The sequence below is a fragment of the Triticum urartu genome, chromosome 3A (assembly GCF_056163025.1).
Source record: "Triticum urartu cultivar PI428250 chromosome 3A, HENAU_Tu73, whole genome shotgun sequence".
NCBI classification, from domain to species: Eukaryota; Viridiplantae; Streptophyta; class Magnoliopsida; order Poales; family Poaceae; genus Triticum; species Triticum urartu.
The window spans coordinates 651,579,645-651,651,733 of NC_141875.1; the positions used below are offsets into that span (position 1 = coordinate 651,579,645).

The window sequence follows — 72,089 nt, forward strand, 5'->3', positions numbered from 1 at the left end:
CCAAATCTCCTTCTTGGAAGGCTTGACTCTTCACATTTCTGGCATGGAATCGACGCAAGTCTTGCTGATAAATGGTCGATCGGATCATAGCCATTTCTCTTTCTTCTTCCAGGAGGTCGACTGCGTCTTGCCAGGCTTGTTTTGCTTCATCTTCGGTATAAAGCTCGAGTCGGGGTGCATTGTGAAGTAGATCACTCGGCAGGACTGCTTCCGCTCCGTAACCAGAAAGAGCGGAGTTCTTCCAGTCGACCGATTCGGGGTGGTCCTCAATCCCCACAGAACTGATGGAAGCTCATCGACCCAAGCGCCTGCTGCGTGCTTGAGATCACGCATCAGCCGAGGCTTTAGTCCTTTGAGAATCAGACCATTTGCCTTTTCTACTTGTCCATTCGACTGGGGGTGGGCGACCGATGCGTAGTCGACTCGTGTGCCTTGAGAGGCGCAAAAAGCTCTGAACTTGTCTGAGTCAAAGTTTGACTCATTGTCGGTGATGATGCTATGAGGGACTCCATATCTGAATGTTAACTCTCTGACAAAACTGATAGCAGTGCAAGCATCAAGATTCTTGATAGGCTTAGCTTCAATCCATTTGGTAAACTTGTCGACTGCCACAAGCACATGTGTGAAACCGCTCCTGCCTGTTCTCAATGGGCCAACCATGTCCAGTCCCCAAACAGCGAAGGGCCAGACGAGTGGAATGGTCTTCAGGGCTGATGCAGGCTTGTGCGACATGTTGGAGTAGAACTGACACCCTTCACACTTGTCGACTATCTCTTTTGCCATTTCATTCGCTCTTGGCCAGTAAAATCCCTCTCGGTATGCTTTAGCCACAATGGTCCGAGAGGACGCATGATGACCATAGGTCCCCGAGTGGATATCATCAAGGATTACCTGACCTTCTTCTGGTGTTATACACTTCTAACCGACTCCAGTCGCGCTTTCTCTATACAACTGTCCCTTTATGACTGTAAAGACCTTGGATCGATGGACGATCTGTCGAGCCTCTTCTTCGTCCTCCGGGAGTTCCTTTCTCAGGATATACGCGATGTACGATATCATCCAGTCAAGGGTGATTGCCAAAACTTCCATGATTAGGTCGACCACTGCCGGAATTTCAACTTCAGTTGGATCTGTGGCACTCTTTGGCTGTGGGGCTTCATCTGTAAAAGGATCTTCTTGGACTGATGGCGAGTGGATGTGTTCCAAAAACACATTGCTGGGGATGGCTTCTCTCTTGGAGCCTATCTTTTCCAAATCATCAGCCGCTTGATTTTTCAGTCGGGGGATGTGATGAAGCTCTAACCCCTCGAATTTCTTCTCTAACTTTCTCACTTCATTGCAATAACCAGTCATAGCTGGACTTATGACGTCCCATTCTTTCATCACCTGATTAACCACCAAGTCTGAGTCGCCATAGACCATGAGGCGATGGACGCCGAGTGAAATGGCCATGCGCAACCCATACAAAAGTGCTTCATATTCTGCTTCGTTATTGGAGGAATCGAAGTGAATCTGGAGAACATATCTGAGCTTATCTCCTCGGGGGAAAACCAATACTACCCCAACACCAGAACCATTCAGCATCTTAGATCCATCAAAGAACATGGTCCAGTGCTCCGAGTGAACTTGAGTCGGAAGTTGCTGTTCGATCCACTCGGCGACGAAATCTGCAATTGCTTGGGACTTGATAGCTTTCTTTGCCTCAAACTTGATATCTAGGGGAAGAAGTTCAATCGCCCATTTGGCCACTCGACCAGTCGCATCTCTGTTGTGCAAAATCTTTGATAGTGGAGCGTCGCTGACGACTGTAATCGAATGATCAGAGAAGTAATGTGCAACCTTCTTCGTGGTCATATAAATCCCATATACAAGCTTCTGGTAATGAGGATATCTTTGCTTTGAAGGAGTCAAAACTTCAGAAACATAATATACTGGGCGCTGAACTTTGAAGGCCTTTCCTTCTTCTTCCCGCTCGACTGTAAGTACTGTACTGACAACTTGTCCTGTGGCTGCAATGTAAATCAGCAAAGGCTCCTTACTGATTGGGGCAGCAAGCACCGGCTGGATGGAGAGCAGAGCTTTGAGCTCTGTAAACGCTGCATCAGCTTCTGGAGTCCACTCGAACTTGTCGGACTTCTTCATCAGTCAGTAAAGAGGCAATGCCTTTTCACCGAGGCAAGAGATGAATCGACTTAAAGCGGCCAAGCATCCTGTAAGCTTCTGGACGTCATGCACACGCACAGGACGTTTCATCCGGAGTATAGTACCATTTTTTTTCAGGATTGACATCGATTCCTCGTTCGGAAATGAGAAAACCGAGTAACTTCCCACCTGGAACTCCGAACGTGCACTTTGACGGATTGAGCTTGATATCATACCTCCTGAGGTTGGCAAAGGTTTCAGCAAGGTCAGTCAGCAGGTCAGAACCCTTCCGTGACTTGACCACAATATCATCCATGTATGCCTCCACATTTCGACTGATTTGAGTGAGCAAACACTTCTGAATCATCCTCATGAACGTGGCTCCGGCATTCTTGAGGCTGAACGGCATGGTGACATAACAGAAGCACCCGAATGGAGTGATGAAAGCTGTTTTGATCTCGTCGGGCCCGTACAAACGGATCTGATGGTACCTGGAATAGGCGTCTAGGAAAGACAAACGCTCACATCCCGCAGTCGAGTCGACTATCTGGTCGATGCGGGGGAGAGGAAAATGATCTTTCGTGCAGGCCCGATTGATATGCTTGAAATCAATGCACATGCGAAGTGACTTGTCCTTCTTGGGGACCATGACAACATTGGCGAGCCACTCGGAGTGGTAAATTTCTCGAATGAACTCCGCTGCTAAGAGCCGAGCCACCTCCTCGCCAATGGCCTTCCTCTTCTGGACGGCGGACCGTTGAAGATGTTCTTTCACAGGTTTAAATTTTGGGTCGACTCATAGCCGGTGCTCAGCCAGTCCCCTGGGAACTCCAGGCATGTCATCAGGCTTCCATGCGAAGATGTCCCAGTTCTCACGGAGGAACTGGATGAGCGCTTCTTCCTATTTGGAGTCGACCGTCGTTGAGATGTGAGTCGGAGCAGCGTTTGGATCGGTTGGGTGAATGTGAGCTGCCTTCGTTTCACCGGACGACTGAAAAGCTGATTCTGAAGCAGGCTTCTTAGCTCGTAGCAACTCACTTGGATCTGCAGTCTTCTGATACTCTTGCAGCTCGACCACTGCCATCTGAGCGTCAGCAATCTTTGAGCCTTTCTGAAAACACTCTTCCGCTTTCTTCCGATTGCCTGTAACAGTGATCACACCTTTGGGACCAGGCATCTTCAATTTGAGATACACATAACATGGTCGAGCCATGAAGCGTGCATAAGCTGACCTGCCCAAAATAGCATGATAAGCACTTTGGAAATCCACAACTTCGAATGTCAACTTTTCCTTGCGGTAATTCTTGGAATCACCGAAAACCACATTAAGAGCAATTTGGCCGAGTGACTCGGCTTTCTTCCCAGGAATGACTCCATGGAAACTCATGTTACTGGTGCTGAGCCTAGACATCGGAATGCCCATCCCTTTCAATGTTTCTGCATACAGTATGTTCAAACCGCTGCCTCCATCCATCAGGACTTTGGTCAGTCGAGTGCCTTCGACAACTGGGTCGACCACCAGAGCTTGCCTCCCAGGGGTGGCAATGTGCGTAGGGTGATCAGACTGGTCGAATGTGATGGCAGTCTGGGACCACTTCAGATAATTGGGTATTGCCGGAGCAACCATATTTACCTCACGGTTAATAACCTTCAGTCGACTTTTGCTCTCAACATCAGCAAAAATCATCAGGGTGGAATTGACCTGGGGGTACCCATCATCACTATCTTCCTTGTCCTCAACTTTGTCCGACTCCTTTTCCTTATCTTTGGACTGCTTGCCCTGAAACTGTTGGATCAGAAGCCGACACTGTCGAGTGGTATGCTTTGGGTAAATGAGTTTACCCTCTTCATCTTTCTTGGTATGGATGTGACACGATAGATCCAAAACATCATTTCCATCTTGGTCTTTAACTTTCTTGGGGTACCAAGGTCCTTTGGGTTTTCCCTTAAATTTTCCCTGGGTTACGGCCAGGGCCTCCCCAGGAGCGGCTGGCTCGGCTTTCCGCTTCTGTTTCTGACTGGAATTTCCTTCGGTTTCCTGGGTGACTGCTTTATGCTTGCCACTCCGGAGTCGATCCTCATCTTCACCATTAGCGTATTTGGTGGCAATCTCCATCATCCGATTCAGAGACATCTCTCCGGTTCGACCGAACTTCAGATTCAATTCTCTGTACTTAACGCCTTCTTTAAAGGCACGAACTGCTTGATGATCTGGTACATTTTCAACTGTGTGATGCAATGTGATCCACCTCTGGATGTAATCCCTCAGAGTTTCATTCGGTTTCTGCACGCAAGACCGCAATTCCGTAAGGCCTGCAGGTTGCTTGCATGTTCCTTCAAATGTGGTGACAAACACTCGGGAGAGATCCTCCCAAGTGTAAATGCTGCTGGGTGCTAACTGATTCAGCCACGCTCTGGCCGAGCCTTCTAACATGAGAGGCAGGTGCTTCATGGCTACCTCATCGTTCCCACCGCCAATCTGGACAGCCACTCGGTAATCTTCGAGCCAAGTATCGGGCTTGGACTCACCGGTGAACTTACTAACTCCAGTCGCCAACCTGAAGTTGGGAGGAATTACAGTGGCTCTGATGGCTCGACTGAAACACTCCGGCCCTGAAACATGTACTCTGCTACTGGTAGGCGCATCTCTGTCGTGGCCTTCTCGGTGAGCTCTATTCCTGTCGACCAAACCTTGAACGAGAATGGATCTCGCATCAAAGTCTGGTTCCCTGGGGTCGACTGGAATTCTCCGCCCAACAATATGAGGGCGTCTGTCAACCTGGTGTCGAGGCACATATGATCCACTCCTCGGGGGAGGGGTTGGCACTCGACGTCGATCATCACGATCGAATCAGTGATCATACTGCTCATTCCTTCTGTACTGATCACGCCAGTCTCCACGTCCCTCACGCCTCGGAGGCGATCTTGGGCTTTGAGCCGACTGGACTGTATCCGCTGCAACGGATCGACTGTGGATCCTATTCCGTGACTGAGAAATAGCGGAATTCTGGTCTCCCGCTGCCCGGAGCAACGCTCTGATTTGCAACAAGCCTCTGCCAGCCTCTGACTGGGAGGGCTGAATCGACTCTGCTATACGGGCCGCAGCCGCCAAATTCTGAATCGGAGTACGATATACCTGCGTGTGCGGAAAGAGTTGACGTCGACTGGATTCTGGAGCCCGTTGACGCGCTCGCTCGTCGAGTATTCGCTGGAGATTCTCCAGTCGAGTGCGCTCGGCCAAGTTAGCCAAGCGCGCGTCCTCCAAGGCTCGGGCCTCGGGGGTTTCTCCAACGATAGGAGTGTGGAGTGCATCCATGTTCCGGCGGCGAAGCTCCTCCCGCTGCAACGATGTGAGAGGCTCGGGGAGATACTCCTCGTGAGGACGCGACGGGTCGCCCCCATCCGCGCCTCCGTCAGCGCGGGGTAAACCGGGAGGACTGTGTGGCCCATCGATCACCAGAACCTCTGCAACGGGGTCACTGCTGTCGCATTCGGATGCGGTCTCTGCGGAGCCAGTCGACAGGTCGAACAGGCCGTAGAGGGATTCGTCGGGCTCGATTGCCGCGACTTGTGGGGTGGCAGACTGGCGGGCCACCGCATGCCTCACCCACCTCTGAAGCCTCGACCGACCGGAGCGCTTGCGCCGGCGAGAAACAGGGCGGGGAGATGCCACGGGAGCCGACCGATACTGGGTCGACGGCTGCCGCAGGAGGACACCACAGACGCATGCACGAAAGTGCGTCGCCCCGCGGACGGGGAGCGCATCGACGTTGAGTGGAGCCTCCTGAAGCCAAGCAGAGTCGTCGGTGATGAACGTGAGCGCGCCGAGACGGATCTCGCGGCCCTCCACCAAAGCTCCGCCCGAAACCATGATCAAGGAGATCGGAAAAAAATCGCAACTTCTCAAATTAGGCGCTAAGACTCCTAGCCCCACGGTGGGCGCCAACTGTCGTGGTTCTAACTCTGACAGTGATGTAGGGGGGTATGTATGGAGAGGCTAGATCTTAGCTATGGAGGAGTTGTAAGCACACGAGGATTACGAGTTCAGGCCCTTCTCGGAGGAAGTAACAGCCCTACGTCTCGGTGCCCGGAGGCGGTCGACTGAATTATGTGTGTATGAATACAGGGGTGCCAACCCTTGATACTGAGGAGGGGGGGTGGCTTATATAGAGTTCGCCAGGCCCCTCCAGCCCTCAGTAATGCAAGGTTTAAAGTACATTAAGACTGGGGGTTACTGGTAACGCCCCTAATAAAGTGCTATGATGACCATAAAAGCTACTTAATGACCGACCGTTTGCGTGCAGGGTGACTTTAGATCTCCTGGCAGTCGAGTGGTTGGACTTTGGTCGAGTGATTGCTTCGTGGTCAAGTGTCTTGAATCTGTCGAGTGGGATACCTCCAAGTCGATTGAAAGGTGACTTCTTCTAGGGATGTCCTTGGGTAGGGTACTTAGGACAGGTCCATGCGCCTATCCTAGGTACATAGCTTCATCAGTCCAGCCAACAGCCCCTTCATGAGTTATGACTCGGTTACAGAAAGGTATACGAAATCCTAAAATAAGAAAAGATGGGACTATACCGTATGGAATGTTGTGTATTTCAGGAGAACCAACAACATTGAATAGTGCACTTGATGATCCTAAGTGGAAGAATGCAATGGATGAGGAATACACTGCACTTATGAGGAACAAGACATGGCATCTTGTACCAAATCAGAAAGGTAAAAACATCATCGATTGCAAATGGGTTTACAGAATTAAAAAGAAGGCAGATGGCTCCATTGACAGGTATAAAGCGCGTCTAGTTGCAAAGGGTTTTAAACAACGTTATGGTATTGATTATGAGGACACTTTCAGTCCTGTTGTTAAAGCTGCAACTATCAGACTTGTGCTAGCCATTGCTGTATCCAAGGGTTGGAGTCTACGACATCTAGATGTACAAAATGCGTTCTTGCATGGTATTCTAGAAGAGGAAGTGTTTATGAGACAGCCACCTGGTTACGAGGATAAGAAGTCACCGCATTATGTTTGCAAGCTTGACAAAGCACTCTATGGTTTAAAACAAGCACACAGAGCATGGTACTCCAGACTGAGCTTACAGTTGAAATATCTTGGTTTCATTGCCTCCAAAGCTGATACATCTTTGTTTATTTACAACAAGGCTGGAGTAGTCATTTTTGTGCTTATATATGTTGATGATATCATAGTTGCAAGTTCTTCCCAAAATGCTACTAATGCACTTCTGCATGACTTGAGCTCAGAGTTTGCCTTGAAGGATCTAGGTGATTTGCATTTCTTCCTAGGTATTGAGGTTAAGAAAACTCAAGATGGAATTGTGCTAAATCAGGAGAAATATATCATTGAGCTTCTGTCTCGCATGGGAATGAAAAATTGTAAGCCAGTTCCTACACCTTTGTCTTCCTCAGAAAAACTTTCAGCATATGAAGGTGTGCCACTTCAGGAGGAGGAAAGTACAAGGTATAGGAGTACTGTGGGAGCATTACAATATTTAACTCTCACCCGTCCAGATATCTCATTTGCTGTCAACAAGGTTTGTCAATATCTACATGCACCTACTTCTGCACATTGGTCAGTTGTCAAGAGGATTGTAAGATATGTGAAACATACTATGGGAATAGGACTTCATTTCAAACGTTCTAATTCCTCTCTTGTGAGTGCATTCTCTGATGCTGACTGGGCAGGATGCAGTGATGACAAAAGATCAACTGGAGGCTTTGCAGTATTCTTTGGGTCTAATCTTATTTCTTGGAGTGCTAGAAAGCAAGCCACTGTGTCACGGTCAAGTACAGAAGCTGAATACAAGTCCTTGGCAAATGCAACTGCTGAAATTATTTGGGTTGAATCACTTCTTGAGGAATTGGGAATCAAGAAGAATCGTATCTCATGTTTATGGTGTGATAACTTGGGAGCAACATATTTGTCTGCAAATCCTGTATTTCATGCAAGGACAAAGCACATCGAAATTGATTTTCACTTTGTGCGAGAAAGAGTTGCAGCAAAAAAACTTGAGATACGGTTTATTCCCTCCAAGGATCAAGTAGCAGACGGCTTTACAAAGGCATTACCAGCAAGACCATTTGAGGAGTTCAAGAGTAACCTTAATCTAGGATAGTTAAGATTAAGGGAGGGTGTTAGAGAATATTACTGTAATCCGTTGCGTTGTAATCCTAACCTCCTTCCTATTCCTTGTTCTACTCAAACTCCTTCTTATATCTTGTATGCCAAGGCAAGGCTTCTGCCACACATCAATATATACGAGACGCGGCTCCCCTCGAGGAAGTAGGAACACTTATTATCTTTTAGAGAGGTCCGGTCCGGTCCTGAGGTAACAGTTGGGCATGGCGCCGGAGAGTTCCTCTCGGGTTCCTTTTCCTGGGAGCCACGTAGTATGCTTTATTGTGCTCGTGTTGACCGGACAGACACTAGAGAGATCGATCCACCAAACCCGTGGGTATAAGAGGGTCTACAGCAGGACGCCCCAAATCAGCCTCAAATATCTGGACGGCCCGCCCGATCATTGACCGGTCACGAAAATCTGATTTAGACGGGCGCCTCGAATATGTCTCAAATGTCCGAGTTGACCGGCACCCCTCATGTTCAACCCAAATATGGGGCGGATATGGGGTGCCCGGGCATGCCCGCCATGTAGGAATGACAATGGGGTCCCACGCGGAAGCACCCGAAAACTCGGCGGTCCGACGGACGCCTCCTCCGTCGCCGCGTGGCGCCGCTCTGGCTCGCCGCTCGAGGCCAAATCCGGCTATTTAAGCCGGCCATCCCCCAACCCTAGCCCATCCACCTCCTCCCTCTCCGCGCTGCCACCCGAGCTCGCCCGCCTCCTCTTCCCGGCTCTCTCATGCTCTCCGGCATCGCCATGGTCCGGCGGCTGATCACCACGTACGCTATGCTCACACCGGAGCACCGGAGGCAGACCGCGAAGAAGATCCAGGCAAGGCGCGCCGCCCGCATCGCTGTTGGGCTGCTTCCGGACTTGCCGGAGCCAGAGGAGGAGGAGGAGCAGCCGAAGGAGGAGGAGGAAGAGCCGCTACCGGAGCCGATGAAGGTGGCGGATCCGGAGGAGGAGGAGGCGAAGCAGTTGTGTAGATTTTTAAGTTTGCATGCTTTTGTATGGATTTGAGGATCTAGTATAAGATGTCCGAATGCAATTGTGTTGATTTGAGGAGTGCCCTGCCACTACCCGCGGATGCGTTCGGATGCGTCCGCGGACGTTTGAGAGCCATATTTATCATAGCCCCTTGTAGATGCTCTAATATCTTAACGTGTGTTGGTCGATCGACAGCAACGCCGTTGTACCTGCATGAACCATAATTTCAACCCAGGATGGTGGCCGTCTCCACCGTGGTGCAGTGCAGCCTCACCAAATTGTATAGATCAGCTGGCGTACGTCCAACAGATCGATACATGTCGCACGCTCGCGCACTGTTGGAGATCGACATGGTGGGTAGGTCGAGAAAATGCATGGATCATGTAAATTTAACTCCAATGATGGTTCGTCAACGTAGAAGAATCCGTGCAATAAACCCCGACGCTTCAAAAGAATTCAGGTCACACACGATCTATCAACGCACTATACATGGTCCATGCATGGACACACTATACATGACCCAGCAACAAACTACGTGCATGCATGCATGCATCAACGAATGATGAACTGATTAATAGTACGTACTAAGCTACACTGCTGGCCTGGCGTGAAAGGCCATTCGATCGATGGCATATGCAACGCATGTGAGTACGTGAGCCCCCCATCATCTCACCACGCTGCCTTGCACGGGATGTGAAGCTAGCTGGGTTTTGCACAGCGCTTTCCTGCGTCGATCTGCTTCCCTGGTCGACCACCATCATCACTGCTCCATTAACTTCATCGTGTACTGTATTTTGCACTTGCAAGTTAGCGGTTAGGCCATGTTGGTGGCCTGGCCGGCTAGCACTGTAGGGATAGCTTGCTCCCTTCGCCCACACCCAACACCCAGCAGAGATATCTAGCTGCTTTGGCTGGGTTAGCAAGGAAGATGAGTAATTGGACAGCAACTGCTGGTACATACTTTTTTTTGAAACGGAGGCAAAAGACTTGCCTCATATATTAATTAAGAAGAGAATAGAGTTTGTTGAAGATACAGCACCCCAAGATACAAAAAAACTACTCTCGCGGCATGATTAAACCCAATTTTTTTGCACCGGAGGCCACCCATAGAGCCGCGTCTTTCTTGATAAATTATGGAGTATGACCATTGGTGGCATGCACTTGTGGTGGAAGACGCGAGCATTCCGCTCGTTTCAAATGGCCCATGAGATTAGCATTGCAAGCGAGGCCATGGCCCTCCTGTTAGGAACAACAATGTCAGAGAAGCCAATCCACCATTCCTTCGTGGATCGTAGTTCCTCCTGTTAGGAACAACTGCTGGTACATACTTGCTTGCATGTTCTTGACTCAGAGTTGGCCCTCGCTCATCTTTCCTACGACTAAATTTGTGGTTAGGTGGTGCCATTGGAGTACAAAACTCAACCAACCCCTCCTCACTTTTTTGGACTTGATGCGTGTCCTTGGCCGGCCTCACATGCACCATGCAGGCAGGCATAGGAAGGAGGAGCTAGCTCACCATTTCATTTCTGGTACCTCTTTGGCACCTTGCTGCGCCAGATTAATAAACTTTGTTGAGGCGCCTTTTTTCTTTTTGGGTACTAGTTGTGTGGTTGTGTTTAGCTTTTAGAAGAAGAAAAGGGTGAGAGGAAACATGAGCAAATCTGAGGCATTGCTTTAGTATCGGTGCAAGTCTTGTTTTTCCAGGTGTGGAGTGGAGACATGTATATATAGGAGTGTAGACCTGGTTTGGAAACTCTTGTATATATCAACTTAACGTCACTTGATTTCATCAAAAATACAATACTTTGGTACGTCAAGAATTCGAGGAAGCTAAGGAATTTCTTGACTAAATGAACTTGATAAGAACCCTTAATGTTTACATGACGAGGTTTTCGACTAACTGTAACAGGGACTTCTACTACAAAGTTGTATTTAAGCAGCGTCAATTAATATGGACCGGAGTGAGTATGTATATTTTTCTTGATCCAAGTCATCTAGTATCTACGTTTTGTCCACAACGACAAACATTCTGCGACAGGATCTAAACCTGCAACCTAAGCAACCACGCGCCAGAGAGATTACTTTCGTGTGTTCTAATCCACCATCGGCCGGCGATCAGTCTGTGATTGATCATGGGCAGGCAATGTTATGACATGGTAACCCCACATTCATGTGTGCCATGGCAGAGAGGAAGACTGATTTGCTCGCTAGCGGTGTAGTAGTTCATCAGCAGCCGGTGTGGCGTTGTTAAAGGCGATGCAGCCTTTGGGGCACTCACACCTACTTAGAGTACTACCCCAAGCAGGCATGCCATTGATGTGATCTCGTGTGGATAGCCAGCAGTAGCACGTATGATATAGCTCCTGCTACTAATGTGTAGTGTAGACGATACTCGGAAGCAAACCAAAATGCTTTGCATGCGTTTGCAGCTGGGTCCAGCAGCTACACTCATGTTTCGTGCATGAACGACCTTACAAAATTTGGCAATTTACATGAACTAGGTTAGGTGCCTGTTAGCAGGTGCTGCAAATTGCACCCATGCTAAGTTGGTTGAGCCACTCTCCCAATTTTTCTTACAGTACATTACATGATTTCACAAGGAATAAAACAAAAACTTAACAATCATGTGCTTGCTAGCCCATTATTGAAAAAATGGGCACCTTATCCGCTTGGTTGGCCTCACTAATTAATCATCAATTAGCCTAAGCTACCAGGACGAAGAATTTCTTTCTCCCTCTCTCGAGCGACCCCTTCCCTTTTTGAAATGCTTTCCCCCCAGATTAAGCTAGCTCATTTTCCTCTCATGCACCGGCACTGTACATCCACAACATAAAACGGGAACAGTGGCAGCCATCTGGTACTGCCAAGAAACCTCTACAGTACTGTCCTGATCTCCCCCATAACGATGTGTCCCCATAACAAAAGCATCCAGCATCAGATCTTCTTTGGCTGTGGCAAAGATTGATTATTAGCATTATTGATCATGTCATGTTGCTTTCGAACCCTGTTAGATCTATTCGTTCTTCTTGCACGCGACAAAAGTACAAACCTTGATATCTCCTTAACTTAACACCGGGTTTTCTCACATGCCTTGATTTCTCTTTCATCGTTTGTTCCCGGCTATTAGAGCATACAGCCGGGCGCTCCAAACCCATCTTAAATGTCCGGGTAGATGGTCGATCAATGTCAGTCACAAAAAGGTGATCCAGACGGGCTCCTTAAATACTCGGGCTGACTGGCACCCCTCATATCCAACCCAAATCTAGGTCATCCGGACGTGTCCACCACATCGGACTAGCGATGAGGCCCAACACGGAATCACCCGAAAACTCGGCGGTTCGACGGACGTCTCCTCTGGTGGGGGTGTGAACGCCGCGTAGTGCCGCTCCAGCTCTCCACCCGAGGCCAAATCCGTCTATTTAAGCCGGCTAATGTCCCCAACCCTAGCCACATCCACCTCCTCCTTGTCCGAGCCGTCAGTCCGAGCCCGCCATGGCTCGGCAAAAGAAGACCACGTATGCTATGTTCACACAGGTTCCAGATTGAGGAGGAGATCCGGGCGAGGTGCGCCGCCCGCATCGTTGCTGGCCTGCCCCTGGACTCGCCGGGGCCAGAGCAGGAGGAGCAACCGGAGGAGGATCGGAGGAAGGAGCAGCAGCCGGCTCCGATGGAGATGGTGAACGCAGAGGAGGATGAGGCGGAGCAAGCACTGGCTCCGGGCTTCAACATCGAGGATGCGGAGCCGTAGTTTGCGGCCACCCAAGCGGCTGAGATGGCGAAGCAACAAGCCATCCCGGAGTCCATCCAGGATAAGGCCTATGTCAAGGTCAACCGGCAGGAACGGGAGGCGACCAGCGTGCTTTTCGTCGAACTTGACGCGGAGGCGGAGGTCGACGCGGAGCAGCCGAAGTTGCGGTTGCCGCCCATGTACCCGGAGCCAGGCACAGAGATAGTGGACATCTTCGACGAGGAATATAGTATTATAGGTAGATCTACGTAGGATTTCCTTGCTTGGATGCTTTTGTACGGATTTAAGGTTTTAAATATGAGGTATCCGGATGCAATGGAGGAAATTTAAGGTGTGACCGGTCGCTGCCCGTGGTCGTGTTCGGCCGCGTCCGCGGGCATTTGAGAGTCCGGATTTGCCAAGTCCAGCTATAGATGCTCTTAGGTCTAGCCGGCCGCAGTGGCCCTAGGGGAAGGACAGAAACCGGGCTCCTTGGAGCCCATTTTGCAAAAAAGATCAAAATGTATTTAAAAGTTTCAAAAAATGTCAATTGTTTTGTACAAGTACATACGCATGTTCTTCAAGTATGTACAAAATTTCATCAAGTAATTCAATTATTTGCATGCTACACAAAAAAGATAAATATATGGCCCAGAAACAACAAAGAAAAAACCAATTTTAATGTGTATATTTATCTTTTTTTATACATTACATATGGACATATATGTTCATGAAATTTTATACATTTATAGAACAAATATACATCTATGTATGTACTTTTTTCAGTTTTTTTTAATATGTGGAAATAGTATTTTCATTGGAAAAAAATAAAGAGCTCTATAGAGCTCAGACTCTATGCACTTTTCGAGTGAACGCCCGCTTTAGTCCCCCATGGCTTTGACAACACGCTTCTGGGTACATTAGAGGAGAGAAAATTACCTATTTCATCCTTGAACTTGCTGGTGCATAACGAAAACATCCTCCAACCCGCACATGCAAGAGGATGTCCTAACTAGGAAGGACACCATTTTTTGTTTGGTATTGACTGTAGATTTCGGTAAAAAAAAATTTGCGGGATAGATTTCTGCAATAGTTCATTTAACTGATTTTTTTAGTTAACTGAACTTTAATTTCCTCTTAAGTCAAACACACAATTCAACAGAAAATGGACATTGATTTCAAAATTGTAACACGGACTAAACACTGGTTTAGAAGAAACTAAGCATGACCATTAGACTAGGATGAACATTAGATAAGCGAAAGAGCCTTCTTCAGACAAACGAATCTTCTTCTTCATCGCCGACACTGCAGCTGCCGCAGCGCAACTAATCCTCCTCTTCCTTGTCAGATGAAATCTTGATGACATTGTCATCTTACTCATCGCTGGAGGGGCCAATCGCCGCATCGATTTTGGCACTCAAGATCTGGGCATGGCTGTTGGACTCAGCGTGGTAGGCCAGCTGGTTGGCTTGGTGTGCGCTCATTGATGCCATCACTATTAGGGAAAATCTTAACAGTAACGCGGGTTGAAGGTGTAGTAGTGGCGCGGGTGGGCACGCTACTGATACGGCGCTACAACTTGCGCCTACACATTGGGTCTCCACCGCTTGCGCCTACACCCCATGAAGATGAAGCTGTGATGATGGATGCCTTAAACGTGACGGCCTAAGCGTCGACGTAGATCATGCGGACAGGGTGAGCTGGTGGGTTGATATTGACCAGCCTCACCCCCGTCGGTGGTTTTCATGTTGCGATTGTGAATTTGTTGATGGTATGTGTTTAGTCAGTCACATAGAATGTCATATTCAATAATCAACAGACATATTCTCTTATTCCTGGTAGGGGACTCCGACAAGGAATCCCTACTCTGCTATCCGTGCTAACTGCTTTTAACAAGCACACATGATTGATGTAAATACGTCATGCTTTTAATTCGAATTCTTCTGTTCTTTTGGGATGATATTTCACCTAGCTTCATTGTTTTGGATGTAATAAATGATGTATCCTTATTCGAGTTAAAATAAAATGTACCATGAAGGCTTTTGCCTCAACAACAAAAAAGAACCGCTTTTGCTATTCTTCAGGCACCTGAAAATTTATTCTATTTCAGTTAATTTTTTTTTCTATGGCCTGGAATAGCCCACCATCCATGTAGCTGGCTAGGCTAATAATACTGGGCCAAAGCCGACCCACGGACAAAGGCTGTATATCCACGCAATATACGTCTTCAACTAGGGTTGCTTGCGCCACCACCATCGTCCTTGAGAAATTTAGGTCCTCTCGCCTCCGGCTGCCATCTTGGCGCTGAGAGGTGGGGGGACCTCAGATCTTCAAGACCTCTATGTTCTTCCCCATCGTTTAGTGATCATCATAATTTGTGAGAATAAATTTCCTCTTGTGCTTTTGACGGTGCCATCAGGTTAGAGAGTTTTCTGTCCTCCGGGATCTGATTATTCAGATCTGATGAATTTATATTGCTGTGTCAAGCCTTTTTTGTTGGTATGATCCTATGTGGAGGTGAAATCTTTCATCGATAACATGATGAAGATATAGTGATTCGACGGCCTGTACTTATAAGGGATCATCCCCGTCCTAAGTACGTGCATCGATCATGGCTTCCCATCTCTTTGGATGATCGGCTCAAGGCGCTTTTAAAAACCATTATTGGTAATGTTCGTGTTGGTGGAAGAGTGACAACATCGTTGCTCCAGTCATATTGCAGCCTCTTTACCAAAGTCTTTGAAGTATTTCTTCGAGCAGAGATTGACTCCGTGAAGAAAGTGATTTCAAGAGATTTCATTGTAATTCTTAGTCATAGAAGTTACTTTGTATTTTTTGGATTTTAGGTCTAAATCACTTTACCTGTAATTGTTACGAGTATAAATAAAGTTAGAGGTGTTTCTCAAAACAAAGTTAGTGGAGGTTGCCTCAAAAAAAGAAAAAAAATAGCGGATGCATGCAAACGTGTGTGTGTGTAAGTATTTGATCTGATTGCGTGTGCTATTTTTTTGCGAGAATACTTTCGATCTATTCATTTTTAATTATGACAGTACAACGAACACTAGAAATAATAAAAATTACATTCAAATCCGTAGATCACCTAGTGACGACTACAAACACTGAAGCGAGTGGAAGGCGCGCCGCTATCATTGCCCTTTCCTCACCGGAGTTGTCGGGAAGTCGTCGTGCTAAGGCCCCATAGGACCATTGCGGCAGAATAGCAACCGCTGCCGATGAAGAGTAGCGTAGATCGAAAGGATCCAACCTGAAAACACGTGAAGGATTGTGTATGCTGTGTTGCACGCTCGCGCGCAAAATGTGTTGTGTGTAGTGTTGCTGTGTCTGGGTCCACACGCGCGTGTGCGCATTTTCCATGAGTGAGTGTGCGGTTGCGTGAGTGAAAGAGAAATAAATGGGGAATCAACATTATTGATGTGAAATGCAATTCAATTTTAATGTGTCGTGAAACGACTAATCTCGTTATTTTGTGTTTTGAGCACTGGGTATAACATCGACATATGTATGTGCCAGTTATACTTATTATATGATTATATTATAGATCAACACAAGCTTTATGCATTTTGTTTGCAAGGTTTGGGCCATTATTATTTTTAGTTATTTCTTCATTTTCATTGTTCTTTTAGGATAATCCCAATTTTACAGTAAGACCACTTTTACAACTCCATCTTCTTTAGATTGAAATTTATATTTAAATAAAAATTAGGTTTTGTTTCGGTTCACACTTTTATATGGTTATGTTTGCTGGTGAAAAAAATGGCTGGGGACGGAAAAATCGTCTAGTTTCCTCCCGTGTGCTAATGTTTCATTTTTTATTGCTTAGTGAATCTTTGACTGTTGGATTTTCTCTGTTTAGGCGGTGACTACTTAATTTGTGAAATGCACATAAAATGGAATACATTTTTAATCAATCTGCTTAAATCATAATTATTATAAAGTTGCACTATTTTATGCTTGTTTTTGCATAGTATGGGAGAGTGCAAGTTTTGTTTTATATATGTGCAATTATCAATATATTCTAACCTCCCCATATAATAAAAGAGTTTGACCCAAAGTATTTATAACTTGTTCATGTTAGGCATAGTTCTATAATATAAATTTCCATTTTAAATTTCTTGTCATTCGTTTTAATATTAAACCACTCCCATAAGTTATTCTTCCTTAGAAATAAATGTGTTCTTATTAGTTTTTGTTCATGATCTAAATTTGTACTAAAAGCTAAGTGAGGTTTAGTTTTTAAATTTGTTCTTGGTCATGTTTTATCCTTTCTTCATTTTCTCTCGTCTTTTAGGGTAACACCAATGCCCTTAATTCATTCTTCCTTAGATGACATAACTTTCAACTTTTGTGTTTTTCTTCATTTTTTCTAAACTTTCATTTTCATTTTTGTTTTTTCCAGATAACACCACTTTCGTGATTCTATCTTCCTTATATTGAAATTTCTATGTTTAAATAATATTTAGCCTTTTTACTCCATATTATTATAGGTCTTTTATTATTGGTACAAAAGTGTCTGGCATGAAAAAATACATCTAATTTTCTCACTTGTGCTAATATCTCATCTTGTTTTTTGGTTGTTGCTTAGTAAATTATTTTATTGTTGGATTTTCTTTGTGTTACTGGTGACTATTTGTTGTAATCATGTGATTGCTTAATTTGTATTAGAGACTTAAAATGGAAATCATTCTTAATTAATCCACTTAAATTATTATTATTATTTGCACTATTTTACGTTTGTTTTACACAACATGGAAGAGTGCAAGTTTTTAGTAATTTATGTGCATTATGTTCTAATTTCCGCAGATAAGAGAGAATATGACATTAAGTATTTATAATGTGTCCATGTTAGGCATAGTTGTATAATATAAATTTTATTTTTAAATTTCTTATCATTCTTGGACTAAACCCTCCCATAAGTCATTCTTCCTAATAAATGTGTTATTTTGTGTTTTTGTTCATGATCTAAATTTGTACTAAAAGCTAAATGCCATTTTCTTTTTTCTTGTTATTTTCTTTTTTTCTTCATTTTCATTCTTCTTTTAGGTAATATCAATGGACTTAATTCATTCTTCCTTTGAATAAATGTTGTTTTATTTTCATTTTTTTGTTAGGTAATACCACTTAGCTTGACTTTGTTAATTATTTCTTCCATAGAAAGAAATGAGTTCCTATTTCATTTTCGTTTTTATTTCTTCTTTGAGGTACGATATGGACATGTCTGCTTCGGATATGACCAGATATTACGTGCATACACATAACTCAGTATTTTTTTTGTAATTATAAAATATATTGTTTTAGTGTTGAGAACAAAAGACTAATATTTTTATGTGCGAAACTAACGAAGACGGAGATTTATACATGGCACGAGTCAATGCATAATTACCTTCTATGTTCTAATCAAGTCATGATCACAAATTCCAAAATAAGATGAGCTTAGGCTCGTACATGTTGTAGAATCATTGGAAATGCAAAATTTGCACGCGTTCACTTCTCCGGGAATGCAAAACTTAGATGCATCTACATGGATGCATGGTGCGTCCATGCAGGCAAGAGAAGAGCACATCACGAGGCTTTTGATCGGCTCCTATGTAGCGTGCAGACTTTGTCCATCGGATGTTAATCCGAGGGCATAGAAAAAGTGACTGAAAGTTAAATAAAATTCAGGCACCTGACATATAGGTGCTCCCAGAAAGACTCACATGCCACAGCCTCACATGTGATTCAAGATCGACTTGGAAAAAGGAAACCTGCAAATGGTGATTCCGTGTTGCGGTGTTTGTGAATTTTTTTGACATGTGGCGGACTTGATGAGGTTTGTCTTGTCAAAGGACGACGTCTCTGGATATGCTTTCCTTATGTGGTGGAGCGGTGCTTCATCCTGCATATTGATGACGGCGGATCTCGGCGGTGTGGTGCAGTGGAGACTCGGCGCCCGATGCACGGTGCTGGACTCGCGCAGGAGGAGGTTGTTGTTTGGCGTCATGATGATGTCGATGGCAGAGTGGCCAGGCAACGTAGAAGCCTCAATATGATCTGAAAACCTGTGAAAGATGGCGGCGACGACACATGAGTGCGTCTGACCGGATTGTGTCCCAGATCCGGTATGTGGCTCGGCTGGGGCTTCCGAATGAGTTTCGGCTTTCGGCTTTTGATGTTAGGCTTAGGTGAGTGGTTTGGATAGTGGCCCAGCTAGCACCCCTTCATCAGATTGGGTAGGAGTAGCGGCATATGTTACCAAGATGATGGATTCAGGCACATTGTTATAATACTTTGTAAGGTCCTCGAGAATAATCAATAAAGTGGCTGTATGCATCTCCCAGATGCAGAGGCCGGAGGTCATCTTTTTTTCTAAAAAAAAATGCTTTCCTTACGTGCTTCTCTTGTTAGCGGGAACCATTGCTATGTTTATGGCCTTCTCTACATAAAATTGAGTACTTGGATGTTGCTTTTAAGCGGCATACGTGCTTCTCGTGAGCATTCTTTTTTGCCGATAATTGTAAACGACGTTTGACGTGGTCATCTCATACTCTTGGGGTTCTGTTTGCCTTTTTTTTCCTTGGCATTTTTCAACATTAGAATGCGTGCCATCATGTTATCTGTTTCGAGGTTGGTTGAAGCCAAACGGGACAGAGAGGCGCCCCTGTTGTGACACACGCAGGCTTGCCATCTCACGTGCGCACGAAACGCATGGACCGATCTGCTCTAGCCTAACATGCGTGTCCTCCTCCCAACTAAATTATGGGCAACGTAGCCGTGAGCCGCGCAACCAGATCACTGCCAGCGCCGGGTTCTTGTAACGTGTAGCGACGGGCTGGCCCTGCACCACCATACACCTGTAGTCACCTCACTGTTGGCGTCCGTCCGGGTCTCCGGCCGGGGGGCTGCACATGCCGTCGCCGGGAGGGACGGGTACCGTGTCCGTCCGTCCGGCCGTGTGGGGGCTCCAGAGAGACGGCCTTGAGTTGATTGCTGCATGTTACTACTAGCATCTAATGATCTCCACGTACTGCCTGTACCGCGTTCCTGGCAAACCAAGAAAAGCCTCTCGCCCCTACCCATCATGGCCATTGCCATGGATATGATGGTTCCTTTTTCTCGAGCTAGCCCAATCAGGAGGGTTGACAGCGGTGCTAGTAAGTGCAGGTACCTGTCTCCTCTCCCACCGACGGGATGCACAACCGCAAACCGATTCAGCGTAAAATAAAGATCTGACTCGCACGGTGACACACTTGCGTCTTCGTCATGGTGCAGACGCCAGAGTTTCCCCTTTTCAAACAAAAAAAATGATGAAATGAAAATCCCTTTCTCGATCTTCAGACTAGACATCTAGCGTCGTCGGCGCGAGCGCACACTTTTTTCTTAAGGCCTTGCTTTAGAAGATTGGGACTCAGTGGGTTGTCGATATCATCTTTGTAAAATGGTTCTGCCATTGCCGACTACTATGTATTCTGGTTGAGTAGTTTTATGTCATGGATTTGCTAGAGATCTTTCGTAATAAATTTGTGGAATTTATGTCCTATGATGCGGGTTTTAATAACCTTTTTTAAAAAAACTGTGCATCGATCCAAGTCATCTGAACCGCGCTAGATCGAAGGGCCAAAGAGGACCCATTGCATTTGGGCGTAAGACAGTTAACTAAGTAAGAAGATGGTAGCAGGTCTAGGACCTAGTAGGACCTAACTCAAGCCATGGTCCACATGATGTTTCCTTCGATAACATCCTAGGACATAAGTTGATGATTAAAAAAAAGGACATAAGTTGATCCTCTTTGGTCCTTCCATGGCATATTAGCTTGAATTGATTGTTACATGTTACTGCTACAAGTATCTAATGATCTCGGTGTACCCATTCTTGGAAAATCAAGAAAAGTCCTCCCCTCCCTACCCGTCCGCACATCCATCATGGTCACTGCTTTGGAGATCATGATTCCTTTTCTCAAGCCTGCCCAATCACAAGGGTTGACAATGGTGGTAGTAACTACAGGTACCTTGTCTCCTCTCCTAGGATGGGATGCACAACTGCAACCTGACTCAGCGTAAAGAAAGGTAAAAGCTAAAGGAGAGGAGATAAATAGAGCTTTTCGATCTTTTCCTCAGAGTCACGTCGTGCACTTGCGTCATCCTCTGGGAGAAGACATTTCATTTTTTTCTGTGCCATTGTACTAGCTTTGAGTAATCAGTTGGATTGGGCATAGTGAAATAAAATGGTTGCGTGCATCACTTGATTTAGAGGCTGGAGCTTTCACTTTTGCGAAAAAAATGAAAAGAAAATCGTTGTCCTGATCTTCAGAGACTGGATACCTAGCGACGTCGGTGTGAGCACACACTTTTTCGAAGGCATTGCCTCACAAGATTAGGTCTTAGTGGTAGGTGTTATCAATGTCATATTTGCAAATTGTTCTACCATTGCTGACTACTAAGTACTCTGATTGTAGGTTCATGCCATGGATTTGCTAGAGATATTGCATACTAAGTTTGTGGAAATTTATATCCTAGGATGCGGTTTTAATCTTTCTTAAAAAAGCTTGTGCACCGATTCAAGCCGCCCAAACCACGCTAGATCAAATGGTCAAAGATGATCAATTGCATATATGGGCGTAAGGCAGTTAACTAATCTAAGGAGATGGTAGCAGGCCTCTCCTAGCTAGGGCCTAACAGGACCTAACTCATGCCATGATCCATCCACATGATGTTTCCTTCGGTAATGGGCATCCTAGGACATAAGTTGATCCTCTTTGGTCGGTCCACGATATATGGGCTTGAATTGATTATTAAATGTTACTACAACTATCTAATGATCTCGGTGTATCTCGTTCTTTGAAAATCAAGAAAAGACATCCTCTCCCTACCCGTCAGCCCATCCATCATGTCCACTACTTTGGAGATCATGATTCAATTTTCTCAAGCCTACACAATCACGAGCGTTGACAGTGGTGGTAGTAACTGCAGGTACCTTGTCTCCTCTCCTAGGATGGGATGCACAACTGCAACCTAACTCAGCGCAAAGAAAGGTCAAAGCTAAAGGAAAGGAGATAAATGGAGCTTTCCGATCTTTTTGTCAGAGTCATGCCATGCACTTGCATCATCCTCTAGGAGAAGACATTTCATTTGTTTCTGTGCCATTGTACTAGCTTTGAGTAGTCACTTGATGTAGAGGACGGGCTTTCCCCTTTTCATTTTTTTGAAATGAAAATCGTTGTCCTGATCTTTAGAGACTGGATACCTAGCGACGTCAGTGTGAGCACACACTTTTTCCTTGAAGGCATTGCCTTATAAGATTGGGACTCAGTGGTAGGTGTTATCAACCTCATCTTTGTAATGGTTTTGCCATTGCTGACTACTATGTACTCTCATTGTAGGTTTATGTCAGGATTTACTAGAGATACTCCATAATACATTTGTGGAAATTTATATCCTAGGATGAGGTTTTAACCTTTGTTTATAAAGCTTGTGCATTGACTCAAGCCGCCCAAACCGTGCTAGATCAAATGACCAAAGATGATCAATTGCATATATGGGCGTAATGTAGTTAACTAAGCTAAGCAGATGGTAGCAGGCCTCTCCTAACTAGGACCTAACTCGTGGCATGATCCATCGCTAGGATGTTTCTTTCTAGAATGGGCATCCATACGATAGGATGTGCTCCCCTAGGACCCAACTAATGTCACTCATGGTGGTGCATGTAGGAAGGCCGAACAAAATTGGCTTAAAAGAGGGGAGTGGTGTAGCAGTTGCTTAGGGTTCTGCCAGCGCCGAGTTGTTCCTAAATGTGTAGAGACAGGCTAGCCTAGAGGCATCATGCATCAATTGTCACCACAATGTTGACGTAGTAGGGCACGGCGCATCCGGGTCTCCGTCCGAGGTGCTCGCAAACTATTGAAAATATGCCCTAGAGTCAATAATGAAATATTATTAAGTTATTTCCAAGTTCATAACTAAGTTTATATTCATGAGCTATAATTGCAATGATTCTTGAATGTGAGATTTAGAGGAAAAATCAGCTGCATGTGTGGAAACATAAACAAAAAATTGATAGCTAGTCTTGCCTCCAAGACTAGCTTGTATATTGCAAATGATCATGTTTTCATGACCATGGGCATTGTTAAAGTAACAAGGGTGCTAGCAATAATGAGAACTCATTGTTACCCAATTTATGATATATTGCCAGATCCCATCGTAACTAATTATCGATATTACCATATTATGAGTTATGACTTACTTACTCATACATCCATTTTGCATCATGCTTTTATATCAATATTTACTGCATTATGGGCTGTTATTACACATTATGTCACAATACTTATGCCCATTCTCTCTTATTTTACAAGGTTTACATGAAGAGGGAGAATGCCGACAGCTGGAATTCTGGGCTGGAAAAGGAGCAAATATTAGAGACCTATTCTGCACAACTCCAAAAGTCCTGAAACTTCACGGGAGCACATTTCAGAATATATAAAAAATATTGGGCGAAGGAAGCACCAGAGGGGTGTTGGGTTTCGTAGTAATTTCAAAAAATTTCCTACGCACACGCAAGATCATGGTGATGCATAGCAACGAGAGGGGAGAGTGTGATCTACGTACCCTTGTAGATCGACAACGGAAGCGTTTGGTTGATGTAGTCGTATGTCTCCACGGCCCGACCGATCAAGCACCGAAACTACGGCACCTCCGAGTTCTAGCACACGTTCAGCTCGATGACGATCCCCGGACTCCGATCCAGCAAAGTGTCGGGGAAGAGTTCCCTCAGCACGACGGCGTGGTGACGATCTTGATGCACTACTGTCACAGGGCTTCGCCTAAGCACCGCTACAATATTATCGAGGACTATGGTGGAAGGGGGCACCGCACACGGCTAAGAATATGATCACGTGGATCAACTTGTCTCTAGGGGTGCCCCCCTGCCCCCGTATATAAAGGAGAAAGGGGAGGAGGCCGGCCGGCCCCTATAGGCGCGCCAGGAGGAGTCCTCCTCCTAGTAGGAGTAGGACTCCTACTAGGAGGCAGAAGGAAGTGGGGAGGGAGAGGGAAAGGGGGGCGCCGCCCCCCCTCTCCTAGTCCAATTTGGACCAAGGGGGGGAGGAGGCGCGCGGCCCACCCTGGCTGCCCCTCTCTCTCTCCACTAAAGCCCATAAGGCCCATTACTTCTCCCGGTAGGGTTCCGGTAACCCTCCGGCTCTCCGGTTTTCTCCGAAATCACCCGGAACACTTCCGGTGTCCGAATATAGCCGTCTAATATATCAATCTTTATGTCTCGACCATTTTGAGACTCCTCGTCATGTCCGTGATCACATCTGGGACTCCGAACTAACTTCGGTACATCAAAACTCATAAACTCATAATATAACTGTCATCGAAACCTTAAGCGTGCGGACCCTACGGGTTCGAGAACAATGTAGACATGACCGAGACACGTCTCCGGTCAATAACCAATAGCGGAACCTGGATGCTCATATTGGCTCCTACATATTCTACGAAGATCTTTATCGGTCAGACCGCATAACAACATACGTTGTTCCCTTTGTCATCGGTATGTTACTTGCCCGAGATTCGATCGTCGGTATCTCAATACCTAGTTCAATCTCGTTACCGGCAAGTCTCTTTACTCGTTCCGTAATACATCATCTTGCAACTAACTCATTAGTTGCAATGCTTGCAAGGCTTATGTGATGTGCATTACCGAGAGGGCCCAGAGATACCTCTCCGACAATCGGAGTGACAAATCCTAATCTCGAAATACGCCAACCCAACATGTACCTTTGGAGACACCTGTAGAGCACCTTTATAATCACCCATTTACGTTGTGACGTTTGGTAGCACACAAAGTGTTCCTCCGGCAAATGGGAGTTGCATAATCTCATAGTCATAGGAACATGTATAAGTCATGAAGAAAGCAATAGCAACATACTAAATGATCGGGTGCTAAGCTAATGGAATGGGTCATGTCAATCAGATCATTCACCTAATGATGTGATCCCGTTAATCAAATAACAACTCTTTGTTCATGGTTAGGAAACATAACCATCTTTGATTAACGAGCTAGTCAAGTAGAGGCATACCAGTGACACTCTGTTTGTCTATGTACTCACACATGTATTATGTTTCCGGTTAATACAATTCTAGCATGAATAATAAACATTTATCATGACATAAGGAAATAAATAATAACTTTATTATTGCCTCTAGGGCATATTTCCTTCAGTCTCCCACTTGCACTAGAGTCAATAATCTAGATTACACAGTAATGATTCTAACACCCATGGAGCTTTGGTGTTGATCATGTTTTGCTCGTGGAAGAGGCTTAGTCAACGGGTCTGCAACATTCAGATCCGTATGTATCTTGCAAATATCTATGTCTCCCACCTGGACTAGATCCCGGATGGAATTGAAGCGTCTCTTGATGTGCTTGGTTCTCTTGTGAAATCTGGATTCCTTTGCCAAGGCAATTGCACCAGTATTGTCACAAAAGATTTTCATTGGACCCGATGCACTTGGTATGACACCTAGATCGGATATGAACTCCTTCATCCAGACTCCTTCATTTGCTGCTTTCGAAGCAGCTATGTACTCCGCTTCACATGTAGATCCCGCTACGACGCTTTGTTTAGAACTGCACCAACTGACAGCTCCACCGTTTAATGTAAACACGTATCCGGTTTGCGATTTAGAATCGTCCGGATCAGTGTCAAAGCTTGCATCAACGTAACCTTTTACGATGAGCTCTTTGTCACCTCCATATATGAGAAACATATCCTTAGTCCTTTTCAGGTATTTCAGGATGTTCTTGACCGCTGTCCAGTGATCCACTCCTGGATCACTTTGGTACCTCCCTGCTAGACTTATGGCAAGGCACACATCAGGTCTGGTACTCAGCATTGCATACATGATAGAGCCTATGGCTGAAGCATAGGGAACATCTTTCATTTTTCTCTCTATCTTCTGCAGTGGTCGGGCATTGAGTCTTACTCAATTTCACACCTTGTAACACAGGCAAGAACCCTTTCTTTGCTTGATCCATTTTGAACTTCTTCAAAACTTTTTCAAGGTATGTGCTTTGTGAAAGTCCAATTAAGCGTCTTGATCTATCTCTATATATCTTAATGCCTAATATGTAAGCAGCTTCACCGAGGTCTTTCATTGAAAAACTCTTATTCAAGTATCCCTTTATTCTATCCAGAAATTCTATATCATTTCCAATTAGTAATATGTCATCCACATATAATATCAGAAATGCTACAGAGCTCCCACTCACTTTCTTGTAAATACAGGCTTCTCCAAAAGTCTGTATAAAACCAAATGCTTTGATCACACTATCAAAGCGTTTATTCCAACTCCGAGAGGCTTGCACCAGTCCATAAATGGATCGCTGGAGCTTGCACACTTTGTTAGCTCCCTTTGGATCGACAAAACCTTCTGGTTGCATCATATACAACTCTTCTTCCAGAAATCCATTCAGGAATGCAGTTTTGACATCCATCTGCCAAATTTCATAATCATAAAATGTGGCAATTGCTAACATGATTCGGACAGACTTAAGCATCGCTACGGGTGAGAAGGTCTCATCGTAGTCAATCCCTTGAACTTGCCGAAAACCTTTTGCGACAAGTCGAGCTTTGTAGACAGTAATATTACCGTCAGCGTCAGTCTTCTTCTTGAAGATCCATTTATTCTCAATTGCTTGCCGATCATCGGGCAAGTCAACCAAAGTCCATACTTTGTTCTCATACATGGATCCCATCTCAGATTTCATGGCTTCAGGCCATTTTGCGGAATCTTGCCTCACCATCGCTTCTTCATAGTTCGTAGGTTCATCATGATCTAGTAGCATGACTTCTAGAACAGGATTACCGTACCACTCTGGCATGGATCTCACTCTGGTTGATCTACGAGGTTCAGTAGTACCTTGTTCTGAAGTTTCATGATCATCATCATTAGCTTCCTCACTAACTGGTGTAGGTGTCACTGAAACAGTTTTCTGTGATGCACTACTTTCCAATAAGGGAGTAGGTACAGTTACCTCGTCAAGTTCTACTTTTCTCCCACTCACTTCTTTCGAGAGAAACTCCTTCTCCAGAAAGTTTCCGAATTTAGCAACAAAAATCTTGCCTTCGGATCTGTGATAGAAGGTGTATCCAATAGTTTCCTTTGGATATCCTAGGAAGACACATTTCTTCGATTTGGGTTCGAGCTTATCCGATTGAAGCTTTTTCACATAAGCATCGCAGCCCCAAACTTTCAGAAACGACAACTTTGGTTTCTTGCCAAACCACAGTTCATAAGGCGTCGTCTCAACGGATTTTGATGGTGCCCTATTTAACGTGAATGCGGCCGTCTCTAGAGCGTATCCCCAAAACGATAGCGATAAATCAATAAGAGACATCATAGATTGCACCATATCTAGTAAAGTACGATTACGACGTTCGGACACACCATTACGCTGTGGTGTTCCGGGTGGCGTGAGTTGCGAAACTATTCCACAATTTTTCAAATGTACACCAAACTCGTAACTCAAATATTCTCCTCCACGATCAGATTGTAGGAATTTTATTTTCTTGTTACGATGATTTTCTACTTCACTCTGAAATTCTTTGAACTTTTCAAATGTTTCAGACTTGTGTTTCATTAAGTAGATATACCCATATCTGCTTAAGTCATCTGTGAAGGTGAGAAAATAACGATATCCGCCACGAGCCTCAATATTCATCGGACCACATACATCTGTATGTATGATTTCCAACAAATTTGTTGCTCTCTCCATAGTACCGGAGAACGGTGTTTTAGTCATCTTGCCCATGAGGCACGGTTCGCAAGTACCAAGTGATTCATAATCAAGTGGTTCCAAAAGTCCATCAGTATGGAGTTTCTTCATGCGCTTTACACCGATATGACCTAAACGGCAGTGCCACAAATAAGTTGCACTATCATTATCAACTCTGCATCTTTTGGCTTCAACACTATGAATATGTGTGTCACTACTAACGAGAATCAATAAAAATAGACCACTCTTTAAGGGTGCATGACCATAAAAGATATTACTCATATAAATAGAACAACCATTATTCTCAGATTTAAATGAATAACCGTCTCGCATCAAACAAGATCCAGATATAATGTTCATGCTTAACGCTGGCACCAAATAACAATTATTTAGGTCTAATATTAATCCCGAAGGTAGATGTAGAGGTAGCGTGCCGACTGCGATCACATCGACTTTGGAACCGTTTCCCACGCGCATCGTCACCTCGTCCTTAGCCAATCTTCGCTTAATCCGTAGTCCCTATTTCGAGTTGAAAATATTAGCAACAGAACCAGTATCAAATACCCAGGTGCTACTGCGAGCATTAGTAAGGTACACATCAATAACATGTATATCACATATACCTTTGTTCACCTTGCCATCCTTCTTATCCGCCAAATCCTTGGGGCAGTTCCGCTTCCAGTGACCAGTCTGCTTGCAGTAGAAGCACTCAGTTTCAGGCTTAGGTCCAGGTTTGGGTTTCTTCTACTGAGTAGCAACTTGCTTGCTGTTCTTTTTGAAGTTCCCCTTCTTCTTCCCTTTGCCCTTTTTCTTGAAACCAGTGGTCTTGTTGACCATCAACACTTCACGCTCCTTCTTGATTTCTACCTCCGCAGCTTTCAGCATTGCGAAGAGCTCGGGAATAGTCTTATTCATCCCTTGCATGTTATAGTTCATCACGAAGCTCTTGTAGCTTGGTGGCAGTGATTGGAGAATTCTGTCGATGACGCAATCATCTGGAAGATTAACTCCCAATTGAATCAAGTGATTATTATACCCAGACATTTTGAGTATATGCTCACTGACAGAACTGTTCTCCTCCATCTTGCAGCTATAGAACTTATTGGAGACTTCATATCTCTCAATCCGGGTATTTGCTTGAAATATTAACTTCAACTCCTGGAACATCTCATATGCTCCATGACGTTCAAAACATCGTTGAAGTCCCGATTCTAAGCCGTAAAGCATGGCACACTGAACTATCGAGTAGTCATCAGCTTTGCTCTTCCAGACGTTCATAACATCTGGTGTTGCTCCAGCAGCAGGCCTGGCACCCAGCGGTGCTTCCAGGACGTAATTCTTCTATGCAGCAATGAGGATAATCCTCAAGTTACGGACCCAGTCCGTGTAATTGCAACCATCATCTTTCAACTTTGCTTTCTCAAGGAACGCATTAAAATTCAACGGAATGACAGCACGAGCCATCTATCTACAATCAAGCATAAACAAGCAAGATACTATCAGGTACTAAGTTTCATGATAAATTTAGGTTCAATTAATTTTACTTAAAGAACTCCCACTTAGATAGACATCCCTCTAATCCTCTAAGTGATTAAGTGATCCAAATCAACTAAACCATGTCCGATCATCACGTGAGATGGAGTAGTTTCATTGGTGAACATCACTATGTTGATCATATCTACTATATGATTCACGCTCGACCTTTCGGTCTCCGTGTTCCGAGGCCATATCTGTATATGCTTGGCTCGTCAAGTATAACCTGAGTATTCCGCGTGTGCAACTATTTTGCACCCGTTGTATTTGAACGTAGAGCCTATCACACCCGATCATCACGTGGTCTCTCAGCACGAAGAACTTTCGCAACGGTGCATACTCAGGGAGAACACTTCTTGATAATTAGTGAGAGATCATCTTATAATGCTACCGTCAATCAAAGCAAGATAAGATGCATAAAAGATAAACATCACATGCAATCAATATAAGTGATATGATATGGCCATCATCATCTTGTGCTTGTGATCTCCATCTTCGAAGCACCGTCGTGATCACCATCGTCACCGGTGCGACACCTTGATCTCCATCGTAGCATCGTTGTCGTCTCGCCAATCTTATGCTTCCACGACTATCGCTACCGCTTAGTGATAAAGTAAAGCATTACAGCGCGATTGCATTGCATACAGTAAAGCGACAACCATATGGCTCCTGCTAGTTGCCGATAACTCGGTTACAAAACATGATCATCTCATACAATAAAATTTAGCATCATGTCTTGACCATATCACATCACAACATGCCCTGCAAAAACAAGTTAGACGTCCTCTACTTTGTTGTTGCAAGTTTTACGTGGCTGCTACGGGCTTAAGCAAGAACCAATCTTATCTACGCATCAAAACCACAACGATAGTTTGTCAAGTTGGTGCTGTTTTAACCTTCGCAAGGACCGGGCGTAGCCACACTCGGTTCAACTAAAGTTGGAGAAACTGTCACCCGGAAGCCACCTATGTGCAAAGCACGTCAGGAGAACCGGTCTCACGTAAGCGTACGCGTAATGTCGGTCCGGGCCGCTTCGTCCAACAATACCGCCGAACCAAAGTATGACATGCTGGTAAGCAGTATGACTTATATCGCCCACAACTCACTTGTGTTCTACTCGTGCATATAACATCAACATATAAAACCTAGGCTCGGATGCCACTGTTGGGTTCCGTAGTAATTTCAAAAAATTTCCTACGCACACGCAAGATCATGGTGATGCATAGCAACGAGAGGGGAGAGTGTGATCTACGTACCCTTGTAGATCGACAACGGAAGCGTTTGGTTGATGTAGTCGTACGTCTCCACGGCCCGACCGATCAAGCACCGAAACTACGGCACCTCCGAGTTCTAGCACACGTTCAGCTCGATGACGATCCCCGGACTCCGATCCAGCAAAGTGTCGGGGAAGAGTTCCGTCAGCACGATGGCGTGGTGACGATCTTGATGCACTACTGTCGCAGGGCTTCGCCTAAGCACCGCTACAATATTATCGAGGGCTTCGCCTAATCTCGAAATATGCCAACCCAACATGTACCTTTGGAGACACCTGTAGAGCACCTTTATAATCACCCATTTACGTTGTGACGTTTGGTAGCACACAAAGTGTTCCTTCGGCAAACGGGAGTTGCATAATCTCATAGTCATAGGAACATGTATAAGTCATGAAGAAAGCAATAGCAACATACTAAATGATCGGGTGCTACGCTAATGGAATGGGTCATGTCAATCAGATCATTCACCTAATGATGTGATCCCGTTAATCAAATAACAACTCTTTGTACATGGTTAGGAAACATAACCATCTTTGATTAACGAGCTAGTCAAGTAGAGGCATACCAGTAACACTCTGTTTGTCTATGTACTCACACATGTATTATGTTTCCGGTTAATACAATTCTAGCATGAATAATAAACATTTATCATGACATAAGGAAATAAATAATAACTTTATTATTGCCTCTAGGGCATATTTCCTTCAAGGGGGGCCACCCACCATCCAGGAGGGTGGGGGGCGCGCCCTACCCCCCTGGGCGCGCCTCCTGCCTCGTGGGCCCTCTAGCAGCCCTCTGATGCCCATCTTCTGCTATATGAGGTCTTTCATCCGGGAAAAAAATCATAAGCAAGCTCACGTGACGAAACTCCGCCGCCACGCGGCGGAACCTTGGCGGAACCAATCTAGGGCTCCGGCAGAGCTGTTCTGCCGGGGAAATTTCTCTTCGGGAGGGGGAAATTATCACCATCGTCATCACCATCGATCCTATCATCAGGATGGGGTCAATCTCCATCAACCTCTTCACCAGCACCATCTATCTCATACCCTAGTTCATCTCTTGTATCCAATCTTTGTCCCAAAATCTCAGATTGGTACCTGTGGGTTGCTAGTAGTGTTGATTACTCCTTGTAGTTGATGCTAGTTGGTTTATTTGGTGGAAGATCATATGTTCAGATCCTTTATGCATATTAATACCCCTCTGATTATGAACATGAATATGCTTTGTGAGTAGTTACGTTTGTTCCCGGGGACATGGGAGAAGTCTTGCTATAAGTAGTCATGTGAATCTGGTATCCGTTCGATATTTTGATGAGATGTATGCTGTCTCACCTCTAGTGGTGTCATGTGAACGTCGACTACATGACACTTCACCATTGTTTGGGTCTAGAGGAAGGCATTGAGAAGTAATAAGTAGATGATGGGTTGCTAGAGTGACAGAAGCTTAAACCCTAGTTTATGAGTTGCTTCGTAAGGGGCTGATTTGGATCCATATGTTTCATGCTATGGTTAGGTTTACCTTAATACTTCTTTTGTATTTGCGGATTCTTGCAAGAGGGGTTAATCATAAGTGGGATGCTTGTCCAAGGAAGGACAGTACCCAAGCACCGGTCCACCCACATATCAAATTATCAAAGTACCGAATGCGAATCATATGAGCGTGATGAAAACTAGCTTTACGATAATTCCCATGTGTCCTCGGGAGCGCTTTTCTTTATATAAGAGTTTGTCCAGGTTTGTACTTTTCTACAAAATGGATTGGGCCATCTTGCTGCACCTTATTTACTTTTATTACTTATCACCCGTTATAAACTACCTTATCACAAAACTATCTGTTACGGATAATTTCAGTGCTTGCAAAGAATACCTTACTGAAAACTGCTTATCATTTCCTTCAGCTTCTCATTGGGTTCGACACTCTTACTTATCGAAAGGACTATGATAGATCCCCTATACTTGTGGGTCATCAAGACTCTTTTCTGGCGCCGTTGCCGGGGAGTGAAGCGCCTTTGGTAGGTGGAATTTGGTAAGGAAAATTTTATATAGTGTGCTGAAATTTATTGTCACTTGTTACTATGGAAGATAATCCTTTGAGGGGTTTGTTCGGGGTATCTTCACCCCGACCAGTAGATTAAAGAGTTGCTCCTCAACCTACTGAACCTACTGAAAATGTTTACTTTGAAATCCCTTCGGGTATGATAGAGAAAATGCTAGCTAATCCTTTCACTGGTGATGGAACATTACATTCCGATTTGCACCTAATCGATGTGGATGAAGTTTGTGGACTATTTAAGATTGCAGGTATGCCCGAGGATGTTATCAAGAAGAAGGTCTTCCCTTTATATTTGAAGGAAAGGGCATTGACATGGTTTAGGCTATGTGATGATATGGGATCATGGAACTACAACTGATTGAAATTGGAATTTCATCAGAAGTTTTATCATATGCATCTTGTTCATCATGATCGTAATTATATATATAATTTTTGGCCTCGCGAAGGAGAAAGCATCGCTCAAGCTTGGGGGAGGCTTAAGTCAATGTTATATTCATGCCCCAATCATGAGCTCTCAAGAGAAATTATTATTCAAAAAATTTATGCTCGGCTTTCTCTCAATAATCGCTCCATACTCGATACTTATTGTACTGGTTCTTTTATGATGAAGACTATTGAATTCAAATGGGATTAATTGGAGAGAATTAAACGCAACTCTGAAGATTGGGATCTCGAAAAAGGTAAGGAGTCAGGCATAACACCCAAGTTTGATTGTGTTAAATCTTTTATGGATACCGATGCCTTTCGTGAATTTAGCACTAAATACGGACTTGACTCTGAGATAGTAGCTTCTTTCTGTGAATCCTTTGCTACTCATGTTGATCTTCCTAAGGAGAAGTGGTTTAAATATAATTCTCCCGTTGAAGTAAAAGTAGTTGCACCTATTAAAGTTGAAGAAAAGACTATCACTTATAATGTTGATCCTTTTGTTCCTACTGCTTATATTGAGAAACCACCTTTCCCTGTTAGAATAAAGGATCATGCTAAAGCTTCAACTATGGTTCATAAGAGTAATACTAGAACACCTACACCCTCTGAGCAAATTAAAGTTGAACCTAGTATTGCTATGGCTAAAGATCTCTTGGCCGATAATATTGATGGGCATGTCATTTACTTTTGTGATGAAGCTGCTAGAATTGCTAGACCCAATACTAAAAATAAACATAGACCTGTTGTAGGCATTCCTGTTATTTCTGTTAAAATAGGAGATCATTGCTATCATGGCTTACGTGATATGGGTGCTAGTGCAAGCAGGGGCGGAGCCAGGATTTGGACATGGGGGGGGGGAAGAGAATAATGACTGCACCCGATAACTAACACTAACATACATTCAATTTAAGTAACATACATGGTGAAGAATTTTTATGTCAAAAATGTGCCTTCGCAAGCTCTGTAGGTAAAACAAGCTTGGTTGTGATACAATATTTAATGACGATATCTTTCTTTTTCGTTCACACCATTTTGAAAGCATGTTTTTGGTTATCTCATTGACAATGAATCATAGTTAAATTACAAAAAGGCAAATCAGGCTTCTAGTTACACTCTTACTTATGCGTACATAATTCATGCTTGCATGTATCCTCATAAAACAATTACAATATACAACATACCTCTAGCTTTAGACTTTATTGCATAACCGCTTGATGATTTAGCACTCCAACTGACCAACATCAGCACCAGTGCACCACCAGCAATTCTACTTAGTACAAACAGTATGTAATTTAATTGACCTGCTTAAATTTACAGAACTACAACTAGTAATTTGTATAATCTACAATATTAGTATGTCTATACAATATATCTCACAGATCACGAAATCAGATTTGTACCTACGTGTGAGGCATGTAGCGAGACAGAAGACCGCAGTCGGCTGGCTGTTAACAACAGCTATTCGGCAGGCCGTAGTTGACAATTGTGTCCCACATGACCGCCACACCTTCACCAGTCGCTGGCGGAAACACTGAAGGAACCCCTAGATCGGGCGAGGCGGCAGTCAATCGAGATCGAGACCGTCGAGTAGAATTGAACATGATGGGGATATGCGTCAATGGTAAGGTGCGTGTTTTAATGGATCAAAAATAGTCCGGGGTATGATAATGGATCAATTGAGCGTGTCGCTAATTATTTTCCTTTTGGGCTTTGGGCCATTCAGCCATTCGATGCTACAAGCTTAATTTGCTAATGGCCAGGATTAGCATAGCCCCCACTCTAATCTGTTGAGGGGGGCCGATCCATAGGGGGGGTCTAGCCCCCACTGACTCCGCTCTGAGTGCAAGTGCAATACCTCATTCCTTATATAAAGAAATTATGCAAGATATTGCACCTGCTGAGATAGAGGAAATTTATGTTACAATTAAGCTTGCCAATAGAGACACTATTTCACCAGTTGGGATTGTTAGAGATGTTGAAGTCTTGTGTGGGAAATTTAAATATCCTGCTGATTTTCTTGTTCTTGGTTCCCCACAAGATGACTTTTGTCCCATTATATTTGGTAGACCCTTCTTGAATACTGTTAATGCTAAGATAGACTGCAAAAAGGATGTAGTTACTATTGGTTTGGGGGATATGTCTCATGAGTTTAATTTTGCTAAATTTCGTAGACAACCCCATGATAAAGAATTGCCTAGTAAAGATGAAATTATTGGTCTTGCTTCTATTGTCGTCCCTCCTAATGATCATTTAGAACAATATTTACTCGACCATGAAAGTGATATGTTTATGAATGAAAGAAGGGAAATAGATGAAGTATTCTTTAAACAGGGACCTATTTTGAAACACAACTTGCCTGTTGAAATTCTAGGGGATCCTCCTCCACCCAAGGGTGATCCCGTGTTTGAGCTTAAACCTTTACCTGATACTCTTAAATATGCTTATCTTGATGACAAAAAGATATATCTTGTTATTATTAGTGCTAACCTTTCAGAGCATGAAGAAAATAAATTATTGAAAACTTTGAAGAAGCACCGTGCTGCTATTGGATATACTCTTGATGATCTTAAGGGCATTAGTCCCACTCTATGCCAGCACAAAATAAAATTGGAGAAAGACGCGAAACCGGTTGTTGATCACCAACGACGGTTAAATCCTAAGATGAAAGAAGTGATAAGAAAAGAAATACTAAAGCTTCTAGAGGTAGTTATAATTTATCCCATTGCTGATAGTCAATGGGTAAGTTCTGTCCATTGTGTCTCTAAGAAGGGAGGTATTACTGTTGTTCCTAATGATAAATATGAACTGATCCCATAAAGAATTGTTACAGGTTATAGAATGTTAATTGATTTCCGCAAATTAAATAAAGCTAGTAAAAGGGATCAGTACCCTTTACCTTTTATTGATCAAATGCTAGAAATATTGTCCAAACATACACATTTTTGCTTTCTAGATGGTTATTTTGGTTTCTCTCAAATACCTGTGTCAAAGGAGGATCAAGAAAAGACAACTTTTACTTGCCCTTTCGGTACCTTTGCTTATATACGTATGCCTTTTGGTTTATGCAATGCACCTGCTACCTCTCAAAGATTTATGAGTGCTATATTCTCTAACTTTTGTGAAAAGATTGTTGAGGTTTTCATGGATGATTTCTCCGTTTATGGAACTTCTTTTGATGATTTCTTAAGCAACCTTGATCGAGTTTTGCAGAGATGTGAAGAAACTAATCTTGTCTTGAATTGGGAGAAGTGCCATTTTATGGTTAATGAATGTATTGTCTTGGGGCATAAAATTTCTGAAAGAGGTATTGAAGTTGATAAAGCTAAGGTTGATGCTATTGAAAATATGTCGTGTCCTAAGGACATTAAAGGCATAAGAAGTTTCCTTGGTCATGCCGGTTTTTATAGGAGGTTCATTAAGGACTTCTCTAAAATTTCCAGGCCTCTGACTAATCTCTTACAAAAAAATGTTCCTTTTGTCTTTGATGATGATTGTCTAGAAGCATTTGAAATACTTAAGAAAGCTTTGATTTCTGCACCTATTGTTCAGCCTCCTGATTGGAATTTACCATTTTAAATTATGTGTGATGCTAGTGATTATGCTGTAGGGGTTGTTCTAGGACAAAGAGTTGATAAGAAATTAAATGTTATCCAATGTGCTAGTAAAACTCTAGATAGTGCCCAAAGAAATTATGCTACTACTGAAAAGGATTTTTTAGCAGTTGTATTTGCTTGTGATAAGTTCAGACCTTATATAGTTGATTCTAAAGTAATTGTTCACACTGATCATGCTGCTATTAAATATCTTATGTAAAAGAAAGATGCTAAACCTAGACTTATTAGATAGGTTCTCTTGCTACAAGAATTTGATTTGCATATTATTGATAGAAAGGGAGCTGAGAACCCCGTTGCACACAACATGTCTAGGTTAGAGAATGTTCTTGATGACCCACTACCTATTGATGATAGCTTTCCTGATGAACAATTAGCTGTCATAAATGCCTCGCACTGCTCCATGGTATGCTGATATGCTAATTACATTGTTGCTAAATTTATACCACTTAGTTTCACATACCAGCAAAAGAAAAAAATTTATATGATTTAAGACATTACTTTTGGGATGACCCACACCTTTATAAAGAAGGAGTAGATGATGTTATTAGACGTTGTGTACCTGAGCATGAACAGGAACAGATCCTACGCAAGTGTCACTCTGAGGCTTATGGAGGACACCATGCTGAGATAGAACTGCACATAAGGTATTGCAATACAATTTTTATTGGCCTACTCTCTTCAAAGATGCCTGTAAGTTTGTCTTATCTTGTGATGAATGTCAAAGAATTGGTAACATTAGTAGACGTCAAGAAATGCCTATGAATTATTCACTTGTTATTGAACCATTTGATGTTTGGGGCTTTGATTATATGGGACCGTTTCCTTCCTATAATGGGTATACACATATTTTAGTTGTTTTTGATTACGTTACTAAGTGGGTAGAAGCTATTCCAACTAATAGTGCTGATCATAACACCTCTATTAAGATGCTTAAAGAAGTTATTTTTCCGAGGTTTGGAGTCCCTAGATATTTAATGACTGATGGTGGTTCACATTTTATTCATGTTGCTTTCCGTAAAATGCTTGCTAAGTATGATGTTAATCATAGAATTGCATCTCCATATCACCCACAGTCTAGTGGTCAAGTAGAATTGAGTAATAGAGAGCTTAAATTGATTTTGCAAAAGACTGTTAATAGATCTAGAAAGAATTTGTCCAAGAAACTTGATGATGCATTATGGGCTTATAGAACTACATATTAAAATCCTATGGGTATGTCTCCATATAAAATGGTTTATGGTAGAGCATGTCACTTACCTCTTGAACTAGAACATAAGGCATATTGGGCCATTAAAGAGCTCAATTATGATTTCAAACTTTCCGGTGAGAAGAGGCTTTTTGACATTAGCTCACTTGATGAATGGAGAACCTAGGCCTATGAGAATGCCAAACTGTTTAAAGAAAAAGTTAAAAGATGTCATGACAAAAGGATACAAAAACGTGAGTTTAATGTAGGTGATTATGTATTGTTATAAAACTCTCGTTTAAGATTCTTTGTAGGAAAAATCCTCTCTAAATGAGAAGGTCCTGACATTATCGAGGAGGTCTATCGTTCCGGTGCCATAAAAATCAACAACTTCGAAGGCACAAATCTGAGGGTGGTGAACGGTCAAAGAATCAAACATTATATCTCAGGTAATCCTATAAATATTGAAACTAATGTTATTGAAACCGTAACCCCAGAGGAATACATAAGGGAAACTTTCCAGAACGTTTCAGACTCTAAAAAGGAAGGGGTATGTGGTACAGTAAGTAAACCGACTCCAAAACAGTTCTAATAGCAATTTTTCTCCGTTTTGGAATATTTAAGAAAATAGGAAAAATAAGAAGTAGTCCGGGAAGGACACGAGGCGTCCACGAGGGTGGAGGGCGCGCCCTACCCCCTGGGCGCGCCCCCTGCCTCGTGGGCACCTTGTGTGCTCTCTGGACTCCGTTTTCTTGCACGATACTTCTTTTGGTTGGTAAAATTCATTATATAATCTCCCGAAGGTTTTGACCACCGTACCACGCAAAGATCCTCTGTTTTTGTTTCGAGCTGTTCTATGGCAGATTAGATCAAGATGTCTTCTCAAGACTCCGACGGAGAGAGCTATGTATCACATCTCATTGCTGACCCAAAGACCTATGGGGACCTATCTCCTTGTGGTCGAACTACGGATGATGAGGAGGATACTCACTTGAGGATGATCAATGATTCAAGTTCGGAGGAGGAGGATGTCCCTCTACCTCGACCTGGGAATATGCACGTGAAGTTCAAGAAGTCTAATCTCCCCAAGAGGGCTAAACTGTCTAACAACCGATCTATTCCTTCTCGTTTTCGGCAGAAAAGCAAAGGAGATTTATGTGAAAAGATCTTGAAGCTGGAATCGGAGGTCGATGATTTAAAGGAGGAGATCTCTCTTCTCAATTACAATATGAAAAAGCTGAAGGCACAATTGTCATCATCACCAACATCTTCTTCACCAACAAAGAAGAACTGTGTATCGGGTATGGGCACTCCCCTTGGCAACTGCCAAGCTTGGGGGAGTGCCCCGGCATCGTATCACCATCACACTTTTATCTTTACCGTTTTTCTTAGTTCGAACCTTTTGGTAATATCTTGATCTAGTAGAATAAAGTTTTAGTATGATCTAGTTTTGAGTTTTTGCTTTATGATCCTTCTATGTAATCGAGTCCGCGAGCTATATATAATAAAGATTAGTGTTGAGTCAAGGGCTTGATTATCTTGCTATGATCTTGAGGGAATAAAAATAAAAGCGAAATAATAAAAAGAAAGAAAGAGATCATATGGATCTTATGGAGAGTAATGACTTCACATATAAAGGGTATGATGAATAAAAGTTGTTGAGAGTTGACAAACATAGTTTTGGTCATCGTTGCAATTAATAGGAAGTAATAAAGAAAGAGAGGTTTTCACATATAAATATACTATCTTGGACATCTTTTATGATTGTGAGCACTCATTAAAATATGAGATGCTAAAAAGTTGATGTTGGACAAGGAAGACAACGTAATGGGTTATGTTTTCTTACATCCTAATTAAATTATATTGTCATGGATCATCCAACATGTTGAGCTTCCCTTTCCCTCTCATGCTAGCCAAATTCTTTGCACCAAGTAGAGATACTACTTGTGCTTCCAAATATCCGTAAACCTAGTTTTGCCATAAGAGTCCACCATATCTACCTATGGATTGAGTAAGATCCTTCAAGTAAGTTGTCATTGTTGCAAGCAATAAAAAAATTGCTCTCTAAATATGTATGATTTATTAGTGTGGATAAAATAAGCTTTATACGATCTTGTGATGTGGAAGAAATAAAAGTGATGGACTGCATAATAAAGGTCCATATCACAAGTGGCAATATAAAGCGACGTTCTTTCGCATTAAGATTTTGTGCATCCAACCGTAAAAGCACATGACAACCTCTGCTTCCCTTTGCAAAGGGCCTATCTTTTATTCTTGTCTTATACTTCATGCAAGAGTCACGGTGATCTTCACCTTTCCTTTTTACATTTTATCTCTTGGCAAGCACAATGTGTTGGAAAGATCCTGATATATATAGCTAATTGGATGTGAGTTTTCATGAACTATTATTGTTGACATTACCCTTGAGGTAAAAGGTTGGGAGGCAAAACTATAAGCCCCCATCTTTCTCTGTGTCCGACTAAAACTTAATACCCATAAATATTGCGTGAGTGTTAGCAATTGTGAAAGACTAAATGATAGTTGAGTATGTGGACTTGCTGAAAAGCTCTTATATTGACTCTTTCTGATGTTATGATAAATTGCAATTGCTTCAATGACTGAGATTATATTTTGTTAGTTTTCAATGAAGTTTCTGATTCATACTTGAAATTGTGAATGAATTGTTACTTTAGCATAAGAAATCATATGAATATATATATATATATATGTTGCTGTTATAAGAATGAACATGATGCCCTCATGTCCATATTTTATTTTATCGACACCTCTATCTCTAAACATGTGGACATATTTTTCGATTTCGGCTTCCACTTGAGGACAAGCGAGGTCTAAGCTTGGGGGAGTTGATACGTCCATTTTGCACCATGCTTTTATATCGATATTTATTGCATTATGGGTTGTCATTACACATTATGTCACAATTCTTATGCCTATTCTCTCTTATTTTAGAAGGTTTACATGAAGAGGGAGAATGCCGACAGCTCGAATTCTGGGTTGGAAAAGGAGCAAATATTACAGACCTATTCTGCACAACTCCAAAAGTCCTGAAACTTCACGGGAGCATGCTTCAGAATAAAAAAAATATTGGGCGAAGGAAGCACCAGAGGGGGGCCACCCACCATCCACGAGGGTGGGGGCGCGCCCTACCCCCCTGGCGCCCCCGCCTCGTGGGCCCTCTGGCAGCCCTCTGATGCCCATCTTCTTCTATATGAGGTCTTTCGTCCGTAAAAAAAATCATAAGCAAGCTCACGGGACGAAACTCCGCCGCCACGAGGCGGAACCTTGGCGGAACCGATCTAGGGCTTCGGCGGAGCTGTTCTACGGGGAAATTTCCCTTCGGGAGGGGGAAATCATCACCATCATCATCACCATCGATCCTCTCATTGGGAGGGAGTCAATCTCCATCAACATCTTCACCAACACCATCTCATCTCAAACCCTAGTTCATCTCTTGTATCCAATCTTTGTCCCAAAACCTCAGATTGGTACATGTGGGTTGCTAGTAGTGTTGATTACTCCTTGTAGTTGATGCTAGTTGGTTTATTTGGTGGAAGATCATATGTTAAGATCCTTTATGCATATTAATACCCCTCTGATTATGAACATGAATATGCTTTGTGAGTATTTACGTTTGTTCTTGAGGACATGGGAGAAGTCTTGCTATAAGTAGTCATGTGAATTTGGTATTCGTTCGATATTTTGATGAGATGTATGTTGTCTCACCTCTAGTGGTGTCATGTGAACGTCGACTACATGACACTTCACCATTGTTTGGGCCTAGAGGAAGGCATTGGGAAGTAATAAGTAGATGATGGGTTGCTAGAGTGACAGAAGCTTAAACCCTAGTTTATGAGTTGCTTCGTAAGGGGCTGATTTGGATCCATATGTTTCATGATATGGTTAGGTTTACCTTAAGACTTCTTTTATAGTTGCGGATGCTTGCAAGATGGGTTAATCATAAGTGGGATGCTTGTCCAAGTAAGGACAGTATCCAAGCACCGGTCCACCCACATATCAAATTATCAAAGTACCGAACGCGAATCATATGAGCGTGATGAAAACTAGCTTGACGATAATTCCCATGTGTCCTCAGGAGCGTTTTTCTTTATATAAGAGTTTGTCCAGGCTTGTCCTTTGCTAAAAAAAGGATTGGGCCATCTTGCTGCACCTTATTTACTTTTATTACTTGTCACCCGTTACAAACTACCTTATCACAAAACTATCTGTTATCGACAATTCCAGTGCTCGCAGAGAATACCTTACTAAAACTTCTTATCATTTCCTTCTGCTCCTCGTTGGGTTCGACACTCTTACTTATCGAAAGGACTACGATAGATCCCCTATACTTGTGGGTCATCACTTACATCCTTAGACCATGAGAATATTGTAGGCCTTCATACCGGATGGTTACATTGGGGTTCCCAAAAGTTTTCCGTTTCTGGGAGATCATAAAGGTAGCTTGCGGGTACACCCTATGTCAATGTTCTCGATGATTCATGACTAGGATTTGCTCCTCCAACAATGGAGAGATGCTCACCGATCCCACTCTGTATTACAACATCCATCATCATCTGGCCACACAAAAGCGTGATATTGATCGCAGGGATACCTAAATACATACATGAGAAAATAGAACAAAATAGGTAACGAGGATAACTTGGTATCCGATACCGGCAACTGGGGTTTTATAAAATATCACGAAGAAAGGGAAGCATATGCGAAAGCAAAAGGTTCCCTAGATAAAGATAATCGTGAATATATGGGAATTATTAAGGGTGTCCAGATCTCATCTATAATTATTGACCAAAAAGTGTTCCAGACATGTCCACATGTTTTCAAACCAACAGGGTCACACGCCACATGACCAGTGGTATTTAAGAGAACTAGGAGATAATGGAGAATGAGAGAAGGGCTTCAAAAGTGTTTCAGATGTCCCCAAAAGTGTTTCGGGAGGTCCTGGTGTGTCCCAGTGATGTCCGCATGTGTCACAGAAGGTGACTGAAGCTTTGAGAAGGTCCGAAGGGTTCTACGATGTTCTATACAATCCCTAATGGGCTTACCCCCTCCCAATTCCAAAGGCAAGGCGGCCCACATGAACACAAGTCGACAACCCCTTGGCAAGCTAGTCAGGAGGAGTCCTAGTTGGACTGGGACTCCCTTGCGCAGAAGGAGGAGGACTCCTTCGGGGTTTTGGTCGACTCCCCTTGGCCCCCACCTATTTATCGGTGGGGAGGGGTGCACCCAAGGACATACTAAGCCACTCAGCTCAAGACCTCCATGCATTCGCGCCCTCTTTCTCCCTGATCTTCATTAGATCTAGATAAGAATGCCACTAGGTTTTCTCTCTCTCTAGTTTTCTGAGTTGTTCTTCATGTTGGTTCCATGAAGTGCAGTACCTCTATGTCAGTATGTGCGGGTACCTCAGAGGTTTCAACTACTTCGACACTAGATCGACAGATCATCTAGGCGAAATTCTCACGACTGGGAGGTATAACCTAGCCAGGGAATCAACTGATCTTCTCCCCGATGCATTTACCTAGTGAGATTGATCTATCCTATCATATTCAAGTGTTCCTGGGTGCGACTGTACAGTAAATTTTTGTTGCGTGGTACATTCCTCAACACACATGTTGTGTGGGGGATCCAGAGAGATGAGATGAGAGAGTGCTTGAATTGACTGTTGCATGTTACCACAAGCATCTATTAATCTCGGTGTACCCCGTTCCTGGCAAATCAAGAAAAGCCCTTCCATTCCTATCCGTCCGTCATGGCCAGTACTTTGGAGATTATGATATTTTTCTAAAGCCTACCCAATCACGTGGGTTGACAGTGGTGGTAGTAACTGCAAGTACCTTGTCTTCTCTTGTAGGACAGGAGGCACCAAACTGGCTCAGTGCAAAAATAAAGATGAAAGCTAAAGGAAAGGATAGAAATGGAGCTTTTTAATAATTTTTGTCGGAGTCATGCCGCACACTTGCGTCATCCTCTTGGAGAAGAGATTGCATTTGTGTGTGTGTGTGTGTGTGTGTGTGTTGTTCTAGCTTTGATTAGTCGGTTGGATTGGGCATAATGAAATCAAAATGGACGTGTGCATCACTTGATTTAGAGGGCAGGGCTTTCCCTTTTCGAAAAATGTAAAAATGAAGATCGTTGGCTCGATCCTCAGATATTGGATACCTAGCGACATCAGCGCGAGTGCACACTTTTTCCTTGAAGGAATTGCTTTAGAAGATTGAGACTTAGTGGTAGGTGTTATCAACCTCATCTTTGTAAATGGTTATGCCATTGCCGACTACTATGTACTCTGATGTAAGTTTATGTCATGGATTTGCTTGAAATCTTCCATAATCACCCGCAAAAAAAAGAAATCTTCCATAATAAAATTTGTGGAAATACATGTCCTAGGATGTGGGTTTTAACCTTTCTTAAAAAAGCTTGTGCATCGATCCAAGCTGTTCAAACCGTACTATATCGAACATCCAGAGAGGATCAATTGCATATGTAGGCGTAAGGCAGTTAACTAAGCTAGGAAGATGGTAGCAGACCTCTCCTAGCTATGGCGTAGTAGGACCTAACTTATGTCATGATCCATCCACATGATGTTTCCTTCGGTAATGGGCATCCACATGATAGGATGTGCTCCCCTAGGTCCCAACTCATGCCACTCATGGTGATGCATGTAGGATGGGCGAACAAAACTGGTGGAGAGGAGAGGTTTAGCAGCTACTGAGGGTTCTGCCAGCGCTTGATTCTTCTTAAGGTCTAGCGATAGGCTGGCATGGCGGCATCATGCATCAGTAGCACTGCACTATTGGTGCAGCAGAGTGTGACGTGTCCCGGTCTCCGGCCAGGGGGCTCGCACTCGCATAATCCGTGTGGGTGCTCCCGAGAGATGAGATGAGACGAGGGCTTGAATTGATTGCTGCATGTTACCACAAACATTTAATTATCTTGATGTACTCAGTTCCTGGCAAATCAAGAAAAGCCCTCCCATCCTTACTTGTCTGTGCGTCCATCATGGCCACTGCTTTGGAGATCATGATTCCTTTTTCTCAAGCCTGCCCAATCAGGAGGGTAGACAATGGTGTAGGAAGGAGAGTTGGAAGATATACCTAGATCCCTCGATAGAGAAAAGAGCGAGCAGGTTACGTACTATTGGGGTGGTAACTGCACGTACCTTATCTCCTCTTCTAGGATGGGACGCACAACCGCAACTGACGCGGTGCAAAAACAAAGATCAAAGCCAAAGGAGAGGAGAGAAATGGAGATTTTCGATCTTTTTGCAGAATCATGACGTGCATTTGTGTCATCCTCTTGGAGCCATGCCGTGTTGTTGTTCTTACTTTGAGTAGTTGGTTGGATTGCGTATCATGAAATGAAATGGCCCTATGCATCGCTTGATGCAGATGCCAGGTTTTCCCCTTTTTGAAAAAAATATGAAATGAAAACCGATGTCTCGATCTTTCGAGACTGGACATCTAGCTACGTCGGTGCAAGTGCATACTTTTTCCTTGAAGGCGTTGCTTTAGAAAACTGAGACTTGATGGTTGGTGTTATCCACCTCATCTTTGTAAATGGTTCTGCCTTTGCCGACTACTATGTACTCTGATTGTAAGTTTGTGTGATGGATTCGCTTGAGATCTCCTAGGATAAATTTATGAATATTTATGTCCTAGGGCGCAGGTTTTAACCTGTATTAGAAAATCTTGTGCATTGAACCAAGCCATGCAAACCGCGCTAGATCAATCGGCTAAAGAGGACCAATTGCATATCTAGGCGTAACACAATTAACTAAGCTAGGCAGATGGCAGTCGACCTCTCCTAGCTAGGGCCTAGTAGGACCTAATTAACTCATGGCATGATCCATGCACAGGATGTTTCCTTCGATAATGGGCGTCCATATGATAGGATGTTCTCCTTAGGGTCCAGCTTATGTCACTAGCTCATGTGATACATGTAGGACGGCCAAACAAAACTGGCTTATAGGAGGGAGGGGGTGTGACAGCTGAGGACCCAACACACCTCAGAGCATCTCCAGCCGCGCCCCCAACAAGGTCTCCCAGGCGAAATTTCGGCCGTCGATGCCGAAAAATCGGCTCAGCCGCGTCCCCAAAAGCCCTTTTTTCATTGGCTCGGACCGAAATTGGCGCCGGCGGACCCAGGCCGAACCCGGCGCGCTGGTGGGTGCTTGGGGGCGCCGGCCGAATCGTTTTTGGCACGAAAGTCGACGTGCCCTCCTTGGCAGCGACTCGGCTCTTCTCGACGTTTCGTTGTCCTCATCGCCTCGGTTCCCGCGGCGAATCAATGCCAAAGCTGCCGCGCGCTGCTGTGCCGATCAGCCTCCTCCATTGATGCCTCACGGGCGGCGCAACCGGACGCCCCGCGTCCCTCGCCCGCCACACGTAACACGGCGGCCACGCGTACGCGCGGCGCCTCCGCCTATATAAGCCGCCCCCAGCGCGCCGGTGACGCACATACTCTCCACCGCTGACGCCTCGTTCCTCCCCGTCCCTCCCTCTCCTCTCGCCTTTCTAGTTCAACCATGGCGGAGCGCTTCCTTCGGCCGCCACCATCTCCATGAGGACGAAGCTCGGCTCCTCTATGAAGCCGAGTACCCGGTCCCGCCGGAGATGCGGGTGCCCGGGGCGTGGAGGATCAGCGCCGGCGGGGTCTCGGTGCCACCACCGCCCACTGGAGCGGCGCGGCGTGCGGAGATCGCGCGTATCCGCGCCTCTCTGCCGCAGGCGGCGAGGGAAGGCCCACGGTACGTCGCTGACAGCTCGCTGTGGGAGCCCTACTTCCGCCGCCGCCACGCCGAGCAGCTCGAGGCCACCAACGGCGTCGTGTCCTCTGGGAGGCTCAACTCCGAAGGCCACCGCCGATGGTGGGGCGTGCCCGGCCGTGCGCTGGAGGCCGTCCTCGAGTACATCGAGGGCGGCAACACGCTCAGGTTGGAGTACCCCTCTCCCCTGTCCATCTCCCGCCGGCGTGGGAGCTCGTGGACGCCAAGACGCATGGACCCGGGGGCGTCCTCCTCCTCGTCCGGCTCTCCCAGCCTCCGCCCGGTCAAGCCGGAGCCCCAGGACGCGCCGGTCAGCCACCGCACCCGCAGCTCCGGCGTCCGCATCGCCGACTCCTCCCCCACCTCTGTCCGCCTCATCCTCGTCAGGCCGAAGGCGGGGCCCGGCCTCCCCGCGGAGTACGAGGTCATTGTCCGGCGCGGCTTCTCCGACGAGGAGGCCCTAAAATGGGCGCGGGACGACTACCTCTGCGACGAGATGGTCCGGCAGCGCCGAGCCCTGGAGGAGATAGCCGCCCGCAAGCGTGGGCGCGAGGACGAGCACGACGTGGTGATCCTCGACAGCGACGAGGACGAGGACGCCCTCGGACCGTCCAACCCGCCGCGTCAACCTGGGAAGGGGTGCAGTAGGGACGGCGGCCGCGAAGGAGGCGACAACGACGACGACGGCAGCGGCGACTACACGAAGTTCTACAGGCTCCTCGGCATGTAGAGCTTCAAGGGCGGCGGGAGGCGAGGAGCGGCGAGGGCGACGGCGGGGCGCGGCGAGTAGCGTTTTTTTTGTAAAATATTTTAAATATGTATGATCTCGTCGAAGTTTGAATGAATTTACGCCTAATTTGTGGTTTTCAAATAAATCGTGGGCGCCTCGACTGGGGGGCATCATGCCCCCAACACGCGATTTCGCCGTTGATTTTTATCGCCTTCAGGGGAGCCAACGGCTGGAGATGCTCTCAACTCAACAGGAGGATGCTTCCTTGTCACGCCCGGCCTGCGTTCGCCTGTGCCTGCGACGTGCAGCAGCAGCTGCTCCTACAGGAGCAGCCGGCCGGCCGGCCGGACCATGTCATGCAACGCATGGGAGATGGGACCTCCCCCCGCCGTGCGCTGACAATCGTTCACCCCCCATCACCACCCCGTGTCGGCTCCATCATGCATCCATCGGCTGCGTACGTTGCAAGCAGCAACTTATTGACTCGTACCACCACAAACACACGCTTCGTCTGGGGTCTGTATGTATGCCCGCCTGTCATCCGCCTTTTTCTTTTTTTCTATATAATAGGTGTTCTTTTCATTAACTCGTAACAAAATATCAAGGGGATAATCATATACCGGGTCGGCTAAGATATTCACAATCAACATTAGCGCGCACATACACAAAAGATCAAGAGCGAAACCATACATACAAAAGACAATGACCGCACAAAAGACTGTCACCCGCTTAGGCAAGCTCGACCGAGTTAGTCGAGTTTTGGTGAACACTCTGAAAGAGTGTCATGTGCGTCATAAGTAGCCACTTAGCCTGTAGCCAGACACTTGCAGTGTTTGGTTAGTGTAAACGGGGGCACCGGCATCTTCTCCGCCGGGAGGACAATTTGTCAGCAAGGTTGAATCTCAGGAGCGCCCCTAGCTGAGAGAGTCAAGAGAGAACATGGTTCTGTCGAGAGAGGTCCGGTCCGGTCCCGCTGCGCCTGGCGTAACGCTTGGGCATGGCCCCGGAGAGTTCATGGGTCCCTTTTCCTCGCTTTATTTTCCTCGTGTTGACCAGTGCAGATCGAGATCGATCCACCAAACCACCAGGCTAGATAGATGGTATATATCTAGCGTGTGTTGGTCGATGGACAGCGACGCCGTTGGTTGTACTTGTACAGTACCCGCGTGAACCCGTAATTCAAACCGGGGTGGTGGCCGTCGCGGCCGTGGTGCAGTGAACCCTCACCAAATGATAGATCCGTCGTTGCCTCTTCAGCTAGCCTACGTCCGTCCAGCAGATCGGCTACATGTCGCACGCACGCGCACTGTTCGAGATTTGACATGGTAGATAGATCGAGAAAATGCAAGGATCATGTACAACTAACTAGAATGATCATAGACGGAAAAACCAGTTTGTCAACGTAGAAGAATCAGTGCAATAAACCCTGGCCCTTTTCAAAATAATTCGGATCATACACGAACTATCAGCGCACTATATATACATGGTCCATCAGACACACTATACGTGATCCAGCAACATACTATGTGCATGCATGCATGCACGCGTCAACGAATGATGAACTGATTAATACTCACTCCATGATGCGCTGCCGCCTGGCATGGTCCTAAGGCCATTCGATGGCATATGCCGGCCGGTCAGCCAACGCATGTGAGTGACCTCCCATCATCTCACCACGCTGCCTTGCACGAGATGTGAAGCTAGCTAGGTTTGCAACGACGACCGATCTGCTTCCCTGCTCGACCACCACCATCATCATTGCCGCATTAATAACTTCGTTTGTGAATTTGCACTTGCAAGTTAGCAGTTAAGCCGTGTTGGTGTCCCGGCCGGCCAGTACTGTAGTGGCTTGCTTGCTCCCTTCGTCCACATCCAACACCCAGCACCACTTTTCCCCCAAGCTATGGCGCCAAGCCAATAAGCTAGCTGCCTTGGCTGGGTTAGCAAGGAGGATGAGTAATTGGACAGCAACTGCTGGTACATACTCCTTGCATGTTCTTGACTTGGGTTGATTGAGGGTTAGGGGTTGGGGCCCTGCCCCCCTCACCCTTCCTTCCTTCCTAGGACTAAATTTGTGGATGGGTGGCGCCATTGGAGTACAAAACCTCACCAACCCCTCCTCACTTTTGGACTTGGTCGGCCTCGCATGCACCATGCAGGCAGGCAGGCAGAGCTAGCCCCCAACATTTCATTTCTGGTACCTCCTTGGCGCCAGATTAATAAACTTTGTTGAGGCCTTTTGCTTTTTGGGTACTAGCTGTGTGGTTGTGTTTAGCTTTTAGAAGAAGAAAAAGGTTAGAGGAAACATGAGCAAATCTGAGGCATTGCTTTAGTATCGGTGCAAGCCTTGTTTTTTCGGGCGTGGAGACATATACAAGAGTGTAGGTCTAGTTTGGAAACTCTTGTATATCAACTTCACGTCATTGGGTACATGAAAAAAAATCACGTCACTAGATTCCTGAAAAATATAAAGCTATATTAAAGTTGAGACATTTATTTTGAGATGAAAGGATTAACATTTTTGGGCGCCCCAGAATTCAAGAAAGCTCGAGGAATTTCTAGACTAGATGAACATGATAAGACCCGAAAAAAAAGTTAACATGATAAGAACCCTTAATGTTTAGACGACGGGGTTTTCCACAAAATGTCACTGGAATTTCTACTAGTACTACATTTTTTTTCTTGACTACGTCCACAATGACAAACATTCTAGGACGAGATCTAAACCCGCAACCTAAGCTACCGCGCGCCAGTGAGTGTGCTTTCGTGTGTTCTAATCCACCATCGGCCGGTGATCAGTCTGTGATTGATCATGGCATGGTAACCCCAGTCATGTGTGCCACGGCAGAGAATAACACTTACTGATTTGCTTGCTAGCCGTGCAGTTCATCAGCAGCCGGCGTGGCGTGGTTAAAGGCGTTGCAGCCTTTTGGGCACTCACACCCACTTACAAGTAATAACTGGAGTACTACCCCAAGCAGCAGGCATGCCATTGATGTGATCTGGTGTGATAGTCAGCAGCAGCATGTACCAGTTATAGCTCTACTGTGTAGACTATGCTCTGAAGCAAACTACGATGCTTTGCATACGTTTGTTGGCACCAGCTCTACTCATGTTTGATGCATGAGTGAGCTTACAATTTTGTGATTTACACGAACTCGGTTAGGCGATTGTTAGCAGGTGCTACAAATTGCACCCATGCTAAGTTGCTTGAACCACTCTCCTATTAAAACTGTCACAAGTAATATGAATCGGAGGGTGTACATGATTTCAAAAAAATAAAACAAAACTAGACAATCATGTGTTAGCCCATTATGGAGAAAATGGGCACCTTATCCGCCTGGTTGGCCCTATTAATTAGTCAGTAAACAGCCTAAGCTCCCAGGACGAAGAATTTCTTTCTCCCTCTCTCGAGCAACCCCTTCCCTTTTTGAAATGATTTTCCCCTAGATTAAGATAGCTCATTTTCCTCTCATGCACCGGCACTGTACATCCAAAACATAAAACGGGAACAGTGGCAGCCATCTGGTACTGCCAAGAAACCTCTACACTGTCCTGAACTCCTGATCGCCTCCATAACAAAAGCAGCATGCACCAGATCTTCTTTAGCTTAGGCAAAGATTGATTATTAGCAGCATTGATCATCTCATGTTGCTTTCGAACCCTATTAGATCTATTCGTGCTCTTGCATGCGACAGAAGTACAGAACTTAGAGCATCTACAACCGAGCCTCTCATACCCGTTTCAAACGCCCGAGCAAGCCGTTCGGTCACTCATCAGTCAAAAAAAATCAGCCCAACTGAAACTCTCAAATCATGGACAAACGTCCGGATTGACCGGCACCCCTCATATCCAGCCCAAATATAGGGCGGATATGGGGCGGCCCGGTCACGCCCGGGCGCATCCGCCTAACAGGCCCGGCCCACCATCGACCCCACAAAAAACCCCAATCTGAACTGCGAGCTCAAACCCTAGCTCACTCTCTCTCTCTCTCTCTCCATCCACTCCTCTCCTCTCCCTTTCCAACCCCATCCACCACGATGAGAAGCTCCGGCAGCGACTCCGGCTCGGAGCTCGACTACCAGGAGGAGATGGTCCTCCGCATTGCGCTGGAGCTGTCCAAGGTGGAGACCAGCGACAACTCTGGATCTGGAGTGTCGCCACAGCTCCCGCTCCGGCGGCGCAACGTGGACATCGGACCTGGACCCTCCCGGCCCGCACGCAGCGGCAAGGACAACATAGTCCGCGCCAGCCCCGCGTCGTCTCCTTTCCCCCGCCGGTCGCTCCTCCACGTGGCCAATGTTGGGTGCTTGTGCCCGAGCCTCCTGCCCACACGCACACTGTGGAGTCGGAGGCGCGCATCGTGCGCTGCAAGAGGCAGCATGCACGGGAGAGGGACGCGATGGAGCAGTCCGCGCGCCGCCGCCGTGGGACGATGCTGGACGCCGACGAGGATGTGCATCTCCTCGCATGGGTGTACTGCCGCTCCCTCACGACAGCGGAGACGGAGGCTCGCCGCCTCCGACGAAAGAACGCCAAGGCGCTCCGGCTCGCTATTGAGCAGTCGGAGCGCGAGGCGAAGGAGGCAGCGGTGGAGAAGGATCGGGTGGCAAGGCTGAAACGGGAGCTAGACAGGGCGGTCCGTCGAAATAAGGGGCTCATCATCCTCTCCGACTCCGACTCCGACGACGGGGACAACTGCACCTCCTCGTGCGACGACGAAGACCCTCCACCAGTCGCAGACGCCTATAGTTGCGTTGGCGACCGGAAGGGCAAAGGCCTGGCGAGAAAGTGGTGATTCCGCCCCCTCCTCCTCAATGTTTTATCTTTTTTAGTTGTAAAAGTTTATGAACTTGTCCGGGGGTGAACTATGATCTTTTGGATGTGGTGAAGTATCTTAATGTCCGTTTGCAGCCGACCTTGTGTTCCTTTGTAGCTAATTTTTGTTGTCCGTCATTTGATCACATAGAATAGATCAACGTTTGCATGTCTAGTATGGATATAAAGCGCCGGATATGAGATACGCGGATGCAGAGTGGCAAATATGAGGGGTGCCCGGTCGGGCGCGTCCGCGAGCCTTTGAGGGGCCGGATTTGCCAACTGCGGCCGTAGATGCTCTTAACCCTGGGTTTTCTCACATGCCCATCATTCTCTTTTAGTATTTGTTGCTGGCTGTTAGGTCTATAGCCGGCCGACTGCCAGCTGCTGGTAAGAACATCTACAACTAGGCGTCTCAAATCCCTTTCATAGGCCCGAGCGGACGGCTGGTCACTGACCAGTCGAAAAAAATGACCCAGAAGGGATCCTTATACCATGTCCTAAACGCCCGGGCTAAGCGACACCCCTCATATCCAACCCAAATCTGTGGCGGATATAGGGAGGCCTGGGCACGCCCAAACGCGTCCATCACATCGGATCCGGCCCATGTTGGGCCATCCCGACACCACATATATTTATCCCATCCGCTACACGGAGCAAACCCTAGCCACTCCACTCCAGTTCACTCCCCTCCGCTCCATGCTCCCTAAGAAAAGTGTTGAGTCCAGGCGCATTATGGTACGACTGAGACTGAGTTGGGCAGGAGCAAGCGGTTGGATTGGCCTGACTCTTCAAGACCAAAGATACTCGGCTTCCTCTTCATCAAGTCACGAAATTCGACCCTTAGTTAGCAGCACCAAAACTAGAGCAGGCCCAAGACAAGCAAGAACAGTCAGTCAGCACCGATCAGGCAGGAAGCAGACAGTAAGCTAAGAATACTGGAAGAAGGTGGTCGCTCAGCCAAAGCCCTAGTTCAACCAGAACAGTGGGGAAAGCGGTAGAGGCCGCTCCGTAGCTTTGGTCGCCGGAGAACTCCGGCCCTCTCCGACATGTCGGATAGCGGATCTGACTTCGGCCACTCCAGATCCGTCGACCGATGTATCGCCCCATGCGGAATGGAGGAGGCTATGGTTGTCTGCATTGTCCTTCGCCACCTCGGGAAGAGTGCGCCCGCAGGACGGAGCCCTATGGGCCAACCTGGTGGCACAGACTATAGGGTCCAAAACTATTTTTAATGCTAGTTATCAGCAATTTGGCCCAAGGCATCAGGGTGGCCCATCAAGGGTGCCACATGGCCGATGGAAGAAGCTCGTACGGCCGCACCAGGGCTCCCGGCTTCGCTTCCAGCAGCCCACTGCCCATGTTACTTATATGCTCGATCTCGGAACCTCATATTTGGCGCTGTACGCGCTAGGGAATAGCCCATGTGTGGGGCGGGAAAGCCAGAAGCACCTTGTTTTTTTTGCCTTTTTCTATTTGAACTTTTTTTCCTTTCTAAAAATAATTCGGGATCTCAAAAAAAGTTACAAACTGTGAAATGTTCATTTTTTTTTTCATGATTTGAAAACATGTTCAGGAAAAGAATGCTCACAGATTCAAAAAATGTTCACTGAATAAAAAAAACACTTATTGAATTCAAAAAATGTTCGTAATTGCAAAAGAATGAACATTTGTTAATTTTAATGTTTTTATATTTTGATGAACAATTTTTATTAGCATTTTCTAATAATGATGAAATTTTTTGAACTTGATGAACAAACTTTGTATTCAAGAACATTGTTTTTTCAAAAATGGATGAACAAATTTTGAATTCAATAAACAAGATTTGAATTTGATGAACATTTTTTGAAAATAGATTAACAAATTTGGAAATTGCTGAATTTTTTAATTCGATGAACAAATTTGGAATTTTGATGAATATTTTTAAAATCCGATGAACAAAAAATGTCCGGAAATTTGAAAATAAAATTCACAAAAAAGGTGAAAGTAGTCAATTCCAAAAATATTTATCAATTTGAAATTTTTTTACAAATTTAAAAAATATTCATGATTTTAAAAAAATGTTCCTAGTTTCAAAAGCTGTTCATGATTTCAAAAAATGTTCACAAATTTGAAAGATTTTTGCAAAGTAATTATGAAAAATAAAAATAAAATAGAATATATATTAGAAATGCAAAATGGAAAAAGAAGAAGAAAGAAAAAATACGTAAAAACCGAAAGGAAAGAAAACTGGTTCAGGTAAGGTCCAAGAACCTTGCCAAAACCGAGGGCAAGAAATCTGTTAATGGATCGGCCCAAAGGAGGATCGAACACTGGAGGGGGTACACACTGCGTCGCTAGGGCGTGCCCTACGCGCCAAATAGGAAAGCCTCTTGATCTCGTCGATCCATTCACACACATGCATGATCAGCGATAGATGAATCGATCCATGCCCCTTTTCTCTTTGTAAAAAACTCGTAAAAAAGATGTGGACTTTGCACATTATGTGCAACAAGGACGTGCGTTGAAGGTTATCAATAATTCCATCGCCACCGCTGCCTAGGTCGAACTAGGCTGCTCGTGCGTACGCATCAAGCTGGTGGATCTACGGGGCTCACCGGAACGGTTTCGATGAATATCGGATAATACCGGGTATTACTGATAATATATATACATGGAAAATGTTTCCAAGTATGATCTACACCGACACGTTCTTCTTTCGCTGCAACTCGGTGACGGTAACAACCGTGATCCCAACCCGTTATGCATCTTCATATTGATCTTGGGTGATCGTAGGTGCGAATTTTTTGTTTTACTACGTTTCCCAACAAGTGGAGGGACCAGATCTGGAGGTATGGAATAAGGTGATTCCTAAAGTGTCAAATGCAATGAACGATAGTTTGATGAAGCCTTATTCTGTCGACGAAATGAGGAAAGCTCTTTTCCATTGGGGATATGAAAGCTCCTGGTTTTGATGTGCTTCATCCAATTTTCTTTAAGAAGTGTTGGCACTTTTTGGGCGATTCTTTGACTTCACAAGTTTTTTATGCAATAAAGAGTAAGGTGATTCCGGAAGGGTGGAATGACACGGTGATTGTTTCGATACCAAAAGTTGAAAACCCAAAGCTAACTACGAACATAGACCAATCATTTAATGCAATGTCCTTTATAAAGTAATCTCCAAAGTGATTGCCATATGTTTGAAATTTGTCCTAGAAGATATTATTTCTCCAGTCCTGAGTGTCTTTCTACCTAGAAGGCTATTCACTGAGAATATGTTACTAGCTAGCTTATGAGAGTATGCATGCAATTAAAAAAAAGAAGAATGGCAAGTGGAGTTAGTGTGTAGTTAAGTTGTGAAGGAAATATGCCCTAGAGGCAATAATAAAGTTATTATTCATTTCCTTATTTCATGATAAATGTTAATTATTCATGCTAGAATTTTATTAACCGGAAACATAATACATGTGTGAATACATAGACAAACAAAGTGTCACTAGTATGCCTCTACTTGACTAGCTCGTTGATCAAAGATGGTTACGTTTCCTAACCATAGACATGAGTTGTCATTTGATAAATGGGATCACATCATTAGGAGAATGATGTGATTGACTTGACCCATTCCGTTAGCTTAGCACTTGATCATTTTAGTTTACTGCCATTGCTTTCTTCATGACTTATACATGTTCCTATGACTATGAGATTATGCAACTCCCGATTACCGGAGGAACACTTTGTGTGCTACCAAATGTCACGACGTAACTGGGTGATTATAAAGGTGCTCTACAGGTGTCTCTGATGGTACTTGTTGAGTTGGCATAGATCGAGATTAGGATTTGTCACTCTGATTGTCGGAGAGGTATCTCTGGGCCCTCTCGGTAATGCACATCACTATAAGAGCCTTGCAAGCAATGCAACTAATGAGTTAGTTGCGGGATAGTGCATTACGGAACGAGTAAAGAGACTTGCCGGTAACGAGATTGAACTAGGTATTGAGATACCGACGATCGAATCTTGGGCAAGTAACATACCGATGACAAAGGGAACAACGTATGTTGTTATGCGGTTTGACCGACAAAAATCTTCGTAGAATATGTAGGAGTCAATATGAACATCTAGGTTCCGCTATTGGTTATTGACCGGAGACGTGTCTCGGTCATGTCTACATAGTTCTCGAACCCGTAGGGTCCGTACGCTTAACGTTCGGTGACGATCGGTATTATGAGTTTATGTGATTTGATGTACCGAAGGTAGTTCAGAGTCCTGGATGAGATCAGGGACATGACGAGGAGTCTTGAAATGGTCGAGATGTAAAGATCGATATATTGGACGACTACATTCGTACATCGGAAAGGTTTCGAGTGATTCGGGTATTTTTCGGAGTACCGGGGAGTTACGGGAATACGAGGAAGAAGTATTGGGCCTCATGGGCCAAGTGGTGAAAGAGAGGAGGCAGGGCGCGCCCCCCCCCTAGCCCAAACCGAATTGGACTAGGGGGCCGGCCCCCTTTCCTCCTTTCCTCCCTCTCCTTCCTTCTCCCCTTCCCCCTTCCTTTCCTCCTCCTGGCGCCCCTTTCCTACTCCTACTAGGAGGAGGACTCCTCCTCCTGGCGCGCCCTAGGAGGGCCGGCCGGCCTCCCCCCTTGGTCCTTTATATACGGGGGCAGGGGGGCACCCTAGAACACACAAGTTGATCATTGATCCCTTAGTCGTGTCCGGTGCCCCCCTCCATCATAATCCACCTCGATCATATCATAGCGGTGCTTAGGCGAAGCCCTACGTCGGTAGCAACATCATCACCGTCATCACGCCATCGTGCTGACGGAACTCTCCCGTGAAGCTCTGCTGGATCGAAGTTCGTGGGACGTCATCGAGCTGAATGTGTGCTGAACTCGGAGGTGCCGTGCGTTTGGTACTTGGATTGGTCGGATCGTGAAGATGTTCGACTACATCAACCGTGTTCTCATAACGCTTCCGCTTACGGTCTACAAGGGTACGTGGACGATACTCTTCCCTCTCGTTGCTATACCTCACCATGATCTTGCGTGTGCGTAGGAATTTTTTTGAAATTACTACGTTCCCCAACAAGTTAGACATGCATAAAGCCTATGATCCCGTCGAATGTCGATTTCTACGTGGTATGCAAATTCATTTGGCATTCTATGTTGAGTTTGTGTATTTGTTGATGGCATGTGTTCAATGAATCACATATAATGTGATATTTGATAATCAAGAGACAAATTCTTTTATTCTTGAATAGGGGACTCCAGCAGGGAGATCCTCTGTCCCCCTTATTTGTTCTTGATTTGCGCAGAAGGTCTGCCTAGTCTTCTGGCTCATATAGAGGAGGTTCGTGGCATTGAAGGTGTTAAGGTTTGCATAACAGCACCATCAGTTTCTCACTTTTTATTTTGCTGATGATTGTCTGATCCTTATGAAAGCTAGTATGACTAATACAACCTCATTGAGACAAGTTCTAGATCAATATTGTGCAAGTTCTGACCAATTGGTGAGTGAAGCAAACTGCAATATCTATTTTCGTGGTGATGTGAATGTTGACCCGAAGGCAGATATTTTTAGGGAGATAAATATTATGTGTGAAGCTTTGTCAGATAATACCTTGGTTTATCGGCCATGGTATGGGTTGACAGAAGTGACAACTTTGTTCATCTGTTAGAGAGAAGAATAAACAGATTGAAAAGCTGGAAAAAAATTCTTGCCGATGGGAGGGAAGGAAATATTATTAAAGTCGGTGATTCATTCTATCCTTGTGTTTGCCATGTCGGTTTTTAATATCCCAAAGAAACTGTGCATGGAAATGACAGATGCAATGGCTGAGTTTTCGCGTTGAGACACGGAGGAAAAGAAACGTATGTACTAGATGGTCTGGTTTATAATGTATGTCCCTAAGAAAGATGGAGGTATGTGCTTTTCGTGACCTGCACTATTTTAATTTGGCTATGTTCTTTCGTGACCTGCACTATTTTAATTTGGCTATGTTGGCGAATCAATCCCAAAGACTCATATAACCTCTTGATTCTCTATGGGCTCAAGTGCTTCAAGCAAAATACTATCCAAACTACAACTTGCTTAAGGCGGGACCGAAAAGGGATCATCTTTTACTTGGCAAATCATTGTTGTTGGTCTTAACATCTTCTGAAGAGGTCATATCTAGAGAGTGGGTACATGTGAGATGATCAACATTTGGGAGGATTTTTGGATCCTGGGAAGCCAATCTCGCATGGTCCAAACACCTAAAGGCCATATATTTCTCCAAACAGTTGATGAGCTTATAGACCCATTGAGAACTGCGATGAGGTGCTAATGAGATATCTTTTATCATATTGATGTAGAAAGGATCCTTTGGATCCATCAAAGTGAGCAACTTGATGAAGACTTTGTGGCATGGAATTACACCAAATCGTATACCTTTTTCTATGCTCAGGGTACAATATTAAATGGGAACATTCCCATCAACATAGACTCACAAGATCTGATGGTAAGAGGACGTCCACACGTAATCCAGTTTGGGATATATTATGGAAGCTACAGGTGCCTAGTAAAGACAATTTTTTTGCATGAAAAGCTCTAAATGGAATAATACCGGGCCTGTCCATCTTAGCAAATAGACATATTCCAGCCTCAGCACAATTTCTAGTTTGCTCTAGGGGTCAAGAGGATATCAAGCATTCGATGTTCACCTGTGCAGGTGCGGAGCAAGTACAAATCGCGTTGGGCTTGATGCAGGTAATTGATAAAGCAACTTGCGTTGACAGATCGATTGAGTTCTATAGTGCTATTGGAACTTCTGCGTCAGCCGAGCAACAAGTCACCTGTTCTTTTCTTCTTGGTCATGTCGGATTGAAATAATTAATCACTTCACTCGTCATCCCTCCAAGCACCCTCAAAAATATCAACAAGCTTGAGCGAGCATTCCTTTGGGAAGGAACCAACAAGACCACCGGGGCCAAATGCAAGGTTAATTGGGACACCGTTTGTCGCCCAATCGCCAATGGGGGTCTTGGAGTGCTAAACACGGAGAAATTTGCTAGGGCTCTTAGGCTTCGTTGGATATGGTTTGAGTGGAAGGAGCCAACTAAGACGTGGGTTGGCATGGGCAACCCATGCGATGACGCACACTACAACTTCTTCTATGCCTCCTCAACTATTATTGTGGGAAATGGCGGGCGCACCCCCTTTTGGAACTCTCCATGGGTGCACAACCGCAAACCCATGGACATGGCCCCTCTCATCTACGCGGCATCAACGAGGAAGAATTGAAGGTGCGAGAATCGCTAAAGGATGGTGCTTGGGTTAAAAAGGTCAAGATGATGTCCAGTTTCTATAGACCATTTCAGAAAATTTCTCGAGCTTTGGGCCACCATCCGGAATTTTCACCTACAGGAGGATATTGACGATGAATTTTTTTGGAAGCATTCTACTAGTGGCCTCCACACAACGGAATCCGCCTACAAAGCGCAATTTCTTAGACTCATTCGCTCTCCCTTGGAGCATGCAGTGTGGAAAATCTGGGCTCCACCCAAGGTCAAGCTCTTTGCTTGGCTGACCATCCAAAATAGAGTCTGCACCGCGGATAGATTGGCCAAGCGCAGTTGGCCTAACTGTGGCTCGTGCCCCTTATGCATGCATCAGAATGAATCGGTTGACCATCTCTTCTTCAAATGTCGGTTCACCATTCGTCTATGGGGCTTGATCAAGGCGTGACTGCAACTCACTCACGTTGACACCTCCACTTGGCCCCTGAGGCATTCCACCTTAGATTGGTGGCTTGGGTTAACCGATGCTTCCGTCCCCAACCAGAAGGCCATGGCCTCGCTCATCATGCTCACCACATGGACGATCTGGAACGAGTGAAACGCCCATGTGTTCCGCAACATGGCCGCCCCGCCTACATTTCTTCTCGACAACATGAAAAGGGAGGCATCGTCTTGGGTCACAACAGGAGCTAAGAAACTAGGGTCCATCATGCCAGGAGAGTGATTCCTCCCTGTATTGCTAAGGGGTGTTTGTAACACAAACTCTTTTCTCTCTTAATTAATATACGTGACAAATCTTTTGCCTTTTTTTTTAAAAAAATTAATCATTGTGAGAGCTTGGTACATTTGGTGGCAGAAAGTTGGTGAAAGGAGAAGTTGTAGCTTTCGCCGCCACGAACAGCTTTTGAAATACAAGCTCTGGCAAGCAATTGCGGGGGAGCTCACTTGAGTGCAAAGGTACATGGAATAACATGCTGTAAACCTCCAGAGAACACATACAAGCTTAATTATGGGCGATGGCTAGGGAGGTGCTGGAGCATGCATGATTGGTGCAACTACGGTACCCACTGCAATCTGGAAATGTATTATGTGGCGCACAAGATCAATGCTATTCTAATGTACGAGTTTTTTTTACGTAAATTGTACGTACTTAGTTCACTTGGTTGACGGTTGTTAGCACTTTTTTTTTCTCTAGGCGGTTATTCCTTCCCTCACAGTACATAAGACTTAAGTAGTAAAACTCTTACGCAGGAATAGGATTTATGGGCGCACAATTTGACTAGACATGCTTTTAGTTTGAATTCTCCATTTTTTGGGATGATATTCCTCCTAGATTTATTTTTTTATGTAACCATATTAGAGTTAAAATAAAGTGCGTCATAAAGGCTTTTCCTTAAAAAAAACCCTCACATGCCACAGCCTCACATGTGATTCAAGATCAACTTGGAAAAGGGAAACCTGCAAATGCCATGCCTATATATGTTAGGACTTGAATGGTGTTTCTGTGTTGCGGTTTTTGTGATTTTTTTCCTGTCCATATACCTCTGGCAAGACAAGCACACAAAAGTGCAAGGAAAGCATATCCAGCGTCCTTAACCTCATCAAAGCCGTTGGATATGCTTTCCTCACGTGCTTCTCTTGCTTCTCTACATAATATTGAGTACTTGGATTTTCTTCTTAAGCGGCATACTTGCTTCTCTTGAGCAATATTTTTTGCCAATGATTGTAAACGACGTTTGACGTGCTCATCTCATACTCTTGGGGTTCTGTTTGCCTATATCATTTTGGCATTTTCAACCTTAGAATGCGTGCCTGTTATCTGTTTCGAGGTTGGTTGGAGCCAGACGGGATAAAGTCGCCCTTGTTGTCACACATGCAGGACTGCCATCTCACGTGTACACGGAACGCATGGATCCATCTGACCTAACATGCTTGTCCTCCTTCCAACTAAATTACGGGCAACGTAGTAGACGTGAGCGCAACCAGATTTCTGCCAGCGCCGAGCTCCTCTAACGTGTAGCGGCGGGTTGGCCTTAACATCACGCATCAGTAGTCACCGCAGTGTTGGCGTCCGGGTCTCCGGCCGGGGGGCTCGCACATGCCGTCGCCGGGAGGGACCGGGACCGTGTCCGTCCGGCCGTGTGGGGGCTCCAGAGAGACGTGCTGAGGGCTTGAATTGATTGCTGCATGTTACTACTAGCATCTAATGATCTCCATGTACATGTACCTGTACCCCCTTCCTGGCAAATCAAGAAAAGCAAAGCCCTCTCGTCACGTCCCTACCGGAGTACCGGTCCGTCCGTCCATCATAGCTACTGCTATGCTATGGAGATCATGGTTCATTTTTCTTAGGTTGGCAGCAGTGCTAGTAACTGTAGGTGTCTTCTCTCCCAGGACGGGATGCACGCACAACCGCAAACCGACCCCTACGAAAAGGAAGGGAGATCCTGTTAGGGTTTGCTCCGGATTTTCATTTCTGGAAACTGATAATCCAAGCAACAGCCTGAAGAACTAGAAATTTTAGCCTGCCGTTGTTTAGTTGCAGCGCAAGGCTGAAGCAAAAGCAAATTCATGGTTTCCAGATGAAGCCTAAAAACACGGCAGCGGCGGGACTTCCAACCGGGAGTCGCGTTTTGTCGTAATGCTGTGTGCATTGCCAGAATCATGTGTGTGCCTTTGTCGGACCTGGCGGCGGCACACCTGTGTCGTTCACTTGATGAAGGCATTGCACTTCTTCTTGCCGGTGATCTAACCTTAATTGGTTGGTTCGACCCGACATCAAGAGATGAGAAAAAAAATCCTAGCCATGAACTTCAAAGACTAGATCTGGTGATGTTTGCTTGAGTGCACACTTACTTGTTAAAGGCGTTGCTTTGGATGATGAGACCGGTGGTTTTGTCATTGCCGACTACTTTGTATTCTGATTGTATGTTTATGTCCTAGGATGCTGAGGTCGGGTTTTAGCCTTTATTTTCAATAAAGAAAAGTGGCGCATGCCTTGATCCGATCTGTCCGGTCTGTGCTCGATCGAACGGCCAATGAGGATTTCGCGTAAGGCAGTTAAGCTAGTTAAGTTGTACCGGCCTCTCCTAGCTAGGGCATAGCTAGGACCCTAACCCATGACATGATCCATCAACAGGATGTTTCCTTCGATAATGGGCATCCATATGATAGGATGTGCTCCCCTAGGACCCAACTTATATGCCACTCATGTGATCGATGCACGTAGGATGGCCGGACAAAACCGGTGTAGCAGCCGAGAGCGATGTGGGGGATGCATCCAATCCAACACAACACATCTCAACAGGAGGATGCTTCCTTCTCACGCCGGCCTGTGACGAGCAGCAGCTGCCGCTACAGGAGCAGCCGGCCCGCCGGCTGGACCATGGCATGCATGGGAGATGGGACCTCCTCCCGCCGTGCGCTGACAATCGGTCATCCCTCATCACCACCCTGTGTCGGCTTCATCATCCATGGGCTGCGTAGGTTGCAAGCACCAAGCATGCAGCAACTTATTAACTCATGACTCCAAGATCTTTGCTCCAAGATCTGCAGTTAGTCAACATTTCATCAACACTCTGAAAGAGGATCATGTGCGTCATATCCACCCCACCACTTAGAGCATCTACAGCCGGACTTCACATACCCACCTCAAACCCCTGGACGGGTTGCCTGGTTAGTGTTTGCTCGAAAAAACGCCACCCAATCGAGCCCGGCTAAAACACCCGCACCTGCACTATTCATATATCCAACCAATATATATGGGGTGGATATGGGACGCCCGGACACGCCTGCCACATCGGGTCCGGATCCTCTGTTCACCATGACAAAGACGGTGGGAACTCTCCTCCGTCCACAAGCTCATGTCCGGCGAGTTCCCACCGTCTTTGTCATGGTGAACAGAGGATCCGAGTCCTACCACTTCAGATCAACCTGGAGCTCGTCCCACGCGGCCCCGAGGAGGAGATGGCCGTCCTCCTAGCGTTGCACCGCTCCCGGGCAGAGGCTGCCTGACGGCAGTGGTTGGTCTCCTTCCGCTCCAATGAGGCAGCGGCGGCACACCTCGCGCCGGATCTAGAGCAACACTTCGAAGGGTGTAGCGGGCCGCCGGATATGGGCATGGCGGAGCCAGACGAGCTTCGCTTAGATTAAGTTTTATCTTAATAAATTTTTTGTGTGCTGTTGGATCACTCTTCACGAGCGTTTGGGTGGTGGATTTTGGTGTTTATGGTTGTAGACGCTCTTGGCCCGTTAGCAAGGCACTTGCAGTGGTCGGTTAGTGTAAACGCGGGCACTGGCATCTTCTCCGCCGAGAGGAAAATTCGTCAGCAAGGTTGAATCTCAGGAGCTCAGCTGAGAGAGAACATGGTTCTGTCGTTTCCCGGGTCCCTTTTTCCGGGAGCGACGTACGCTTTATTTTCCTCGTGTTGACCCGTGAGGTACGTACACACAGATCGATCGACCAAACCACCAGGGCAGGACTCGCGGTGTATATAGGTACTTCCTCCGTTTTGAATTACTCGTCGTAGAAATGAATGTATTTAGATGTATTTTAGTTCTAGATACATTTATTTCTGCGACGAGTAATTTGGAACGGAGGGAGTGGTATATTTAAAGTGTGTGACTGTGTGTTGGTCGATGGACAGCGACGCCGTTGTACGCGTGAACCCGTAATTCAACCTGGGTCCTGGGGTGGTGGCCGTCGCGGCCGTGGTGCGGTGCACCCTCAACAAATCATATGTAGGCCTGCGCAGCTATCGTACGTACGTCCTGCGCACTGTTCGAGATCAACGTGGTAGATAGATCGAGAAAATGCAGAGATAATGTAGATTAAACTCGTCAGCGTAGAAGAATCCATGCAATAAATCCCGACCCTTTCAAAAGAATTTGGATCATACATGATCCATCAACGCACTATACATGGTCCATCAACCCATTGCATGCATGAACGAATGATGAACTGATTAGGCCATCTTCAAAGCCGACCCTCCAATTAACAGCTCACATCGAGTCACATCCGTTTAGACCGCACGGTATGGACGTGCTTTGGTATTCAACGCGGCCTGTATCAGTTCGCCAACCGGTTCGAATGTGCTTCTCCCGCAAATTAGAAGCAAGGTGGTGGTGGTGGTGGTGTGCGCGCGCGCGCGTGTGTGTGTGTGTGTGTGGGGGGGGGGGGGGGGGGGGCGTTGCGGGAGTCCGAACAACAGTCACGTAGGACTTCAACACCCCCGGCCCACTCAATTCTCCTCACGGCCTCATTCTTTTCCACTCCGTCCCTGCTCCCCCTTTAGTTATGGTTCGTTTACATTAACACCTAAATGATTACATAAAATAAAACCTTCATTTCATGAAGGTTTTTACTTTTATGTTTTATTTGAGAACCCCTTGAACGCCTTCTCAAAGAGTTCTCAAAAATTCGAGAGCTAAAGATATGCCCCCAACTCTTGAACAACACTCACTTGCCTTGGCTGATAGCTTAGATGACCGACCGTTAGGCATGGTTACCAATGATTTCACGGTATATATCTTGTTTGGTGAGCCAACCGGCTTCACCCGAGGATGAAGGTAGTAGAACAAAGAGGAGCCGCATCTTTTCCTGGCCGCTTTGCGTCTACGTGTTCCTCCTTCGACGCAGTCGATGTACCTCTCCGGCTGCCACCCAGGCATTGCCGGATGTCCGCAAGCACCACCCATCCACCTGCGAGCCTTGTCTACGGCGCCGTCCACCTAAGATCCGTCCACAGCCAGGTATCTCCCCCCCCCCCCCCTTGTCGACGACGTCCATGGTTGTCACCATGCCCGACAGGTGTTCCTTCAAATGCCACTAAGCTTATTTTTGAACTTCATGTCTTTTTTTAGAGTACGAAGGATGGCAGGGTACTCGAGGATGGAGGATGAGTTGATGTACTATGCGTGGTTGGCCGTGTCCGTAGAGTTCGTAGGCAGGAGTAGAATGGGGGCTCTTCTGGCAGAGCATGCAGGATTCGTTTCACGCGCGAAAGCACATTGTGCCCTACGACATGCACATCATCTATGAACGCAATGCAAAGTCGTTAGCTTATCGATGGTATACCATCCAGACCATCATCGCCAAGTTTCGTGGCGCGGCTGATATGCTGGAGGCAAGGTAGCCATTGCGTGCGGTTGCCGAGGAGATCGCAACTTTTGCTTCTTGCTTAACTTGTTGTTTGATTTATTCATTCACTAAATGTTGCTCTACATATTGTGTAGCTTCTACATACTGCCGTGATGTACCACATGCTAGAGGGTAGACCATTTACACGCATGCACTGTTGGATGAAGCTCAAGGGGCAGCATGGTATGGGAGGAGATAATCTTTCATGAGAAACTTGTTGAACATCCGGTTAATTTAGTTGAATTTGAACTATTTCTCGTTGAATTTAAACTATTGTTGTACTAGACTGATTTGCATGCTATGTATGGATAATTTGCGCTATTTGCCATCCGAGCTTTGATGAAATCCGCTGTGTTTAATGAATTTTGTTCGCTTAGTTTAAATCTGGTTTAAAATGTATGCGCATAGCGTTGGATAGCCGAGTCCTGCATCCGTGTCCGTAGAGTGATCCCCTGTCCGCGGACGGAGCGTCCGGTCTGCGGGTCGAGATGCCCTTAATATGATAGTACTGTACATTGCATGATGTGGTGCCGCCTGGCCTGGCCTGGCCCCAAAGGCCATTTGATGGCATATGCCGGCCGGTCGGCAAACGCATGTGACCTCCCATCGTCCCACCACGCTGCCTTGCACGAGATGTGAAGCTAGCTAGGTTTCTATAACGCTTTCTTCCATCGATCTGCTTCCCTGATATAGGATCATCATTGCACCATTAAGTTCCTTGTGTATCCTGCACTTGCAAGTTAGCAGTTAAGCCATGTTGGTGGCCCGGCCGGCCAGCACTGTAGTGGTTTGCTTGCTCCCTTCGCCCACACCAAACACCCAGCACCACCTTTCCCCCAAGCTAGAGATAAGCTGAGATATCTAGCTGCTTTGGCTGGGTTAGCAAGGAAGATGAGTAATTTGACAGCAACTGCTGGTACATACTTCTTGCATGTTCTTGACTCGAGTTGATTAGGGTTGGGGCCCTGCCTCCCTCACTCACTTTTCCTTCGTAGGACTAAGAGGATGCTTGGATACGTTTTAGTCCCATGACTAAAAGTAGTGGGACTAAAACTTGCTAGCCTCACCATGTTTGGATCCAAATACTAAAGAGACTAAAATCAAGTTATTGAGCATTTATTATCCTTCAAACCCTCCAATTCAGAACTCGCATGTGTTAAAGGAAAGGAATTAAATGAGGAGAGAGAGGGCTAATACATATTTTAGAGAGTGCTTGGATACGTTTTAGTCCCATGACTAAAAGTAGTGGGACTAAAACTTGCTAGCCTCACCCATGCTTGGATCCAAATACTAAAAAGACTAAAATCAAGTTATTGAGTATTTATTATCCTCCAAACCCTCCAATCCAGAACTCGCATGTGTTAAAAGAGAGAAATTAAATGAGGAGAGAGAGGGCTAATACATATTTTAGTAGGTTTCCTATGACTAAAATTTTTTAGCCTCAAGACTAGTCCTAACCTCTCTTTAGTCAGGGGTGCTTGAAACTTTAGCCTCTAAAAGAGACTATTTTTAGTCAGACTAAAAATAGTCCCTTGGATCCAAACATCCTCTTAAATTGGGTGGCGCAATTGGAGTACAAAACCGAACCAACCCCTCCCGACCTTTGGACTTCATGCGTCATGCATGTCCTTGGCCGGCCTCACATGCACCATGCAGGCAGGCATAGGCAAGAGGAGCTAGCCCGCAATGTCATTTCTGGTACCTCCTTCGCACCTTGCTGCGCCAGATTAATAAACTTTGTTGAGACTTTTTGCCTTTTCGGTACTACCACTGTGGTTGTGTTCAACTTTTAAAAGAAGAAAAAGGGTAAGAGAAAGCATGAGCAAATCTGAGACGTTGCTTTAGTATGGGTGCAAGTCTTGATTTTTCGGGCGTGGAGACATGTATATATTGGAGTGTAGGCCTAGTTTGGAAGTGGAAACCCTTGTATATCAACTTACGTCACTTGATTCTTTAGAAATACTAATATCATAATATTTTGGTTCCCCAAGAATTCAAGGAAGCTCAAGGTATTTCTTGAGTTTATTATGTGCTCAAAATTAACTCGATCTGAAGAACCCATATCGTTTCGATGACGAGATTTTTTCGACAAATTGCAATGGGAATATGCACTGTGTTTTCTCGAGTCGAAGTTGTCTATCTACGTTTTGTCCACGATGACAAACATTCTAGGACAGGATCTAAACCTGCAACCTAAGCAACCACGCGCCAGTGAGTGTGCTTTCGTGAGTTCTAATCCACCATCAACCGGCGATCAGTCTATGATTGATCATGGCATGGTAACCCCACATTCATGTGTGCCATGGCAGAGAAGAACACTCACTGATTTGCTAGCCGGGGGTGTACGTTCATCAGCGGCCGGCGTGGCGTGGTTAAAGGCGTTGCAGCCTTTTTTGGCATTCGCACCAACTCACAAGTAATAACCGAGATACTACCCCAGGCAGCAGGCATGCATGCAGTTGATGTGATCTGGTGTGATAGCCAGCAGCAGGTCCTACTAGCTAGATATAGTTCTCACCTACTGTGTAGACGGTGCTCGGAAGCAAACCAATATGCTTTGCTAATGAACTAGCTTAATGAGTGAGCTTATAAAAATTGGCAATTTACATGAACTAGGTTAGGTGACTGTTAGCAGGTGCTGCAAATTGCACCCATGCTAAGTTGGTTGAGCCACTCTCCCAATTTTCCTTACATGATTTCAGAGGAGTAAAACAAAAACTTCCTTATCCGCTTGGTTGGCCTTAATAACTAATCAGCAAACAGGCTGGCTCCCAGGAAGAACAATTTCTTTCTCACTCTCTCGGGCGACCCCTTCCCTTTTAGAAATGCTTGGCCCCTGATCAAGCTAGCTCATTTTCCTCTCATGCACCGGCACTGTACATCGACAACATAAAACGGGAACAGTGGCAGCCATCTGGTACTGCCAATAAACCTCTACACTGTCCTGATCGCCCCCATAACGATGTGTCCCCGTAACAAAAGCAGCGTGCATCAGATCCTCTTTGGCCGTGGCAAAGATTGATTATTAGCAGCATTGATTCTGTCATGTTGCTTTCAAACCCTTAGATCTATTCGTGCTCTTGCATGCGACAAAAGTACATATCTTGAAATCTCCTTAACTTAACCCTGAGTTTTCTCACATGCGCTGCTTTCTCTTTCCATGTTTGCTCCTGGTTGTTAGGTCAACTCTAACGCACGACCTCAAACGAACGTCTGATTTGACCTGTTTTCGTCCGTTTGGGACAACAATGGGGTTACCCATATCCGCTTGGGGTCATTGGGTTGTCGATGCACCCAACGCGTGGCCACACCCCAAATCATGTCCGGGGTGGACGTGATTAAAAAAGACGCGAAAACTAAAAAAAATGCTAAAAATAAATAAACGCAAACATAAAAACATAAAATATAATTAAACATCAAGGTCACAAAACGGCCCAGTTCCACATTTCACATAGACATAATTAACATAAAAAACAAAAGAAATCCACCGCCCGCGCGCTCCTGCCGTGGCCGTCACCGTCTTCAGTGGCCGTCGTTGTCGTCGTCGTCGCTAACGAGATCGACGTAGGCCGGCGGTGGTGCCTGGTACACGGGAGGTTGCTGGAAGGTGGGAGGTGCCTGCACCACCTCCTCCCGTGGCGACGCCTCCCGCTCCGGTGACCGCGGCGGCGTGGGGCACCAGTTCACGCCCCCCACGGCGTCAACCATCTCCGGAGCCGTGCACAACCAGCTCCACCGCTGGCCCACTAGGCCCGGGTGGAACGCGGTGACGGGCTCATCCTCCAGAACCTCCTCCCTCCTCACCATCTCCAGCTCCGGCACGGCCACGTCCCCGGCGGCAGAGAGGGCCACCATGGTCTCCAGGCCCTCCCACTGGCGCTTGTCGTGCGTGTTCATGTATTCTTCCATCGCACGTTGAAGGAGTCGGGCCTCCTCCTCCTCCTCTGTCATGCGAGGAGGAGGTGGTGGCGACGGAGAGGGCGACGACGACGGCGTCGGCGTGATGCTGCGCACCACCCTACGCCCGCGCACTTGGGGAGGGCTCGGAGCGCGCGTGGTGCTCACGTGGCCGCCGCGGCCCCGACGAGGTGCCAGCGAAGAAGGAAGCGCGCCGCGTGTTGTGCTCGTCCCAGAACCACGTGTTCCAAAGGTCGAAGTCAACTGCGTACCTGGGGTCGTAGTACAGGTCGTTTGGCAGGAGGCGGCGGCGGCGCTCGATTTCCTCGCGGCGCGCACGGCCGCTTGTCGGGACCAGCGAGATCGGCACCTGGTCGACGGAGAGATGCCAGTTACTGGGGAGGTGCACGTTGCTCCAGGGGAACGGCGTCCTCGCCTCCCAATAACGACGGCATACATCCGCGTGGATGTAGTGCCGGTCGCGCTCGCTGGCGGCCGTGGGTACGAGCCAGCCTCACGGTCGTGCTTCCCCTTGCGGCCAGTGTTCCAGAACCCCATGGTTGGGTGGCGGCTGGCCGGCGAGATTGAGGACGGGGAGAGGGAGAGTTAGGGTTTGGGGATTGTCGGGTTTCGAGGAGGCAGCACGGGCTGGAGTGGGGAGTGTGGACTACGACCAGTCCATGGCTTCCCATTTAAGAAGGACGGCGACCGTTCGCTTGGGCGGATGACAAATGAGGCCGGCCACGCGTGCGCATTAATGTGGGCAGTGGGAGGTAGGTGGCGCCTGCCACGCGGGCCTAAAACGGACGAGCGACGCGTCCGTTTGCTGTCCGCCACGACTCAAACCCAACGCATGTTTTCGCTCGAAAGGGATCGGCCCGAACACAAAACGGACCAGATGGGTTCAGGACGTCGCGCGCTGAACCGTGTGGTTTGTCCGCTTTGCCCCTCCGGCGTGGGGTCGCTCGCTGGAATTGGCCTTAGGTCTAGGCCGCCCGGCCAGTTGCTGGTAAGTCAGTAGGTGGTCCTTGGCAAAACATGCAGACGGAGTAAACACCCACTTACTTGTGGCTTCGACAACACGCCTGTTGGTACATCAGAGGGGTCGGTCATCTCATCTCTGTCCATGCATGAGTAAATAATAGCTTGGATATATCGGCAGCACGGGTCGATGAAAAAAACAAGCCATTATTATCACCATTTCTTCGGTGTTTGGATGATCACTGTAACAGACCTTTTTGGGCCATCATAGCCACATAATATATAAGTATGAAAGAAAATGAAGTATTGCAATGTCGCGAGAACTGCAAATTTTCGGAGCAGAGGTATTCATGCGAGTTGGAAAACTCTACCGCTTCACTTTCTCTTGCTTCCTCTAGATTCTCTAAAAAAATGCTTGAGCTTCAGAAGCTTCTGACTAGCGGGTGATTTCTCAGAAAGTCTTTACTTCTCATTTGCAAATCTTGTATCCTTCCACTTGGATCAAAATGAATTTTACCTACTAAAACTACATTTTTTTTCTCGATGTTGTTGTTGTCTAGCCTACTCACTGAACCACGGCGATCACCGGAGACAAGAAAGAAACAAGAGAGAGAGGACACGAGGTTTCCCGGCGCACAAACGCTTCCGGCTGCACGAACAGCCCCTTTTATTTCCGGCGAGCTCGAACTCTGCCACACACACACCACCCCACCGTGAGCGCACATACACTCCCCAGAGGCTACATCATCTCTCTCTAGCTCCTCTGTTACACTTGCATCGGACTCACACTTAAATAACCTAGTACAGGAGACTCAACGCACGCAGTAGCCAGCCGCCATGCTTGAGCCACTAACCCAACTAATCAGCTACATGCAAGCGCACGTACATCACCCACGCGATCTCTCCACAACGGCACAGCCACAGGACTTGGCCGCTAACAAACTTGCATGCACATGCAAACTCAACAGCCTAGCCACGATCCGCGTGCAGCGCCCACTGATTCACGTCCGCACTCCATGGCTGCCCAACTGCCCGGCCGATGCTACTGCTCGTTGCCAGCTCCGCGCACCTCAGCCATCACCAACCGGCCGCGATCAAGATTAGTGCTCACAATTTTCCCCCTAATCTTGACACGGCTCGCCGTCGACCGTTGTCTTGAACGCCTTCGCCCGGCGCTGTGACATGCCACATGCTCGTCGTCGCCGAGGTTGATCCAGCTCGCGTCGTTGTCGTCATCACAGCCGTGAGCCAGCCTGTGAACCCGACCTGGCGCACCGACGCCGGTCGCATCGTGCTCTGTCACGACCCCGGCGACACACGCCGAGCTCCTTCTCCGCTGGCGACACACGCCCGGCGTCCCTCCGCGCCCCGCACGTCCCGCGCATCCGGTGCGCCCGACGAGCCCGACCGCACCAGTGCGTCCCGCATGTCCCGCGCGCATCCGACGCGCCCGACGCGTCCAGTGCGCACCCATAACACGCACCGGTCACGCCTGGCTCGCCGCCGCGACTTATTGCCCTGCACCGCCACGACCTCAACCGCAGCGCACCACCTCCATGCCGTCACGCCGCGCCACGCAGCCTCTGCGCCACCATGCAGGTCCACCGCGG

General features: G+C 45.9%; 1 protein-coding gene across 1 annotated transcript; it reads left to right on the plus strand.

The window, feature by feature from the left end:
- The first annotated feature begins 13,038 nt into the window (after positions 1 to 13,038).
- LOC147981102 (uncharacterized) lies at positions 13,039 to 47,389 on the plus strand. Its single transcript, XM_087515864.1, has 2 exons — positions 13,039 to 13,262; positions 46,537 to 47,389. Exons 1-2 carry the CDS (start codon positions 13,039 to 13,041, stop codon positions 47,387 to 47,389), a joined length of 1,077 nt encoding a protein of 358 aa, XP_087371990.1.
- Positions 47,390 to 72,089: the final 24,700 nt, after the last annotated feature.

Excerpts from the sequence above, each read along its gene's own strand:
- LOC147981102 (XM_087515864.1), top strand. The coding sequence starts at position 13,039 with ATGGCGAAGCAACAAGCCATCCCGGAGTCCATCCAGGATAAGGCCTAT. Across the intron at positions 13,263-46,536 it reads AGTATTATAGGTAGATCTAC|CGCCGGCGGGGTCTCGGTGC; the intron begins GTAGGATTTCCT and ends GTGGAGGATCAG.